Here is a 72,089-nt window from a genome sequence, read left to right as displayed (position 1 = left end):
TGGCCCTCATTAAGGTGCCTACATGATACCTGAACTAGTCTATAAATCTCATTCTGATTCTGAGTGCTGAACATTTGAATGTCTGGCCCTAAGTGACCCACTGGTTTTGTGGTTCTCCTGTATATGCTTTGCTGTGCAACAGCTAATGTACGGAACAATATAACCTAGAAGTCATGTTACAAAACACATCAGGTAAGTTATGGTCTTCTGCTGACATGCATGCAAAATGGCAGTCAATGCATCAATCTCCACTCTTTTTTTTAAAAATCACCTTCTTAAGAGATGTTATATCATCTTTGGCCTATGTATAGTACATACAATTTTTGGTAAACATTGGGAAATTCTCTCAACAATCTTCCAACTCAAAAACTGTCAGATGGCTCTGCCAGTACAATCAGAAATGTGCTTTATATATCAGTCTCATTTAGAATCCTATTTGTATATACATTCAGGTATTGGGGAGCTAACAAACAGAATCTGTGTCTACCAGTCAGAACAAAGCATACTGAAAAATCAAATGTAAATCAAGCTTCAAATATGGATCTGGATGAACACAGACAGACCATGCCCACTGTGTGGAAGGGGCCGCTGATGTTCTGTTCCTAGAACTGAGGGACAGACAAAAAGATATGATCTGAGCTGTGTTGCCTTATGTGTGTATAGAAATCCACATGCAAAGGAATAGCCCTGAAGGAGGGTTGCTCTCAAAAGACACAATCCTCCTCTGTGTTGCCTGGATGCAGGGCAGAGGAAAAAGACAGCCTCTTTCTCCCTGGAAAATCCCTATAGGGCAGGATTCCAGCTAAGTGCTGTCAAGAAGGGATAGGGGTCATTAGTGTTCCACCATCCAATGGGAGGCTTCTTTCACTAGTTTGAGAGCATGTCTACATTTCCTGATCTCCTTTCCCTATGTTGCTATCAACTGCAGGCATGTTTAGCACCTATGTAAATGAGCAGCAAGGTATTTTACACAGTATGCTCCCTTCGATCCCCTAGTGGTCCCTCCATGCACCGGTTGCATGGTTCTTGGTCCTTCCTACACCATAAGCATGGCTCTTCAACAACATTTTATGTCTCAAAAGTTGACAACAAACAGAAAAAAAACACATAAATATTTTTCTAGTCTCTGCTCACAAGCTATGCTTTGTTCTCATGAGATGCCCAGACAAAGTCCCACTTGTAGCTGATTGTGCAGATGTCCAAAATCACATATGGCCTTCTGGACTCCAATGAATCCCTTGGCCTTGGCTGCCTTTCTGTGGGGTTTCAGGCCTGCTCTACTGGGCTCCTCAGGCATGGCTTCCCGACAGACACTCTGCTAGGCTCCTTGGGCTTGCTGCTTTTTGAATAAAGGCAGGAAAAAAAAGGCAATGCTCTCCTAAACCACCAGCTGAAGATACAAAAATGAGACACCTCTCACAGTAGATGCTCCTCCCTCTCCCTTGCTTTGATCAGCTGTGGACTTGTAAACCATGCTGACATTTGTCATATAATCATGGGATGGCTGTGTTAACGCCTTGCTTGGAGGAACAGTGGCAATCTTTCAATCTTTCCCCCTGCTACAGCTTCAGGCTGTCTGTAACTGAGGGCAGACAGCACCACTTTGGTGCACTCAAAAGTTGCTTTTATTTGCAACCATAGGGCCTAGAATCTTGCTTTTGTATTTTACAATTCAAATTAAGATGTTGGAATGCGTGATGATGGCAGCTCATGGGAAGGAGTGATGTGACATAGGACTCCTCAAGAGAGTAAGGGGGCATTTAGCCTCTGAATCTATCTGGGCTGCAAATGCAGAGTAAGTTTCAGTGTGTATAAAAATGTCAAAAGTACTTCTTTGAAACTGAAGATGAGAAATTTAACAAGGCTGGAATAGGCCAAATTAAAGGAAGGTCTAGGGAGCAGAGAGGGCATTTTACTTGGAGGATTTTTTTATTCCAACTCCATGATAAAATCATGTATTACTTATTGTTTGTTTTTCTAAACGGACCAGTGCAGCACCATTTACTGGCTAATCAATAATGCAACAGTATTTTTACAACTTGGAATTTTAGAACAAGAAGATTGTCATTCACATCAATTATGAAATCTACATGGGAAATCACCTGGAAGGTTTGATTTTTGGCAAAAGCAACTGGGGGAGGTTGAAACTCCTGAAACTTTATAAAAATTGCAACATATTCCGTTCAGGACTGGCTAAAGTTTAGTCTCTGTACTTATTACTATTTCCATTAAACTGTGTAAAACTAGATCAGAAAGATTAAATTTAAATGTTTAATTCTCTATTCCCCCAAACTTGTGTTGCTTTTGTCATGGGGAAACTAAAGATTGTTTTATATTCTTTCATTAAAATGACAACCCTCGGAATTAATGAGATGGCTTTTCAACTGAGTTTCATGCAGAGAAATCTGCACAAATCGGTCCTGATCCAACCAGTAAAGGTCACAGCAAATTGTTCTGAATTATTACTGCAATGTTTCAACACAGGGACATGATTCATTCTTGCTAAAAACAGGCAGGAAGAAAAAAACATTGAAAAAAAGCAAACATGAAATTTATTGTTTGCTTTTGTCTCTCAGTGAGAATGACTCCTTCCTGCAAGTCTTCCACCACTAAGGCTATGTCTACACTCGCGGTTTCTTGCGTGAGTAATATGCAAATGAGGCTAAGTGTGGAATATTGGCAAGCCTCATTTGCATACCTAATGAGCCACCATTTTTTTCAGAAGAGGCTCTTGCGCAAGAAGGAGCGTCTACACTGCCCCTTCTTGAGCAAGAAAAACCCTCTTGCACAATGCTGTTCTTCCTCTCAAGTAATAGGTGTAACGGCATTGTGCAAGAGGGTTTTTCTTGCGCAAGAAGGGGCAATGTAGACACTCCTTCTTGCGCAAGAGCCTCTTCTGAAAAAAATGGTGGCTCATTAGGTATGCAAATGAGGCTCGGCGATATTCCACGCTTAGCCTCATTTGCATATTACTCTCGCAAGAAGCCGCGAGGGTAGACATAGCCCAACTGTACACCCCTGTGGCCACAATTCACTTCCTATTCCTTTAAGAGCTAGCTTGGACCTCCAGGCACAATTTGAGAGAAAGGTGGTACATTTGCCACACCACCTGTGGAAACACTGTGCCTCTGGCCATGTGATACTAGAAACATTTGTCAGCATAGTAATATAAATTAGATTCAAGAAGCCCCAAGCCTTAGTGCCCCCTGTAGGGATGGAGCTATGAACATCAGCTCACAGTGCTGTGGGGAAAACAAAGGTTGCCCTGTTCTTTAAATATCCATTTGGCTTTGCACAACTCTCGGAAGCATCCAACATGTTCCTGTGTCCCCTAGGCATGGGGACATTCAGGAAAGCCCTATGTGCTGCTCCCATGCTTAGCACTGGCTCCATGAAGTAAGAACTGAGACCAATGGGAGCTGCGGGAGTTATACCAGTGGAGACATGCACACTGCAAAACTGCCTGGCCATGCCTCCACCTGGGCTGATTTTTTTTCTGTGGGTTTTTGCTCCTGATAGAAAAATAGTTGCCTATCCCTGGATTAAATTTTTTTTTTTTCAAAAGAACATGTCTACACTAGTTTCTGGTTATGTCTCTACTACGTGTTTTGTCAGAAGAGGCAATGCAAATGAAGTGCCGATCAGCATTTTCTCACGCTTCATTTGCATTATCTTTTCTGATCTGGTTTTGGGCAAGAGGTTTTTGTGCAAAAACATGCAGTGTGGACGTGTCCGTTTTGCACAAAAAACCCTTTTTGCACAAGATCCTTATGTCTCTCTGGGATAACTGACATTATTCCAAAATAACATAAAGTGCGTCTATCCAGAAAGCCATTATTTTGAAATAATGGCTTGCTGGAGGGCTTCTTACTCTGACTCCTGTACCCTCATTTGACAAGGGGTGAGGGAAGTTAAAGGAAGAGTGTTTTTCCTTTGGCTTCCTGCTGTGTAGACAGTGCCAAAAGCCGAAATAAGCTATTTAACTTCAACTACACAGTTGACGTAGCTGAAGTTGCATAGCTTAATTCAACTTTAGCCCTGCTGTGTAGACATGCCCTTAGAGTTTAATAGAACCCTTCGGAGGCTGTGCAGGAGGTAGCCAATCAAACAGGGACTGTGAGAAGCAGCCAATCAGGATTGATTGCAGTTTGAGGTGCCAGGAGGACTGGCTGCCTTGTAGGCTAAAGGTAGCCAGCATACCAGGCAGAGCACTGCTGCAGGCAGATACCCAGGGAGCTAAAGCCAGTTCTTGGCAGGCTGCAGTGGTCTGGAGGCTGAGGCTCTGAGCAAGGGCAAAGATGGTGCTGGGGGCCATGGGGAATCGACTGAGAGATAGGTACTGAGAGGTTGGAGGGAGTCCAGCATATGGCTGTCATCCACAGGGTCCCTAGTCCAGGACTTTGAGTAGTGGGTAGACCTAGGTTCTGCCCTTCCCCTGCCTTACCACTGAGGAAATGGCCAGACAATTGGCTACAGAAGCCATTGAGGGAAATGGCTGGCTTATGGGACTGCAGTACTGTCCTCTGGAAGGGGGAAATAAAATGTGGCATAGCTGAAGGGCTGTGTCACAAAGAGGAGAGAGCAGTCCTGGCAGTGATGTGAGTCTGTAGAGCAGAAGTGATGGCAGCAAGAAGAGGGTACCCTGACTAGCAGAGAATTGGTATCTGGGACATCCAGCAGAGGGTGCTGCAGTGGTGAGTTGCACCCCTACATATGCACTATAATCCCTCGTGTATGTGTTGGGATTGGTGTGGAGGTGGCAGGGTGATGTTAGTGGCCTGTGATACATACAAGAAGTCAGACTAAATGATCTGACAGCCCCTTAGGTTGACCTTAAATTCTGTGACTGTATGACAATTGTGTAATTGCAGACATGTTATTTCTTTATGGGGTTCTGACATTTCAATTCCCAAGGGTATGTCTACACTACCCCCCTAGTTCGAACTAGCGGGGGTAATGTAGTCATACGGAGTTGCAAATGAAGCCCAGGATTTGAATTTCCCGGGCTTCCTTTGCATAAAGCCGGCCAGCGCCATTTTTAAATGCCGGCTAGGTGGGACCCTGTGCCGCGCGGCTACACGCGGCACGGACTAGCTAGTTCGGATTAGGTTTCCTAATCCGAACTAGCTGTAGGCCTCGTGTTACTAGCTAGTCCGTGCCGCGTGTAGCCGTGCGGCACGGGGTCCGAACTAGCCGGCATTTAAAAATGGCGCCGGCCGGCTTTATGCAAATGAAGCCCGGGAAATTCAAATCCCGGGCTTCATTTGCAACTCCGTATGACTACATTACCCCCCCTAGTTCGAACTAGGGGGGTAGTGTAGACATACCCCAAGTTCCTAACTGATCTGTGTGCAAATAGACTGAAACTATAAAGCTTCCATTTTTCAACTTCTCCACCTTTGTCCCTGATTCAAGTTTCTTAATGAAGATACAATGAAGGTCTTGAATGTAAGCACAAGAGTAAGATACAAAGAGCTTTCATGGGCCTTTCAGTCCTTGCTTTATATGTCTTCTAAAATAGAAATACATAAACAACAAGAGAGGCATTTGTCATTGACACATAGAAAATAGTTTCCCTGAAGAACAGAGACTCAGAGTTTAATGTTAGTTTAATGTAAGTACTATAATAAAAGCATCTTGGAAGAAATAAATAATAGAAAGGAAAACAATTAGGAGAATGCTTGTAAGGAGGTAAAAAGTATTCTGTAGCTGCAGAACTAACTATAATAACTCAAAAAGTCTCAATTGCATGCTCAGTTCATTAGCTCAGGAACCTCTCATATACACTGTAGCAATGTAAGAAATTGCCAGAGCTTGTTGCATTTCAGCAAGCTACAAACGAACATGACTTCCATCCAGTTTGTGCAATTAATCCAGAACAAAAACATCCAACTAACAAAAAGGATTCATAGAGGTCCAAACAGGGCAATGTTAGAAGAAACAAGATTTCTGCACTTATAAAGTTCAGACTCTATTTATTTATTAATGTTTCAAACTCCCATGAATACCAAAATCTATACTGACATCGTTCTATGACATAGGAATATAAGAATTGCCACACCAGATCAAAGCAGTTTTCCAACAAGTCCATGGTCTTGTTTCTGACAATAGCCAGTGCCAGATGTATTAGAAGAATGTGCAAAAACTCCTGTATTGGACAATTACAGAAAAACCTGTGCAGAGAAACTTTTACCCTAATACTGTGAAGCCCAGTGCTGTGTCTACACTGGCACAATCTTGTGCAAAAGTGGCCACTCTTACGCAAAAACTTGCTGCCTGTTTACACTGGCCGTGTGGTCTTGTGCAAGTAAATTGACGTTCTAATGTATGAAATCAGGGCTTCTTGCACCAGAACTCTGACGCGCCCGCTCAGGAATAAGCCCCTTTGCGCAACTGTTCTTGCACAAGAGGCCAGTGTAGACAGGCAACATGAATTTCTTGCGCAAGAAAGCCCTATGGTTAAAATGGCCATCAGAGCTTTCTTGCACAAGAGAGCATCCACACTGGCATGGATGTTCTTGCGCAAAAGCACATCTCTTGAGCAAAAGCACATGCCAGTGTAGACACTCTCTTCTGGAAGAGTTTTTGCAGAAGAACTCTTCCGCAAAAGAGTTTTTGCGTGAGAATGCGCCAGTGTAGACGTAGCCTAAGAGTTTATTAGCAGACATTTCAAAAGAGCTTGGATCTCAATAGCTGGTCAGAAAGTGGGAGTTTTATTTTATTTTATTTTGCTATAAGTTTTGAAGAAAAGTTATCCCTTTTAGTTGTTTGCAAATTTCAAAAGTTGCAATTTTTAAATGAGCTGTTAAAAAAAAAAGGATAATTTTTAAGTCAAAATTGTGAAACACAAAATATTTCCAACGAGTGTAAGGCATGAGCTAATTTTGTCATATCTATCTTATAGTTTTAATTTTGTTAAATACTGTCAAATATGAGTGTGGAATTTTTCATATATTAGCCTGGTTGTACATGCCTTATCCTTTGGAGAATCTCTTAGCCTGAACAGTAACTTGTGACAAAAAATGCCACAGGTTAATTATGAATGGTGTTAAAAAGTATTTTCTTTTACAATTTCTAAATTAGATGCTTTTCAATGTAATTGAAATTGTTCTTTTATTAGGACATAAGAAATGAAGTGTGCCTGATTAACCTTCCCCATACCATTCAGCATTTTATATGTATCTCTATCATTCCCTTTCCTGTTTATCTTCTCTCCAAACTAGGCAGCACTGACCTATGTCTCTCTCCATAGACATCTAACATGGAAAACTATTAACTAAAAACTGGCTGTTGTGCGGAAGGTAACTTGTGTGAAAGGTAACAGTTGTGTGGAAGGTAACAGTTTAACAGCCTTGATAACAGAAGCACTCTCTTTACCCATGGAATATATATGCCCAATGGAAATTCAGAGTCCTGCCAGTGTATCTACCTGCGACTTATCGAAGCCTCCCCTTAGACATGAGAGGGTAGTTCAGTTTCTATTTTTTTCAGTTACTTAAAAAAAACCTTTCTATTAAAAACAAACAAAAAATGTTTGGATGGACAATTTTCATCAGCTCAAGCTGGGCACCTTATCTAGTAGGAGCTAGTCAGCTGGAAACATGACTGAGACTAGCAAGTTATTTCACAGATGCCACCAGACATCCAACAGAGACCAATTAGTATCTATTGATTTCAGTCAGTAACCTGGCTCAGGTTCATAACAATGACATGGATGGTGAAGACTCACTGATGAATCATCCTATGTGAAGTTATGTGCTGTTTTCTGAAACAGATTTCAAAATGTAAAAAGAAAATGTTATCAATTTTATAAAATCCAACTGTGGCTTTTAACTAAAAGTGTTTTTTGTACATGCACGGCTATTAATTATTATGTGTTAGTGATGTGTTGATAAGTAGCTCAGCACAATACAAAACACAGAACATGATAGTTTTTTAATCAAGAGGCATACGTTTTTAAGACCACATACAATACCTGCACTATTTTTAGCAATGTAACCAGTATGTGCCGTTTCACTGATACTCTTTGCAGCTGTCCATCACTGAAGCTATGTCCACACTACCAGGTTATTTTGCAATAAGTTATTTCAAAATAATAACTCCCGCAATAGCTATTTTGAAATAAGCTGATTCCTCCTTAGAAGCAGGAGTTATTATTTTGAAATAAGAAGCCCCTGATTTCAAAATAACAGGGTTGGTAGTGTGGACGCTTGCCTTGTTATTTTGAAATAAAGGGGGTTATTTCAAAATAAACTCCCCAGTATAGTCAGGCCCTTAGGCTATGTCTAGACTGCAGGCTTCTTTCGAAAGAGGCTCTTTCGAAAGCATCTTTCGAAAGAGCCTCTTTCGAAAGATCGCGTCTAGACTGCAGGCGGATCTTTCGATAGAGGAAATCCGCTTTTTCGAAAGAGAGCACCCAGCGAGTCTGGATGCTCTCTTTCGAAGACGGCCTCTTTACATTGTAGAACACCTTCTTTCGAAAGAGGAACTTTCGAAAGAAGGCGTTCTTCCTCGTGAAATGAGGTTTACCGCCATCGAAAGAAAAGCCGCGTTCTTTCAAAATAATTTCGAAAGAACGCGGCTTGAGTCTGGACGCAGGGGAAGTTTTTTCGGGAAAAGGCTACTTTTCCTGAAAAAACCCCTGAGTCTGGACACGGCCTTAGTGATCTACTGCTCGTCACTTGTATTCTGCACCCAGGGAACTTACTAAGACATAAGAGTGTGTTATGCAATGGACTCAGTGGTGCATGGAATTGGTAATGAGATATGAAGTCTTTCATTTTAGGTCATGGCTTTAAATAAAGCACGAGATGGTAGTGGCTGGAAATTACTACTTTGTTTTGTTGGTCTCAGTCCAAATTTTGGGGCTTGATTATAACAAGTGACAATTATAAGAAACAATTAGCAGTAAAGCTGGCATACTAAGCAGAAAGGTTAGGGACTCAATCATCCTGCAGAATGTTCTGAACTGGTCCCTCCAAATAGGGTTGCAGCAATTTTGCTTGCTCCTCTGAGTTCATAGATTGGTTAACTGCATGCCTGATTACCTGATGAGAATGTGCACATGCCTGTTTGTACATATACAGGTCTGTGCATTAAAATTTTGCAGGGGAAGACTACAAAATGTCTTTGTTCTGAAGATAAACTTAAAAAACAACAAATGGTCTGGTAGCAGTTTATAGACTAACAAAACATGTAGGATATGTCTACAGTTGCAGCCTAATTCGAACTAGGGCTTCAAATGTAGGCACTTGGAATTGCAAATTCCAAATCAAGCCCAGGATTTAAATATCCCACGCTTGATTTGCATGTTCCCAGTCGGGCGCCATTTTTGAAATGTACAAGCCTGGACTAACTGCTCGTGTCTACACGTGGCAGGGAAACGGGCGTTCGAAATAAAGCCCTATTTCAAACTACCTGTTAAACCTCTTTGCAGGAGGAATAACAGGTAGTTCGAAATAGGGCTTTATTTTGAACGCCCGTTTCCCTGCCACGTGTAGACGTGGGCAATTAGTCTGGGCTTGTAAATTTCAAAAATGGCGCCCACCGGGAACATGCAAATCAAGCGCAGGATATTTAAATCCCGGGCTTGATTTGCAATTCTGAATGCCTACATTTGAAGCCCTAGTTCAAATTAGGCTGCAACTGTAGACATATCCATAGATCAGGGGTGTCCAAACTTTTTTCAAAGAGGGCCAGATTTGATGAAGTGAACATGCGTGAGGGCTGACCATTTTGCCTGACATTCTTTGAACCATTAAAATTAAATGCAAATTAACTATTTTATGCAAAGTTTATTGCAAACGGCAAACGACATAACACCAACTATACATGTTGCGTCCAAATATATTTATAACTGATTTAGACCAACTGACATTAACTGAGATTTTACAATGTATTCATCTCAATTGAAAAAAAAACTTGCCTACACTAATGTGAAGGGTGAAACTGAGATCTGGACTGCAGTACATAGGCTAGGTCTGGTTCAAAGGCAGTGGTTTTGATGCACAAAATGTCACGCAGGTGAGAGTCACTTAGTCTTGTCCTCACGCGGTTCTTGTTAAAGTTCATAGCAGAGAATGTCTTCTCACACATATATGTTGAGCCAAACAAGCTCAGCGTTTTCTTAGCCAATGTTCGAATCTCTTGAAACCGGCTCTTATCCAGTTGGCGGTAAAAGTTCACAAGAGAGAGCTGTTGGTGACGACTGCGTAACTCGCTGTCACAATGCAGCTCAATGAGCTCGAGCTGCAGCTGATCTGGAGCATCCTCGGGGTCAACAGAGAATGGAGAGGAGAAAAGGCTGATCTCCTTTTCAATAGCTGCAAAGTCCTGAAAGCGCCGTTTAAACTCCCCAGCCAGAGATGCAATGTCTGCTGCATACCTGCTCGTTTGCGCACTGATATTGTCCTGTGGAAAACTGTTCATTATTTCCTGCAACGCTGAAAAATGTATGGTATTGGGCTGTGTTTGTGACAACTGCCTTATGAAAAGTTGCAGCTTTGTCCCAAAGGCTTTGAGGTGTGAATAAAGCTGGTTCACCGCTGCATCTTTCCCCTGAAGACTCGTGTTCAGTACATTCAGATGCTTTGTTATGTCAACTAGAAACCCCAAATCAGCCAGCCAAATAGGATCAGATAGTTCTCGCATTGGTTGTCCCTTTGTTTCCAAGAATTCTCCGATTTCCTTTCTGAGAGAGTAGAAACGCTGCAGTGCAGACCCCCGACTGAGCCATCTTACATCGTTGTGATATAAAACATCTTCGTATTCAGCCTGGATGTCCAGTAGAAACTGTTTAAACTGGCGGTGGCACAGGGCTTTAGAGCGAATAAAATTAATAGTCTTTAGCACCGGTTTCATAACATGATCATATTTGAGATGTTTAGCACAGAGAACTTGTTGATGAATAATACAATGGAGTTTAATAGCTTTGCCTCCTTCTTCGATCACCTTGTTACAGATTAGGGTTGATAATCCACTTCGTTCACCAACCATGGCAGGTGCCCCATCAGTAATAATCCCAGTAACTTTGTTCCAAGGCAGTTTCATGTCATCTATGGCGGAACTAACAGAAACAAATAAATCTTTTCCTCTTGTTTGGTCCGTAAGGCTCTGGAGGTCAAGTAGCTCTTCAGTCACATTCATTTCATCGTCCACCCCTCTCATAAAAATCATCAACTGAGCTGTGTCAGATAGGTCCGTGCTTTCATCACAGGCTATTGAAAAGAAGTCAAAATCCACTCCTTTGGATGTCAACTGTCTCTTAATAGCTGATGAAATCTCTTCAATTCTCCGTGCTACAGTGTTACGAGCCAGGCAAATGTTGGCAAACTCTTGCTTCTTCTCGGGACAGATATTCTCAACCATTTTCATAACGCATTCTTTGATAAAGTCACCCTCAGCAAAAGATTTGCAATTTTTAGCAATTAACGTTGCCACCTCATAGCTCGCCCTTGTGGCATTTTCATTTGACTCACAGGCTCTTATGAAAAATTTCTGTTGTGACATTAAAACAGCTTCAAGTTGCTTCAACTTTTCACTGCGGTCATGCCCTGTAAGCTTGTCGTATGTGCTATGTCTCGACTGGTAGTGTCTCTTGACATTAAATTCCTTATAAACAGCCACAGTCTCTTGGCATATCAGACAAACACAGTGATTCTCTATTTCAGTGAAGAAATATTCCACTTTCCACCTGTCCTGGAAGCGGCGGCCCTCACTGTCAACTTTCCTTCTCTTATTTACAGTCGCCATTTTTTTAAATTGACCAGAAGGGGAAGGGATCATGTGAGCGCAGTGCCAGAGGTTTAATACACTGCCCAAGTAATACACTGCACTAATACACTGCCCAACAAGAATTCTCTTGCCTTTGTGGCTGTTTGTGGCGAAGTCTCTAATGATGAGCTCCACGTGCCTGAGCCCGTTTGTGGCGAAGTCTCTAATGTTCGCAGCTCCACGTGCCTGAGCCCGCCAGAAAGCTGACAGTGCGCAGGGCCAATCACAGATACTGAGCTTGAACAGCTGCGGAGTCCGTCCCTGATCTCAGCAGCTGCGGAGTCCGTCCCTGCACTCTCAGCCCCAAGGTAGAGGGCTTGCAGGGTCAGAGGCGGGCGGAGAGTGCAGGGCACGCTGGCCTCACGGCGGCCCGGGGGCAGGGCGAACCCGTAGCCAAGCGGGGGAGCGGGGTTGCGGACGTGCCCTACATGGAGGACTTTAGGACCGCAGCGGCCGCCATGGACGGCGGCAGCGCGGCCGGAAGCGGCGCCAGTCAGAGGAGCGCCGGGGAGCCAGGAGAGGGGGAGGAAGCGGGGGCTGTCCCTGCACTCTCAGCCCCAAAGCGGAGTGCAGGGGCAGGGTTTGGGACCGCGGCGGCGGCGGCGGCGGCCCGAAGCAGCGCGCTGAGTGCGCCAGTTAAAAAAAGCACCGGGGAGCCAGGAGAAGCGGGGGGCCGTATTAAATCTGACCGCGGGCCGCATTTGGCCCGCGGGCCGGACTTTGGACATGCCTGCCATAGATGGTATCATGAGCTTTCGTGAGCACAGCCCACTTTTTCAGATGACTGGAGTTTTCATCTGAAGAAGTGGGCTGTGCCCACAAAAGTTCATGATACTGTCTACGTGTTTTGTTAATCTATAAAGTGCCACCAGACCATTCGTTGTTTTTTGAATTTATCATGTGCAGACTAACTCAGCTACTCCCCTGAAGCTGTTGTTCTGAGGGTACATGAATGATGTGGCATTTTTATAATCATTCTACCCCCTCCATTTCCCTACTCCAGTGGACTTTCAGATTGGCATATCTTTAAAAAGGACATGTAGTTCCAAATGGCAAAGATCAAACTAGAGGTGGCATCTGCTGGATATCTGACCAATTGTTAGCTTTCCATGAGTCTATGTTGTGAATGGGATTTATTCTCATTTGCATTTATGCTCCTTTAATTGCTGCAATCATGCAAAGGGGTCTTAACGTGACTTTACAACAGTGTAAAGTGATCTAAGTATAAATGATGGGCACACAAGAGTACCTTTTCACTTCCCAAAAGAGAGAAGATGAGTGTCCTTTTAATATGCTTACTAGGCAGATTAAGGGCCTTATCCAGCCCTTCTTGCTCAGTGTTTGTCTATGGCTTCCTCGTGAAATGAGGAGTAATGGTAGTTCGAACTAGGAAGCCTAGTTCGAACTACCTAGTTCGTGCCCCGTGTAGCCGCGCTGCACGGGGTTCGAACCAGCAGGGTTTTAAAAATGGCGGCTCCCCGCTTATGCAAATGAAGCCCGGGAAATTCAAATCCCGGGCTTCATTTGCAAGTGCGGTATGCCTACATTACCCCGCTAGTTCGAACTAGCGGGGTAGTGTAGACATACCCTTAGAGTTCTTTGAAGGAGGTGGGAGAGGGGAAGAGAGAGGGTGGGAGAGGGGAGGGCAACTAAAATGATCAGAGGTTTGGAACAGGTCCCATATGAAGAGAGGCTAAAGAGACTGGTACTTTTCAGTTTAGAAAAGAGGAGACTGAGGGGGGATATGATAGAGGTCTATAAAATCATGAGTGGTATGGAGAGGGTGAATAAAGAAAAGCTATTTACTTGTTCCCATAATACAAGAACTAAAGGATGTACAATGAAATTAATGGGTAGCAGGTTGAAAATTAATAAAAGAAAGTTCTCTTTCATACAGCGCACAGTCAACCCGTGGAACTTCTTGCCAGAGGAGGCTGTGAAGGCTAGGACTATAGCAGAGTTAAAAAAAGAGCTAGATAAATTCATGGAGGTTAGGTCCATCAAAGGCTATTAGCCAGAGGATAAGGAATGATGCCCCTGGCATCTGTTTGTCAAAGGCTGGAGAAGGATGGCAGGAGACAAATCTCTTGATCATTGTCTTTAGTCCACCCCCTCTGCAGCACCTGGCACTGGCCACTGTTGGCAGACAGGATACTGGGCTAAATGGACCTTTGGTCTGACCCAGTATTGCCGTTCTTATGTTCTTATATTTTTTTTTAGTCTCTAAGATGCCACAGGACTACTCGTTTTTAAAGTTACAGACTAAGACGGCTACCCCTCTGAGACTTGATGATGTTGATAGGGTAAAATGGAATGGAGACAAGAGAAAGGAAGAGTGGATCTAGTAGAAAGATAACAGAGTATACAAACAAAACAGCATGAAGTTGGAGGCCCTAAGTTGCCTTTTTTCACAGGTTTTTTTTTTTTGTATTTCTGAGAGTTGAGAAAGAGAAAAAAGGAAATCCACAAAAGCAGTTGCATGTTTGTTTCCAAAAAGCTGAGAGGAAGAGGAGGAAGCCACAAGACAGTATGGCTACGTCTACATTGGCCCCTTCTCTGGAAGAGTACTTTGAAGAAGTACTTTGAAGTAGGAATAAGAGATCCTCCGGAAAAGGGCTTTATTCCGGAGGATCGCGCCAGTCTAGACGCTTTTTTCCAGCTTTTCCCCAAGCCAGAAAAAAAGTGGCGGCCATGTTTATTTAAATCCCGCGGGGGATATTTAAATCCCCCGCGGATTTCCCTATTCTGACATTGGAAATTAACATGCCTCTTCCGGAGAAGGGGCCAATGTAGACGTAGCCTATCAATCTGGGTGATGTTCCTGGAGCGTTGGTGAGACAGAAAGAAAAATGACGACTGAACCACCAAACAAAAAACCAAACAAAATAAAAGCTTTTTTGGCCAGATTGTGACTGACTTTTTATGGGTGTCCTGGATGGGGTGGTTTCTGGGGAAGAGAAAATAGTGCAATGACCGGCCTGAGGGGAAAAATGCAGGCTATTTGTGCTTTGCATATTGTCCCCAAGACAGCAAAGAGGAGGCAGGCTTTAGCCCTTCCCACTGGTACAGAAAACCAGATGTCCCTGGAGGAGAATGCAGCCTTCACACTCATGTTACACTGGGAACTTGGAGGGATTGTGTTTGCCTCAGGTACAGTTCTCTGTGCACTTCACCTTTGAGCAGTGTAACTCTCCTCTACCTCATAGAGGTGCAATCTAACTCTTTTCTCATATCGAGACTCCTATTGGCAATGAGAGGAGAATAAGGAAATAGCACATACCCTAAACAATGCTGAGGAGGGAGATGGGACATTATCTAAAAAGAAGGAACTGAGAATACAACCATCCTTTGTTTATAATGGACAAGCCCACTTGTAATAGAGACTTGCCCATCCTGCCCTCTCTTCTCATATTACCTCATTATTGCTTCCAGAACCTTGGCATAGCCCATCAGTGATATGTAGCATCAGGTTACTCACTTTATTTTTATGTCTTGCATTTAAAAATACATATGCATGTTGAAATGTTTCTCTTCTATCTTCAAGACTCCTGCCACATGGGTCTGTAACTGATAGATCTAGCTACAAATTACATTTTTAAAAGAGCATTTGGGATTTTAAAGCACAGGACTATAAAGAAATCCAAACAAACAATGTTCAAAGGGATACAAATGTGAATGTCTTTTAAGAATAGAAATAGTATATTTCCATACAAAGTATGGATTGGCATTTTGGTAGCCATTTCCAGAGCACCCTCCTCTGCCTGGGCACAACATTTCATGAGGGGTCCTCATCTTTGGAATCCCCTATTGGGATCTGCCTCAGATCTGTATCCTTTCCCAACTCTCACACATAGTGCTCTGGGCCTTGGCCAAAGTCCACACAAATCTTCAAACTAACAGACCTTTCACCCCTCTCAGGCATCACTGGAGTTCATTTATTGATCCTACTCCAGGCCTTCCCTTCTCCGTTGTTACCTGTGTGGTTTTACCCAGTCACAGGCCTTCTCTCCATCAGAGTGATCAACGTCTTCAGCAGTCCCTCCTCAACTTAGCTCCCTCAGCCTACTTATAAGACATAGTACTGCATCCTCAAGCCAGGAGACAATTAGTTACTCCCTAGTGCAGACTGTGACTAGTTCCAGTTCTTTCTCTTGCCTTCCAGGTGATGGGAATCATCACAGTCTGGAACTGGAGCTCAAGAGATTGGGATTTGATTTCCAACTCCTCCATCATCTGTTTTATCTATTGGGGTTGTAAGTTCTTTGGGGTTAGCTGCTCTTTCTTGCATGGGATCATTTAGGTCCTAATGTAATTAGGACTTAATCTGGGCTGAGGGTGGCAAGCAATATCATAACACACATTATAAATAACGGTGAAATAAGAATATCTAAACACAAAGATTCCCTGGTGATTAATTCTGAGAAGCATGCCTCATCACTGCTTTAGACAACTTACTGCATGCCACAGAGACTCCAGTTATTTTTCTAAACACTGGATTAGCTGAGAGTCAGGACAATGGTAGTATATTTGTGTTTTTCATCATCATCTTTATCATCATCTTCTGTGAAGCACATTTTACTCTTTAAATTGTTTGAGATGAAAACCATAAATCAATCAATCCCTGTCACACATCACGGGTGTTGAACTAGTCATTGGTGAACGGCAAGGGCAAAGCTATATGCAACATGTAAGAGTTACATCATGCCACTTTAATAGCTGAAGGTCCAAATAAGACCTGTCAGTATCCTTAGCATCTAGGTAGGTTTGATAAGGACCTATTTATATTTCAGAAAAGGAGATTAGCACACTCGGGAATCCTGTAGATAGTCAGATGCTTCAAATATGGGCCTCTATTATGCAGGCTGCTTTATAGTAATGGCTGGCTTATTGCTAGCCCTAACTCTATCTCCAAAACCCATGACATTCAACTTTGGGCTTCTCAAAAGTGAAAACATAGTGACAAAGCGGGGAGTTCTGAAAAGAGTAACAACAGCTATTAGGGGCTGGAGTCTTTCATAGAAAAAAAACCAATTATGCATAGTAGGAATTGGAGATATCTATCAAGACTAGGATAATAGTAAAAAAAGTAACAGGTAAAAGTACCAAGCACAGAGACAAATTCTCTTGTAAAACACCCAGTAAGTTAATGGGAGCTGTATGAATGATTCTCAGAATAGAATTTGATTGATAAAGTTGAATTATGTGGACTGAAATAAGGAGCATGAGTAAGAGTAATATAATTAAATTAAAACCAGAATATTTTTGGCTAAATATTGTGTGAAACATCCTGACTGTAAATTTCTTATGAAAGTAGAACCACTCTATTACTTGGAATATTTAAAACTAGACTGGATAAAGCACTAGAAATGTACTATAGGGACTATATTTTTGAAAGACAGAATTAAAGAATGCAACGAAATTTTGCCATTTCTATGTTCTATGATTATGTGTAATCTTAACTTGCACCTTCCAAATCAGTCCACTAGCTCTACTGTACAGTTTAGCAAACTGTTTTAATGGTGATAAGGTTTGATCTTCCCATTGAAGACAATGGCAACATTTTTATTAAATTCATTCAAAAAGGAGCTGGTTTTTATTTACCCTAGTTATTTTTATTGGGGAACTAAAGAATTGGAAGTATAGTGTGAACTGAAACAATGGAAAGTTCCTTTCTAAAGTCAAGTGCATGAAAATAAAAGAGTAAAACCAAAATGTTTGCAGAGACAATTGGAAATAAAGCTACACAGAATACTTGTTTACTGTCAGAGCTTTACTTTCACAGATAAACTTTACTCTGAAAAGACAAAGGTGGCATGATCAAATTTCTTTCAGATACCTAAGAACTTCAAAGTGAATAACGTGTAAGTGTAGATCAATAGAGTAACCACATGACACTTTTCAAGCGTATTTGATGCCTTCACAGGTTCATTTCAAAATGATACCTCATAAATTCTCACTGATGCTCATTGCATTTAATTTTTAAATTTCCGTATCTTGCTGCTTATCTTTCCTATGCTATCTAGCTACTTCCTGCAAAAATATAATGAAAGACGATGGTAATGTTATTTTACAGATGTTTGCTATATATGAAAATCTTCATCCAAGTCAGGGTTATTGAAATGCAGTACTTCCAGTGCATATAATTAAAGTTCGTTCTCTGTGTAGATATTCACAAAGAAAATTCTAATATTCTAAATAGCCTATTAAAGTTGTCCTATTGCAGGAACTTAAGATGTAGAGAGGGCAAGAAATGTGATTATGCTGAAATAGCAACTTCTTATTTAAATAAAAATCTGTTTCTTGTGTGCATTATAAGTCTTATCTGATTGCTTTACTGAAAATGTTACTACTTTTTGTTCCTGTTAGCACAGTAGAGTATTTGTCATGCCCTTGTAAATTAGTTTCCAGTTTGTATTTATCTGAAGAACAATTGTATGCATTTTGTAAACTGCCCTGTGTTATTTTGCTTCGTATAGTGTAATGGAACAGCACTTGTTCATGTAACACTTTGTCACACTTTTAGAATCAAGTCCTGGAAATCTCAATGAAGCAATCTAAAACAAAATCATTACACTTTATGGTTAGCTGTGAGTCAGTATATATAATTATTTCTTGGATTCAGTAGCCCAGGGCTTCTTTGATTCTACATCTATAAGGGTATGTCTATACTACAGATTTTTGTCGGAAAAATGGCTTTTTCTCTGACAAAACTTGAGTTACGTCCACACTGCAATCGCATTTTTTCAAAAGAAAATCGAAAGAACAGAGATGTTTTTCTGATATTGGAAAACCTCCTTCTACGAGGAAGAAGCCTTTTTCCAAAAGAGCTTTTTTGGAAAAAGGCGTGTATGGACAGGGTAGAGGGAGTTCTTTCGAAAGAAAAGGAAAAAGCACAGGTGCCCTGGTGGTCACTCCATCCACAGTGATCACAGCCCTAATGTGAGAGAGCATCCATTCAGTGTGGACGCTATCTTTCAAAAAAGCAGATCACTTTTTTGATGTGCTTTGGTAGTGTGGACGCTCTTTGTCGGAAGAAGTTTTTTGGAAGATCTCTTCCAGAAAAGCGTCTTCCAAAGGAAGCCTGCAGTCAAGCCATCACCTCAATGTATCCCCCTCAAACATGCTTCTGATATGGTCTCCCATGTAAAGCATGATAATACTTGCGCATGAATATTTCATACAATTATTTAAAACAAATCTGTGATGCAATATATATATATCTGAAAACAGTTAATCAAATATACAATATATTGTGATTGTAATAGGGATGTAATAATGTAGTTGATTAATCAATAAGCAAAAGCTTATTGGTTAATGCTATAGACTACACATTTCCTCCACGCTACCAGTAGATTTTTTGCAGGCTGCATAACCGCCTGGGCTCAGACCTGGCTTGTGGTGGGTCTGGGACCTACCTCTGCTGCAACTCTGTGTTTAAAGTGTATTAGGAGTCAGGTGGGTAAGCAGCCTGGCTCAGTTCTGGCTCATGCCAGGTCTGGGAGCTCAGACCCTTCTCAGACAGGAGCTGTTGCCTCCCTGCACTGTTGCCTCTGTATGAGAGGCAACCGTGTAGGGTAACAGGCAGTTGGTCTACAAGGGGAGCTGTTTTTTAAACTGGCTCCCCTCGTGGACCAGCTCCTGCCTGGTACTCCATGCTGCTGCCTCTCCTTGGGAGTGGGTCTGGAGCACACTATCTGCCGGCCCCATCTCCAGGGATTATAGAATAGCCGAATAACCAGGATGAATTCATGAGGATAATCGACTATTCAATTAACTGATATTTAACATCCCTAGATTGGAATACTGCTCTTAAAGGGCATGACCTAGACTCTATGGAATTATGAAATAACTGGTGTCTTCCATGAACTTTGGATCATGCCCAAATTTGTAAACTCTATGCACCATGAAAAGATGGTCACAAAAGTATGGCAATAGTAATGATCCTAATGTAATGGGAGAATCTTAGCTCTTAAAATTCAATAAAACAGAATATTTCTCTTTTAATCAGGGCTCTTAGCAAAACTGATATTGGGTTAAAGAGAGTCTAATGGTGTTTTAAAATAGACTTCTTAAGTGGTTTGTAAAAATACATCTCCCAAAGGATCATTTTACTTATTCAGGCACAACAACCATGAATTAACAATTCATATTTGAAAACCAGTTTTCATTTTTATGTTTTTAATGAAAAAAACTTTGTGTGCTTGATAATTCAGATAAAGTCTTTGTGCTTAGAACAAACAACAGACATATTACACAAAAAAGTTTATTGTAAAAAAGTGGCTAGAAAACAACATAGCAAGATTCACTTCATACTTTCTTCAAGTTACCTATAAGTGCTCTTATAGGCAACACTTCACTTTCATTCACAACACATTCAGTCATATAAAAATAAAAATATTTACAATGTATCCACATACTTTACAAAACCATTAATAGAAAAGGCACTTGGAGGGGTAATGTTGAATATATTGCATTTTCTTTGTGCATTTCAAAAAGTCATTGTCAAACTCCCATGAACCCCCTCTCTTGCACTTATTCCCGTTTTTTAAAAAAGATTAAAAGTTTAGAAGAACTATTCCATATTAAAAGATGGGTCAAGCATGCACCAGGAATGTTTGAAGCTACAGTCTTTTTTAAAGGCACATACTTTAAAAACATGGCAGATCATTTTTCATACATTCTTACGTGTTTTTATTCCTCTTCTTTGCGCTATTTAGCGTTAAAACATTTCAGATCATCAATAGAGGCCTTTGGTTTTAATTAAAAAACCCTAGTACTACTAGACATTTACTAAAGTAAACTTGAAATACCTTATAAGGCACCTGAGATAAATGTTGTCTGGCAAATTCTCTTGGAGTAAGATTTTTATTATTTCCTTTTTAAATACTCTTTCTTTGGTTGAAATGATTTGGCAGGAATGTACTGTTAATTCTATGCAACTTTTCTTAGTAAGAAAAGTCTATGCATATTTGGCTTCATCACTGAAGAAGGCTGATCATGCTTTTTCCTTATGATCTATTTGAAATGTCATGCATGGTTCTTCCCCCCTCTCATTTCAGAATTCACACTTAAGTTATTTAGCAGAAATGCTTAAGTTATTTTTTACTGATATTATACGTTCTTCCACTTTGGGGGATGGAGTGAGGTGAGGGAAGGAGGTTGGGAAGAAGAGAAAATGCCTTTTGGTTTCCACTTATCATTTGGAACAGGAGTGGAGAAATGCATTGGATCCAGGTAAACACTGACTGCATGACTCAGTGCGCTATGCAGCAGCCAGATTCCTCGTGTTTGTGCAGGAGAGACATTCTGGAGAAAGTTTTGGAGCAATTTTTGCACTGGTATTTCTTCACATCTGAATGGGTCTGCAGATGGGCCCTCAGGTTCGATCTGTCTGCAAAAGCTCTGTTGCAATGAGGGCACGAAAAAGGCTTCTCTCCTAAAAAAAATGTTTAAAGAAAAAGTTAAGCATTGAAAGCAATAAGTATCTCTGGGAATAGGTATTGCCCTATTTTCCCATAGGAAACAAAAATGACTTGTTTTAATAATTGAAGTCTGCACTACAGAGGTGAGTAGGCTGCAGATATTACAGTTAATGCTCACAGCACTGCTGATTGTACTGGGATACTTGGGACTTGTCAGGGACTACTGCTTGGTGTAGTCTTGAAAGACAAGCTGCTGACAAGCTTTCAGCCTCAACAGGTGCAGCTAGTGCCTGCAGGTTGGGCTCCTCCCAAAGTTTCCAAATGTTCCTTCTATTCATTTTGGTTAGCCTGTGTTATACCTAGAACGGCATAAATTACTTAGGGTTGAAATGCAGCAAACAGCTGTTCCGACAGAACACATTGTGCCCAGTGCTACACCAGAATCATTGTCTTAGGAAACAAACTCAGGTAAGGATTTGTTTCTGTTAGCAACATTTGTTTCACAGAGCAGATACTTGTATATCTTTTAGCGTTTGGGATTTTCTAATTGGTCCTCGAGCCAAACCGAGCCTTCTCTATATACACAAAACCTCTCAGAGAATCTAAGTGTGAGCCTCAAGTCACACCAGCCAAATCGTTAGCTGTTGGAAATTGGTATAAAATGTCATTGACTTCAGTGGAGCAATGCTGATTTACACCAGCAGAGGACCTGGTCCATGAATGTGAGAAATTGTTCCAACAAAGAGTGAATTTTGTATTATAATGATGCTTTAAAAATAGCAAGGAAATAACTGTCCATGTAAATATCAATAACATGCTAAGGACACTAGTAGTTACTTAGGACAAACCATAAAAGTTAATAATCAGCTGCATTCTGATGGGATAAAATTCACGCATTGCATTTCTAATGGATTTTCTTACCAGTGTGAGTTCTGATGTGCCCTTGAAGTAACCAGGGTCTAGAGAAAGCCTTGCCACAGATCTTGCAGACACAAGGTAGTGTGTGGGTCCTGATGTGCATCTTAAGGGCTCCCAGGCTTACGTACTCCTTGTCACAGTACTTGCAGCTGAACGATTTCCTAGACTGGGCATCACAGTGCAGTTGCTTATGTTTGGCCAGCCCAGAGAAAGTTGAATAGGTCTTGTTGCATAAACTGCACTGAAACTTTTCAGCTTCAATTGCATGGGGATCTGAAAGCTTTGATTGGATTCTCTCTTCTTCATCGCTAATGGGACTTTCTGAGCCACTGTGATCCTTGGATGAGGTGTCAGAGGGTGGAGGTGGACTGACTCTTCCCAAGGATGAGGGATATCCAGAAAGAGGAGAGAGGTCATTGGGTAGCGGGGAGGGCAGCAGCCCTGTTGTAGTCCACACAGTAATGGGATTGTAAGCTACTGAGCTCAGGATCTCTGGCTGTGGGATAATAGGCATTGGATAGCTCTCATAAAGGTATGGGGAAATGATCACTGGGGAAAAAGAAAAAAGAAAGTATTAGGAAAAGTGGAAAATTGCTTTAAAGGCAATAAAATAAATTGCTTATATGGTTAAAAATGCAGAAATGAAACACCACAAACATGATCCAAATACATGTAACAAGGATTAAATGAGTAAAAGTTCTATACATATATACAGATGCATTCATACATACATACGTACAGTGTACTTAAACAAGCACAGTATGGTTTGGAGGTCTATTCAAAGAAACATGCTGTTTCTAAATTCATGCAATCAAATACATTCAGCAGCCAAACTTTCAAACTGGATACAAGTTAGAAATTCCATTCACAACAACCACAGAACAGGAAATAAACGTAACTCCTCAAAAAATAATGGGGTTCAATTTGATGAGTTGGCAGTGTTTCATTCTGGCTGGCACTTCCACGTTTCTCAAAAAGCAATCATTTTAAGCAAACAGAAGATGCTAGGAATAAACCAAATCTTGTCTTGAAGCAGGAAAACTAAAAGGTAAACCTACTTCATTGCCAAGGAATAAATACAACTGCAGTTTTCATTCACTATAGCATATGTTTAAATCTTATTACCTGTATGAGTGTCCAGTTTACTGTAATTTGGCTTCTTAGATGAATTGAAATGTTTCTTGACCAGGAAAGATCGTGGCATTTTGAATGCAGAATTTCTTTCTTCCAGAATCTCCTTTCAGCTTAGAATAACGGTCCCAGATCGTGTGCAGCACACAGAATCACAGCTAGCACATTGGTCCCTATAGTATTGTCTACTCAGCTCAATCCATGCAGTAAAAATGTGTTAGTGGCAGTGCAGAGAGGCTCCTTGAAAAGTGCTGTAAATATCCACTAGTCAGGTGCAGGAGGGAAGGGCCAAGGTTTTCTTTTCATCCAATCACTTCTGAATTTGCTAGAGCACTTTTACAAACGCAGCCTGTTTTGCTGGGAGGGTTTTCTTTCTCTTTGCATGAAGGATCCAATCCCTGCTACAAGTTAAGGATTTGTTTCAGATTTCAGCTCCTCCCACTGGGACAGCTGTGAACAGAGGAAGAATCTGTTGTCAGAGTGAATTATTCTGGTGCAAAGTGGGTGCATGTTGTTCTTTAGAATTTCTGCCTACAAAAATGTGTTAAGTTAGAGTACTTTACACAGGGGGTAATTTCACTGATTTAGCCGCATTCTTCTTCTTTTCTTTTTTCTCTAACAGGGAATTGGATAAGTCATATGAACTAAAACATCTCTTTAAAACAAGTCTGGCTTCCAGATGTTTGATAAAAGAAATACAATGGAACAAACTGTTCATTAAGGGCAAAAAAGAAAAAAAAAGGGGGGGGGGAAGGGCACATTACAAGATAACAACTCAGCCTACATTGCTGATGAGAGACTGTGGTTAGGAGGTGCTGGTTGTGTTTGGAAACTGCACTTTGAAAAGTTTTAGTTGGGAGTTTTTGTAGATTAATAAATACTCGATCCCCACCTTTTGAGAAATAGCAGATAGCAAGGTACATTCCATGAGACAAAAGTAGCAGCAGTAGCAACAAATGGAAAGGAGTATTTCACAGCAGGATTCGGGCTTTGTTAAACTCATGGACTGTTTCAGATTCTAAATACTAGGAATGTACATATTTTTAGTTACAAACATCTCCAAAATGCAAGGACCTTTCATTTCCTTCCTTGTGGCAACTGAGCAATTGTGTCACTCCATTAATCGCCCTAGCACAGAATTAAATATTTTCCCCCAGTGAAGTACTCCTGATTATCTAAGGACATTGAAAGATATATAGATACTAAGCAAAAAGCAAAACAGCTGAATAATCAGGATAATCTGAAACCCCATTAGACATACTTCCTTATGGGATTTTTAGAGAAAACACAAGGAATCTGCAGGCTTTTATATAAAAACATAACCTTGTTGTGTATTTCATTCATAAAATATTGCAAGTTTTCTAAACATATCTTACTTTTTGTCAATTACCTGGATTTCTTTAGAAAAGCCACTCAGTGATAAGTATGTTTAAAATTTAAAATGCATGCACACAAAAACCTGAAAAAAGCCTACAACTTCTAGACCTTACTTAATACAAATCTTACTATTACAAACAGTGTTTTGGGGGCTGTTGTGATTCATTTACAAATTATACCACAGTATGTACAGAGAAATATGTATTAGCAGGAGGAGGGGCAGAACAAAGTTATATTGAGACCACCTCAGCCTTTTTGCAACAGGTGTTGGAATGGAGACGTGGGGTGGGGGGAATCCCTGTGGTTCTGTTAAGACTTGTAGGAATAAAGTGCTTTGTCAAGCTGCATGACTTCTTAATCTCGGAGATGCCGAAACAAGTGCAGAGAAAAAAAATACTGTTTTCAAGGAGTGATTTAAAAGATTCAGCTGTTAATAGTATCTAATGCCAGTGTATATCAGGTAGAGCCATCACATGAAGATTCAAACTGTAGGAAACACCTAAGCTAAAGAAGGAGGAAGGGTAGTAATAAAAGACAATGACAAATGTTCAGGTTTCTCTAATATCTGCAAATGTGTTTGCCTAAGTACAGTTCAGAGCAGGATTTTGTAGCTGGTTCATAGCTGGAGGGCAGGTGTAGACTGGAATCCTGGTTTTAGAGGGAATGCAATAAGAGCGATGACAAACATACACATTTTTTCCTTGATTCTACAGAAAATATGAAATTTCCAAGTAATTTTTAGCCACCATCCACAGCTCTAGGAAAATCCTTTCAGCTCCGGTGCATTTAAGACATTTACATGAACATTGAACCCTGTATTTAGAGAGGATCTGGCATAGCTGCTGTAAAATACTGTTTTATAGATAACTGACCCTTTGTAGAATCTATGATCTGGCTCCTCAGCTAGTATAAATTGGTGTCATTCCATTGAAGTGAATGGAGCATGCTGATTTATACAGCTGACAGTTTGACATTTTACATTTTTAAAAAGCGAGGTTTACCACTGAATGATTCCACTTTTCATTGGAGTTGCACCTTCATAACAATGGGGTAAAGCAGAACAAATGTATTACTTTTATATACATTACAAAATCTTGACGTGTTATCCCAGTGACTGGACTGCTTGAATGACATCGGGAATTGAGTGTAAGGCATGTTATTACATGGTTCAGAAAGGAAATTAACATCATGTAATACTTGCTTGAGGTCTGCTGTCAAAAATTGGGAGAGTCTTCATGAGGACTGGGTGAATCAGAATAAGCAGGTGTTCTGTATGTTCATAGGTAACATGGATGATATATAGAATGCTCGCAGACATCCAGCACCAATGTGCTAGAAAAGAAGAACTAAGCTAAAGGAAATACAAAGTGTGAGTACAAGTACCAACTAAGACAGAAAATTTCCAACTAAGACAGAAGCTGGTGGTTCCAGTGTTCTGGGGCGAGATAAGTGTTTCCTGGCTCCTGTTCCAATTGGGAGGCAAAACACTGTGTTCATTTCTATAACTACTTTTTAATATATCACTTTTAATTCCTTTGCTGCATAAAGTTATGTGATTAATATGTTGTTACTGCTTGGCTGCATCTAGACTGGCATGATTTTGCGGAAATACTTTTAACAGAAAAGTTTTTCCGTTAAAAGTATTTCCGCAAAAGAGCATCTAGATTGGCACGGATGCTTTTGCGCAAAAAGTGTTTTTGCACAAAAGCATCTATGCCCAGTATAGACGTGCTTTTGCGCGAGAAAGCTCCAATGGCCATTTTAGCCATCGGGCTTTCTTGCGCAAAAAATTAAGGTGCCCTGTCTACACTGGCCCTCTTGTGCAAGAGGGCTTATCCCTGAGTGGGAGAGTCAAAGTATTTGCACAAGAAGCACTGAATTCTTACTTTAGAATGTCAGTGCTCTTGCGCAAATTCAAGCGGCCAGTGTAGACAGGTGGCAAGTTTTTGCATCTTGCCAGTCTAGTCGCACTCCTTCTGTATAAAACAGTTATATGAAAAGCCATCTTAGCATTCCATGCCTGAAAACATATATAAATAAGATGTTTAGTTCAAAATTTAAAAAAAAATTAACCTAAAGATATTTTTTGCATCTATATTTAGGCACCTGTGTCAGGCTATTTATTATGTGTCCTAATAAAGACTTAGGAGCTTATATTTACACTTATGTTTTTGGAAATCATGGCTTAAGTCCTTTCCTCAAATCTGGACAAATGAAGCAGATACACAGAGAATTTTCACTCTTCAAACATGGTAGAAATATCCTGAATCATTCAGTGATTTACACAGAAGTGTGAATTTTCATGAATTGGAAACTAATAATAAACTGCATGAAATATAACATCAGAAGTAAATGTAATCAGTTTAAACCTTCTTCAAAAAAGTCCCTGTATTTTGCTTTAGCACCTGTATAGTGAAGAATTTTCCCCTGATACTGGATCCACATCTGCACGGTGCTCAGCACCTCCCAGATAGAGGTTAGCATCTTCAAATTCCACTGACGTCAATATTGTAAGATACTACACCTAGATAGCTCAGAGGCATTCTGAAGTTCATAGAATTGGGCCTGACGGTGTGTACTAAATGTACTACTTTAGATTTAATCATGCAGGTGCTCACTTCATCCCAGAGGGGGATAAAAGCAAAAGTATCTGGTAAATGACTGTTTTGGCTGCAATGTAGGTCTTCTATTTCATATGTCTTTCCTCACTTTTAGGGACATTCAGCAGCTTTAATATGAAATATGTATGCATTGTATAGTTAATGAGTCCCCTGTTACCTGAAAATATGATCAGTTTTCAAAAGCCAGTTGAACAGTAGAACAGATCCATCAAACATTGTACTCAATCTGTGTTTTCATATTTCTCCAATAGCACCAGCATTTATGTCTGTGAAAGAAGAAAAGTGATGTAGGCTTTGAAAACAATAAAAATTTGGTAGCGCTTAAATGTGAGAAATGCTCCCAATGTTATGTGTGAGTGTAAGAGAAATAAATGTAGGGAGGAGGGAATCAGATAGGGGAAAATATAAACCTCTCACTACTCAAGCCATTATTAGAAATATACTTTTTTTTCATTTGTATGCAACTATATACAATTGGGTAAATTGTTATCTGGACTCTAGGCAGAAGGGTCATCAATCTTACAAACCCTTAATTAGAATTATGTCAAAGTCAGTTTTGTATGTTCAGAGCTTTCAATCTGGGGTACTGGGTCAAGCCCATCTCTAGTATTCAGAGCTATAAATAGTAATCTCTTAGAAGAGACTTGCCTTTGTTAATAAGATGCAATATTTGCTAGCCATTCCATTAATCGATTTGTAGCAGCTACTTTAAATAAGGGTAACTACTGCACTCATGCATTTATATCTGTGCAACCTTGCTATAGTTCAGTTTTCCTACAGAACTGTTTCTGCATAAGGAAATTTTAACATTGGACTAAACTTTGCTCTCATTTCCATCTGTGTACATCGGTTTAATTCCATTGGTTACTGCTGAGGTACTTCAGATTTACACATGCATAATTGAAAATTGATTTTAGCCCAATGTATTCTAAATCTGTGTATATCTGTAGTACTTCTATGACAAGTTTAATTAAACATAAGTGTTCTGTGTCAGATTAAAATTATTTAGTATGAAAAGTAATGCTTTCTGAATCATATTGACTTTTACTAATCATCTAGTATGCAATTGGCAATAGTTTCATAAGAAGCACAAAGGGCTTAAAAATGCTGACCCTTTAAAATCCTTTATAGACGAAACAGTTAAATAAATATTACATGGTGGGAAAGAGACATCTGCTGGACATAGCCACAACACTCAACTTCTCTGCCTCTGAGGGAACATCTGTGCCAGTCATACCACCCAGTGGTCAATGAATGAACTGCGTAATCCTCAAAGTATAGTCAGATCCATTATAAATTGGAACCTGAATCTCCAGAGAGCAGAACTTGTGTTGCCATATTTCACATCTATTCACAAATCCTTAATTTAAAAAGTGGAGCATGACTTAAAATACTTGAGAATGCATTAGCAGAATGTTTTTGAATGTTTGACCTTGGTATAGTTTGTGTTCTGAACTACTGCATGTTATTTTTGTTGTTGTCTGGTATTTCTAGGAGAAAGGCAAGAGCTGCATTCTGACATCTGTGGCCCACAATCTGCTCTCAGATATACAAACATAAAACTGCAACAATTTAAGTCAGTTTAATTCTGAAACCCAGTATGGGATTTCATGAGAAATCACTGTCCTCAATTAGTGACAAGGAGTCCTGTGGCACCATATACACTAAGGGTACGTCTACACCAGCCCCCTAGTTCGAACTAGGGAGGCTAATGAGGGTGACAGAAATTGCAAAGGAAGCGCGGGATTTAAATATCCCATGCTTCATTTGCAAGTTCCCGGGTGGTCGCCATTTTGGAAACTGACTAGCCCGGAATAACTGTCTACGTCTACACGCGGCAGTGAAATGGGAGTTCGAAGTAAACCCCTAACTCGAATTAGCTGTTACTCCTCGTGGAATGAGGTTCGAACTAGGGGGCTAGTGTAGACATACCCGCACAGATGTATTGGAGCATAAGCTTTCGTGGGCAAAGACCAACTTCGTCACATTCATCTGATGAAGTGGGTCTTTGCCCACGAAAGCTTATGCTCCAATACATCTATTAGCCTATAAGGTGCCACGGGACTCCTTGTCGCTTTTGCAGATCCAGACTAATTTGGCTACTCCTTTGATACTTGTCCTCCATTAGGCACTCAAAATCACCACCTTTCCAGTCACACTCTGAATTTCATACATATTTATTCTATTGAAGAGAAAGACTTTGAATATAGAAAAATTGTACTGTTGGCAAAAATCGTGAACTGACTAGATGATCTAAAATTATCATATGTGACCTCTATAAATTTTTGGAATTATTATTGTTATTATTTATATTACAGTTGTTACAGCATCTACAGGCCCCATTGCTCAGGTCCCATTGTGCTAGGCACTATATAATGATAGACCATCCCTACCTCAAAGGGCGCAGTGTCCAAAAAGACAAGACAGATTATGGGTTGGGGGAAAGGAAATATTATTATCCCCATTTTTCAAATTAGGAACTGATGCAAAGAGAAATTAACAGCAAAACTTTCAAAAGTGCCTATGAGGCTTAGGAGCCTAAATCCCATTTTCAAAAGTTCCACGTGGTACAATTTTCAAAAAATTGCCCACTGACTTTTCCAAGTTCAGACAGGGACTGTGGCAGTGCTGGGAAATTAATTCATTTTGCTGCCTTAACTGTCTTTTCTCTGGCAATTAAACCCCTTGCTCCATGTTTATACATTTATGTATTTCAAAGTAGTCTCAATACATACATCTCTACAGTAATTGTTTTAATCACTTTTAAGATAATTAGAATTGCAGTATCACAAACAAGTTAGCATATATATAGAAATATAACATATCCTGTTTAGCCAAAAAAAAACAACCCCACATTACTCTGTAATAAATAATAAATCAGATAAAATCCCTTAATCCTGCTGCAAACCCTTCTCCCTGAAATGTTTCTATTTTTTTTTGGTATTAATTGAGCTAAAATGTTAAGCCCAGGACTATTGATGACTGTGTCATATACTAAAAATACATGCCAGGCAGTACAAACAAAAATAAATGCGGTGACTTCCTCAAAAGGGGAAAAATTAACTACCGCCGCAGATTTCAGCCCTTGGCACAGAAATCTTCTCATTCCTCCCTAAGACCTGAAAAATGAGATGGGCTTAGGAGCGTGTCTTGAAAATCAGCAGATTTGGACAATAAGCGAGCCCTAGATGTTAAAGTCCCTCATGAAGAGAGACATGCCAATGGCTGCCTTCCTTTAAAACTAAAAGGAGAACCAGCTCAAGTACCTTTACAGACCAGTAGGGCTTCCTAGGTTAAAACCAAAACCTGGGGCTGTACCATGACTTAGAAAGGTTGTCTTTGAGAGAACAGGGTCCCAGAATATTGAAAGGGGACCTTTTGAGGTCCCTTCCAGTTCTAGTATTCTATTATAAGGTTTATAGATTGCCTTGCCTTGAATTCACATATAAAGAAGTAGGCAGGGCAGATAACTGAGCACAGATGTTATGTGCTCATAGCAGCTCATTGTGCTCAAGAGCTGAATTTTTACATTATTATCTTCCTGATGGCTGAAGTTCTTCCCAACAGTAGCGAGAAGCAGAGTTTGTTGTGGTCCTCATTAGGTAAAGACTTTTATAACTTTCAGGCCAATCTTAAATGGACAAAGTAATGAATGCTGTAACTGCCAGCTACAGGACCAGGATGGGCAATCGAGCTCAGGTTATGTCTAGACTGCAGGCTTCTTTCAGAAGAAGCTTTTTCAGAAGAGATCTTCTGAAAAAATTTCTTCAGAAAGAGTACATCTACACAGCAAAAGCTCGTCAAAAAAGCGATCTGCTTTTTCGAAAGATAGCATCCACACTGAATGGACACTATCTCACATTTAAACTGTGATTACTATGGACGGAGTGGCCACCAGGGCACCTGTACATTTTCCTCTTTCCTCTTCTTTTGAAAGGACTCCCTCTTTCCCATCCATATGATCTTTTTGGAAAAAGGCTTCTTCCTCATAGAAAGAGGTTTACTAACGTTGGAAAAATCCCTCTGTTCTTTCGATTTTTTTCTCCGAAAGAACGCTGTTGCAGTGTGGACATAAGTGAAGTTTTTTTTAAAAAATGCCCGTTTTGCTGAAAAAACTTTGCGGTGTAGACATACCCTTAGAGACTTGATGATACTGGCAATAACTTGTTGAAAAAAAAGGCATGAATTTACTGAATTCACCACCTGAAATTTCAGAATTCATACCCCCAATGAAATTTCAAAATTCAAACAATTTTGATAACCTCTGATGTTACTCTCTCAATAAAAGGTGCACTCACAACATCCATCCATCCAAATATATTGAGTATAGTATCATTTTTGTCTTACCTGAGTTGAGTTTATGCCAGTCTGCCTTATCAGTATTCCCACCTCCGTCAGCCGGGGGGGGGGGGGGGGGGGGGGGGGGAATAGTAAACAGATTTTTTAAAAGCTGAGATTTAGATTCAAGTGTTATTCCCCATATGGATGCACATGGAAGCCCAACACTTCCCTGTCTCTCTTGGTGGCTGCGTAGGCATGTAGAATAGACAGGATGAAAAGATGACACTGTGCAGAACCCCACATGACAAGCCTTTGCAGGGAAGTAAGCAAGCAAGAACCCACTGTGACCTCAGGGGCCTCTGGAGCAGGAATTAACCAAAAGACTGCAGGAACCTCAACAAAACTTCACACTTGGTAGGCTGCTGGTTGAACTAACAAAACCAGCAGCCTGTGGTTGATGATTTACTTCTGTAAGATATGATATGTTCCCATTGCTAGAGGTAAATTAACAGTCACATACTAGACTACTGCTGCATTCTGTACCCTGTACTGCACCACTGGGAGTTCTTCAGTGATAGTTGTCAGTAAGGTAGGTTGAAGACGACAAGGGATGAGTTTGATTCCCATCCCCAATTTCCACAGGTTATCTAAACCCCTTTGCTCTTAAAGGAGGCCAGGGTCAGGATTTACAGAGACAAGATGCACAAGTGATTGGGGCAACTAGCCTATGATTTGGGAGACCTGAATTCAAATTTCTGCTCTGTCACAGACTTCCTGTGTGACTTTGGGCTTAGTTACTCTCTGTGTCATTTCCCCATTGTACAATGGGAATAAAGCACTTCCCTGCCTCACAGGAGAGCTGAGAGAATAGATCAATTAAAGATTGGTTGAGATTATAATGGGGGCCATATAAACATCTTGGATTAACTAGATTTACAAAGTATTGAAGCAAAAAGCAAAGCAAACATGCGATTGGGTAACTGAGGCAGATAGAGTGGGAAGACAGAGTCACAGCAAAGGTTCTAGAATTTTCCTGCCACTACCTGGTTCTCCAGTTTCTGAAGGAAAAGTGAGGCAGCGCCCTGCAGGCCCTTATTCTCTGTCATCCCACCACTTGCCCGTGCACTTCTTAGTCTGCTGCCAGGAGATGTCAGCATGTCTGTGGGGAGTAGTGATGGCAGTGGGTCGTGGATGTTGAAACTTGGCCTTTGGTCATCCGCCTCACTGCAAAGCTGAGAGAGAGCCCCTTATCGTGCCATCCTTATCACGAACATATTACGTAACTTCATGTGTTGAAACAAAACCAGCATTTTGTTGCAACCACAAAGGTCAACAGAAGAAATGTGCCTGTTAGGATTTATTTTAAAGCTATTACAAGAAAGGATGATACGGAAGAGAGGCAAACAACTCTTTAAGAAATCTAATTCTAAATTATTTTTCGCGTTTATTGCCTTTTCATTTTCCTCATTTATAACGTTTTAATTAGCGAGTAAATATTTGTGCGGGTGATGTCAAGCACTGACTGTGCTCGGTGCCTGAATCTGTCTATTTATTCTCAGTTTATTTATCTTTGTGCAGGGTTTACTGCTTTGATGTGAGGTGCAGCCACATTGGTCTGCCAGTGACATCAGTGGGCTGGAGAAAATGTTCTCTAGGGAGGTGAAAGGTAATTCAGGCTTAAGTTTAACTTGGTCCTGATTCTCTGTCAGCAGTGACTGCCAGACTACACACCATCTGGGCGGTGATTTTTATTACTTGACCACTTATCCCTTAAGAAGTTATCTGAGAAGCCCAAACATAACTGTGTGGCTCAGGACAGTGTCAATAACTACAGAATAAACATAAAAATGCATTTAGAACACACTGAAAAATCAGAGTGAGTGGCACTGTGTGAAAGTAAACCCTTCTATAAAACTCCTATAAATCATGTGGGTCTGATATACAATCCAGAAATGTATTTAGTGTTTCTATTTGTGGATTGCTTAGTTGGGAACGAGGCCAGACAACTCAGCAGCTTTTATGTTAAGGACACTATACAAACATTTAATGTGAGTGAGACTTCCTAAAGAGGAGGCAGGAAAAGGCTATATGAGGACAGCATATATGTGAGCAGGAAGGAGAAGCAAACTGAGTGCAGGGGACACAGGTAAGAACAAAGTCTATAAAAAATAATAGGGGCTCTTTTCTGAGGCAGTTTCCACATCAATCAATCCAGTGTCTTCTGTTTAGCCGTTATTCTGAGAAGACTTAGCATTCCCTTATTTTGAGAATGCAAGTTAACTCTGCAGAGTTATATATTCTGTATATTAATATTCTGCAAAGTTAACTTGCATTCTCAACACCGAACTTACTCCTCAGATGTTAGCTTTGCTTGAGTGAGAGCAAAATTCCACTCAAGCCGCACAGTAGGGCTGTGTTAGCCAATGACGAGTTGTGCTAATGTAAGCTGTAGCCTAGATCCCCCAATAGGCCAGCCAACCTGAGTGAAAAGCACCATATGATCAAATTAAAAGATTTTTCATGTGGATGGGACTTGAATTAGTGGCAACATTTGAATTGTAACTGCAGTGAAGACCAGCTCTTCATCACATGATTAATTTTAAACATGAGTAGTGAAGTCAATGGGATTACACAATGCTTAAATCATTGCAGGATTGGTACCTCACTTCCTTCAAATCCTTCCTGAAACCTGCTGTTTCAAGGACTACTTCCTTCACATGCCACTTCATCAACAAACTCTACATTCCCTCTTTTCCTAAATTTTCATTGATTTGTCTCGTCCTTAATATTTTTAGTTTTAACTGCACACTAGCAGATGCATTTTGCACAAATTAGATCAGGGAATCACATTAGTAATTTATTACTGCTACATGGGACACCAATCAAAGTCATACATAAATCTGGTTAAAACTTAGAGAAGCAATCTGCTTTCAGGATATGAGTAACATCTGAGGAGACATAATAGTGCTAAAGATCAAGGAAGTCTGCTGTTAAACACTGTCAGCAATGTTAACAAAATTACCAGTGAAGAAGAAGAAATGAATCCACGATGAATAATAATGCACTATATCAGGTAAGTCAGAGCCATTGTCTCTGCAGTAATTAACTGCTCAGATGATATGTTCTGGTTACATTACCAGAACATAGCTATGAACATGTACTGATTACACTTGCTTTCAGATAGAACAGAAATTGAACTGCTGTTTGGTGCCATAGGTAAATTAAATGTACTAGTCAGTCAGTTGTAAAAATCCAATTTTAAAGTGAATCCATAGTGTCACTATAATATTAGTGTGTTGACAGTGTTTCAGGAGCTAATTTTGCAAAAAAGTTATTGCCACTTAGTGCCCACTCACCCCTTCTTTGGGAAACCCATGGGAAGGGGGCTTGTAGAGAGGAGGCTTTCCTCAGGGTGTTTTCTCCCCAGTTGTTCTGTTCAAGAGAGCTGTGAACTAGGATTTGTTTCTCCTCAATATGGAAAAAGTTGTTATATTGGCCTCCGAATATGTATCCCTGCTCTGCAAGGATCCCAGGGAATCAGTCATAAACCAGGCCATCTGTTCAGAGGAAAGGGAGAAGCCCTGAAGAAATACCTTTAAAGGAAATCAAGGAAGAAGGGCAAAATTAATACAGCTTGGCTACGTCTAGACTGGCATGATTTTCCGCAAATGCTTTTAACGGAAAAGTTTTTCCGTTAAAAGCATTTGCAGAAAAGAGTGTCTAGATTGGCACAGACGCTTTTCCACAAAAGCACTTTTTGCGGAAAAGCGTCCGTGCCAATCTAGACGCGGTTTTGCGCAGGAAAGCCCCGATCGCCATTTTCGCGATCGGGGCTTTTTTGCGCAAAACAATACCGCGTTGTCTACACTGGCCCTCTTGCGCAAAAGCATTTGTGCAAGAGGGCTTTTGCCCGAACGGGATTAGCATAGTATTTCCGCAAGAACACTGACAATCTTACATGAGATCGTCAGTGTTCTTGCGGAAATTCAAGCAGCCAGTGTAGACAGCTGGCAAGTTTTTCTGCAAAAGCAGCTGCTTTTGCAGAAAAACTTGCCAGTCTAGATGCAGCCCTTGGGTCTATATTATCATGCCAAAATGAACTCCGTAGAGGAGGATACTGCAGGGGTCACTCCAAGACAGCCGTCAGTGCAGGGACTGCAAAGACTCCACCAAGAGAAAGAAGCTTGGACTCAACTGGGGCTAATTCTCCTATCGGGGGAAATAAGCAGCAAGTATAAAAAGGAAGAGCAGGAGCCATTTACTTTCCACAGGGGTAGGCCTAGTTGTGAACCTAAGCCCCTGAGATGATAGGCAGCTGTAGCATCCCTGTCTATCACAGTCCTTTTTTTGCTGTTATAGCAGGAGGGACAGTTGCTTTTCCTGCTTATGGGCCTGCCCTGGGCTCCTACACATTCATACATTCAAGCCTTTTAATTTCCATTTTTTAACGATTAAAGGTCTAGAAAACTTGACCAATGATGGAAGACTAAAGAAATGGACTTGTTTAGTTTAGAAAAGAGAAGACTGAGAGGGGATATGATAGCAATTTTCAAGTATCTAAAAGGGTGTTACAAGGAGGAGGGAGAAAAATTTTTCTCCTTGACCTCTGATGATAGGATAAGAAGCAATGGTATTAAACTACAGCAAGGGAGGCATAGGTTGGACATTAGAAAAAAAGTCCTGTCTCGGTGGTTAAACACTGGAATAAATTGCCTAGGGAGGTTGTCACTGGAGATATTTAAGGACAGATTGAATAAACATCCCTCAGGGATAATCTAGAATCAGTGGTTCCCAAACTTTTTGGCATCATGCCCCCTTTTTGATTTTTGAGAAACCCTCATGCTCCCCCCCCCCCCCCAAAATAGCAGCAAAACTTGAGCAAAAAAAACCAGAACAGAAACTGACCAGGGCCGAAAAACAAAAATAGCAGCAAATCTTGGGGAGGAGGATTGATGGGGGGGCTGGGTCACTTCATGCCCCCCCTGGAATTTCTTCATGACCCCCCAGGGGAGCACGTCCCCCAGTTTGGGAACCCATGATCTAGATGATGCTTGGTGCTGCCATGGGGGCTGATGACTGGACTTGATGGGCTCTCGAGGTTCCTTCCAATCCTAATATTCTATTATTATTATTCCATTTTAAGGACAGATGACTGGTCCCTGCTCTGATGGGTTAATAATTTCAGTTCTGGGTGAAATCTTAGCTAATCTCTAGTAGTAAGTGTATTTGCTCCATCAGTTTACTCCTACTAATACAATGGGTCTCCTTGACAGTAAAGACCCTTTGATCACTCTGAAGATTAATCTTACCATGAAAGGGTACTGTAGCTATGCAGTCTGAGCTGCCCTTTGAAAATGAATGTTGTCATGCTGATAAGTTAATGCACACCGAAATCATGAATCTGCTGTATGCTATGAAGGGCCCTAGGACCAAGGAAGAGGGATAGCTCAGTGCTTGAGTATTAGCCTGCTAAACTCAGTGTTGTGAGCTCAATCCTTGAGGGGGGCCATTTAGGAATTTGGGGCAAATCTGTCAGGGATGGTACTTGGGAGGGCAGGGGACTGGACTTAATGAACCTCTCAAGGTCTCTTTTAGCTTCATGAGATAGGTATAGCTCCATATAAAAATAACATTCCAACGTGAGTGTTTGTTCAGAACTTGGGTTTAGTTTGTAGCTTTATATGTAAAGAATTACATTATAGGGGCATTAGTGTGAAAGCACTGTTGTCTCATATGTAAAATAAAAAGGTAGTGTAGAAATTAAAGATGAAAAAGGCCATTCATTTTCTTCTCAATGTAGGATTGTGTCCTTTGTTGGTTTTGGAAGTGGGGTAAATTGGATGCATCAAATACAGGCAGCTCTCATAGCATCAGATGGCAAAAGGTTGGTCCATATCGCCTCTGAAGCAAGAGACCCATGATGGATTCAGTCTCTTGCTAGGCAATCAGCTATTGTACTACTCATGTGAGACTGAAAGAGGAGTCATTTTACAATCTCAGGGCACTTGGAATGATGATGATTTTAGTCCTTTCAAACTTATCTTGTCATAGCACAATAGCCTCTGTACAGGCTGACATTTCCATGAAAGCAAGTAGGAAATGGCACAAGTAATTTAGAGAATCCACTACACTCAAATCCCCCAAACCTCCTTTTGCTGGTATAAAACTTAAAGCATGCAAGAACAGAAGTAAAAATGAAAGACTCATTGAATAAGCTTCTTTTTTTCAGACCATAGAAGTATGGGGACATGTGGTCTACTAAGAAATATTGGGCTAAATTGTGCTTTGTGTGAAACAGACATTCATTGGGATCAGTAAATTGTAGAGTTCTCTTTGCACTGTTTCTTGAGAATTAATCGATGCAGCCTTAAAAGTGATTGTTAAGCACATTTTCACTGTTTGGTTCCCTACAGGCTGCAAAGACAGTTAGGTGAAACTATGCTAACACAAATGGGTTGCAGGGAAAGGACACAAATTAAGAAAGAAGAGAGAGATCTTTGATTATGAACCACATCTAGAGAGACGACTAGAAAGAAGGAGTGAAGGTCTGGAGTTTCCGAATTTTGATCATATGGACAAAATGTCTCTTCACCAAGGCAGTCCATTTTTAGGCTGGAACAGAAGTGAGTACCTCTCCCCTCACCTCAACATTCTTGGTCCTTTCAGCAGAGCCTGGATCTATCTCCTGTACAGAACCCGCTACCTAGCTACATTAGGCACAACTGTGTAAAAACGTCAGTAGAGACCACGGTTCAATGCCAGGCCAGTGTAGAGAAAGAGACAGAAGCACCTTTTCTGTTCTTTTGCAAAACCTTCCAACAATCTTTCCCTGAGATTTACTAAGATTATGCTGCATGTGTCAGAGCAGTGTTCTCAGTGTCTGTATTAAGATTGAAAGCCTCCAAGTAAGCACTGTGTCTCATTTGATTGTATAGCATTACATATACTGTCACTCCATTACAAAAACGATGGGCCTGTTATATATTTTTAAGTGGGTCAATTTTTAATCCTAGAAACCTTTCAGTTACCTTGTATATTCACCAGAGGGTTGAAATTTAAATAAGTGTCTTGACATTTTCTTTACAAATCTAATATTAGGCTAAGATTGCTAAAATGTCAAGAAAAGGGTTTAAGATACTTAGGTTGAAATGGTTAAAATATCTTCACGTTTGAGCAGAGAAAAAGAAAGGGTGTGAAAACAAAGTTGAAAGGAGAGAACCTGAAAAGGAAAAAGAATGAAGAAAATAATTTTAAAAATGAGTGAAACAGCAATGTCAGTGAGAATGAATGAAGTGTGCATAAGCAGTTTAGAGAATGTAAATTAAAGTAAGGGAAAATAGAATTCAGAGAAATGGGGAACACAAAGTAAAATGATATAAAATAAAAACAATATTCCAGGATGCCAAGTGGTGGCGGAAGGAAACAATGTGAAGTTGGATGAAAATGAAACAGCGTAGAAGAAAATGAAAAGAAATAGTACCAAAGAAAGTTACGATGAAATGAGGAAGATTTAGAATGGAAGAATGCCAGGGACACAAAATGCAAGTGATGGGGAAGAAAACGTAAGGAGACTGAGATCTCATTGAACTGAAATATAATGAGACACTAAAGCAAAAAATAAATACACAGACTGATGTGCAATAAATACACGGACTAGTTAGAATGTGGGAAAGGAATAACATTTTAATATAGTAAATAATTTTAACTTCAATAGAAAGTGGATATTTTATACTCCCTTTTACAGAAAGAGACGAGAAGAGAAACAGAAAGAAACTGGAGAAGAAATAAAGGCTCTAAATTTCACTTTTCCTAGTAATCTATTTGTGATTGGCTTATATTTTTTACTGACAGAATAATATACATCTCTTTATTAACAATTACTCAAGGTGTAAAAAGCAGAAAAGAAATAGAGTATATGGTATTGTCAGTCATTTGACTCATGAAACTACTCTTAGTCCGTGAACAATGGGTTATATGGGAAAGGAGTTCTATAGTCCCAAGCAGTCAATTATGGATGTATCTATACACCACATAGCCTTTCCACAATGGAAACCACTTATCACAGTTGGCAGATCCTGCTTTTAAGAGGTCTAAGGTTGTCATAAAAGAAATGCAGGAAATCAAGACAGAGGGACTCCGGCAGAGAGATGTTATGGGTGGTTCTCATAAGATATGGCCACACTACATTTGACACTATTCACACTACATCTAATGTAGTTCCCCTTTGACTTCTTTTCACTAAGCACTCAAAGTCATCAAAATTCAATACTATAAAATAACATGAAAGCACCAATCACAGTTCTGTTGTACGAGGTAACAATATTACCCTTCAATGATAAAGAGGTCCTGTAGAAAATTGTGCATTTTGGTCACTTAACAAAATGACTAGGAAACAAAGTTTGTATTATTATATACAGCTACATTTTTCCCTTAAAATGAAAAGTTGGGCTCCTGTATTCTGAATTCTGTAACTGAGTCTTGCTGACTAGTCTTGCTAGCATATGACAGTCTTATGACTCTTATCACATGATGTCTGTCTAAATCGAATAGAACAACTTAATTTCTTTGATGATTTTATGGTGGTGAAAAGCCTTATGACTCATAAAATAAATAAACACATTACCATAAATAGACACGAGTGATGCACTTGTATTTACACTAGGCACTATTATGTTGTTCAAACAAAAAATAGTTACATGAACTTTACATCTGGGTGGCTTCTATTTTGTATTAGTGGACAATAAAAACAGAATGTACATAAAGTTTCTTTGTGAGATTGCAGGGTTTATGTTTCAGTCGTAGCAGCAGCTATCTTGAATTGCCTCATAGACCTTGCTTTTCAGGATACAGTCAGAGTCAAAGGGTACGTCTAGACTACACAATTATGGATGTATCTATACACCACATAGCCTTTCCACAATGGAAACCACTTATCACAGTTGGCAGATCCTGCTTTTAAGAGGTCTAAGGTTTTAAGAGGTCTACACGTTTCTTTCAAAAGAAGCTTTTTCAAAAGAATCTTTAGAAAGAGATCATCAAGACAGCTACAACTTTTCGGAAAAAGCAATCCACTTTTTCGAAAGAGAGCACCCAGGCAATCTGGATGCTCTCTTTCGAAAAAGCCCTGTTTGCGGTCAAAAATGCCGTTTTTCAAAAGAGCTCTTTCAAAAAAAGGTGTTCTTCCTCGTAAAATGAGGTTTATGGCTGTTGAAAAAACTGGTGCATTCTTTCAATTTAATTTCGAAAGAATGTGGCGGCAGGCTAGACACAGGTGAAGTTTTTTTTCGAAAAAAGGCTACTTTTTTCGAAAAACCCTGTTGTCTAGACATAGCCATACTTTATATTTCATGGTACACAGGAAATAGAAACATAGCATATATATAGCTTCACGTAGCACAAATACATGAAAAGGAATTAAGGGAAATATAATTGTGGGTTCCTCTGAAGCCATAAAATTTTGCATGTTTAAAACAACCACCTCATCATCACGTTCACCCACAAATGACAGATAACTCATAAAGGCAGGAATGGTAAGGGCTGATGTTTTACTTAGTATCTTGAACTTGGTTGATAAAAGTTTTTTTTATAGACTGTTATTTTTCTAGTCAATGTAAACTCCCCGCCCCCAAAACTCATAGAAAGCATAAAAATGTAGGGATGGAAGGGATGTTGAAAGATTATTAAGTCCACCCCCTGTACTGAGGCAGGACCAAGTACACCTGGACTGTCCCTAACAGATGTTTGTGTAAGCCATTCTTTAAAACCTTCAATGGTGGGGATTCCACAACCTCCCTTGACAGCCAATTCCAGAACATAACTATCCCCACAGTTAGAAGTTTTTCCTAACCTAAATCTCCCATGCTGCAGTTTAAGCCCATTAGTTCTTCTCGTATCTCCAGCAAACATTGAGAACAATTGACCACTGTCCTCTTTATAACAGACCTTGACATATTTGAAAATGCTATCACCTTCCCTCTCCCTCAGTCTTTTTTTTAAACATAGTCATGTTTTTGTGTCCTTCAATTTGTCCACATCATTCTTAAAGCATGATGCCCAAAACTGGGCAGAGTACTCCATCTGAAGCCCCATGTGATGGGGCTGGCCTGCCCTGCACTGAATAGGGGGGAGGAAAGCCTGTCTATTAGGTAGAATATACCCCTCCCCCACAGCCCTGCCAGTCATGCTTGCAGTGCTGCCTCAGTATAAAAGGCTGCCGGCTGCTCAGTTGGGGCTGACCTCTGGGGAGGAAGGAGCTCCGGCCCAAACCCCCAAGCCACAGCTGGACCTGCTGCTGGAACCCGAGCCGTTGGGACCACTGCCGTTGCTGCTACCGTCCCCAGGTTGAGCACGCCCACAACGTCGACTCCAGGGGGCCGCCCGCCCTGCCACAGTGGACAACCCCTTCGCCGCTGTCCCAGAAATGGGGCCTGCCGACATTGCCGCCGCTGCCGCCGGCCCAGCTTCACCAGGTGGGGTCTCCGTCAGCCACAGGGCAGGGGTAGGAAGCAACCCAGGGCAAGGGGCAGGGAACCCCTCAGTGGGCTCGGCGTGTTTCAGGGAGAACTCCCTGCCGAGCCGGTGGTGGGAACCACCCACCACTATTAAGGCCTTGGGTTGGGGTTCGGTGGAGAGGGAGGGCCCGGACTCTCCTACTCCATCCCCTCAGGGCGTGGACTAGGCCTCAGGGCCTGCTTTGACAGCAGACCAGGCCTCAGGGCCTGCAAATTGTGCTGAACTTGGCCTCAGGGCCTGTTTTAACCTTGTGGAGAAAAGGGCGGGGCTGGGGACCCCGCCACACTCCACCACAACTGAGTGCAGTAAAACGATTACCTCCAATGTTTTACATGCTATACTCCTGTTAATACAGCTGAAAATATTTGCTCTTAGCAGTCATCACATTGTGACTTATATTCAATTTGCGATGCAAACAGCCACAGCCTTTTTTATGCAATATTTATTACCCTCTATCTGGTTCCCATGTTGTATTTGATTTTCTTTCCTAAGTGGAGTCCATTAATCTTGTCTTTACTGAATTACATTTTGTTAATTTCAGACTAATTGTACAATCCCCTTTTAGTCACCCACAGTGCTTCCAGTGCTGCCAGTGCAACTGGAGAACACTTAGGAGAGTGAGAAGTTTAAGTCCTGTACCCTAGCTTCTCCATCTGTTTTGTACAAGATTGGATATAGAGCCACAGACAACAAATACATTCTGATGAGCTCTCATGTGCCCCTCCATGTCTCCATTACATTTGTGTCCCTGGAAACCAATTCTTCTCAAGCTTCAACCTTCTTTGGTGGTTTTCTTCCCAACTCATGGCTTCTACAGTAGCTTTCCTGCAGCTTACAATATTTACTATAACCCCTCATGATCTATCATCAGTATGTGTAATGTACAAAGGTGCAGCAAACAGAAAAACACTCTGGGAAACTGAAGAGAGCTGCAACAGAATTTTATGGATGACTCCAAAGATTGCAGGTGCCTGTATCACCCATTTCTCTTTTTTAAGTTGCCACAATTAGTTGCTTTAAGTTGTTAAATAACATTATTAAATGAGCTCTTTCTTGTATCCTTCCTTTCTCATATCCTTCACTCTGTTTTTCTGCAAATATCTCTGCAATCTTTTTCCATGTTAGATCCTCCGCAGTATGTCTTGACTCCACATCTGTCCTTATTCGCCTTCCCAAATTGATTCCTTATGTTGTACCCTTCCTCTTTACTGCGTATGCTTCCATTCTCTCCTTCCTTTGCCCTTTATCCTCACGCTCCCCCCCACCCTCTCCCAGCCAAAATATCTTTTATATACATAGTGATAGAAATATAGCCGTGTTAGTCTGGTGTAGCTGAAACAAAATACAGGACTGTGTAGCACTTTAAAGACTAACAAGATGGTTTATTAGATGATGAGCTTTCGTGGGCCAGACCCACTTCCTCAGATCAAATAGTGGAAGAAAATAGTCACAACTATATATACCAAAGGATACAATTAAAAAAAATGAACACATATGAAAAGGACAAATCACATTTCAGAACAGAGGGGGGATGCGGGGGGGGGGGGGGGGAGGAAGGTAAATGCCTGTGAGTTAATGATATTAGAGGTGGGGAAGGGGAGATGTCTGTGAGTTAATGGTATTAGAGGTGATAATTGGGGAAGCTAATACCATTAACTCACAGACATCTCCCCTTCCCCACCTCTAATATCATTAACTCACAGGCATTTACCTTCCTTCTCCCCCCCCCCCGCATCTCCCCTCTGTTCTGAAATGTGATTTGTCCTTTTCATATGTGTTCATTTTTTTTTAATTGTATCCTTTGGTATATATGGTTGTGACTATTTTCTTCCACTATTTGATCTGAGGAAGTAGGTCTGGCCCACGAAAGCTCATCATCTAATAAACCATCTTGTTAGTTTTTAAAGTGCTACATAGTCCTGTATTTTGTTTTATATAAATCTCTTTCAAACTGTTCTCAAAGGAATCTCTGTGACTGAACCCATCACACTGGGTATAGGGCACAGCAGACCAAGTATGTCTGAGATAGCAGAAAGCAGTATTTTAAAAGATAGTGCATCCATCCTTTGTAATGTATGCACAAAGTATGTGTAATGTACTCAAGGAAGCATTGTGCTATCTGAAGTTTCTCCCAAGGCAGAGTAGATCTGCAGTAATCCTATACAAGCTACTGCATAATTTTGGTCCCCTATCTTAAGGCAACTGACACCAAAAATGAGAATTCCATAAATATTAGGAAATGCTGCATGTTTGTTTTTCAGTGGAGAGTTAAAGCCCAGCCCCAAAGCAACTAACTTTGATTTAAAGTTTTCCCTTAAGTTATATCTTTGCAGTCTGAATATTTTTACTCAGTAAACCGTAACTTGGAAATCAATGTACAGTAAGTTTTCTTGTTCTGAATTTCTTCTTGAAAGTAAATCTGATGGTTCAGGATCATTCAGCTGTAACCTTATGTATTTCTCTCATGCATTAACATACTAGAAATTTGTGCAGAATAACCACTAAATGAGGGTAGGCATTCCCTGTTGCGCAAACAGGGCTCATTTAATCTGAGCAGATGCAATTCATATACCGTACTGACCTTTTATCTCTGTTAGATGATTAGAGCCAAATTCTGGGGCATTTTCATAGTAATTCTACTGACACCATTTGAGTCACTCTGGATCTATATTCATATGTGTTCATTTTTTTTTAATTGTATCCTTTGGTATATATGGTTGTGACTATTTTCTTCCACTATTTGATCTGAGGAAGTGGGTCTGGCCCACGAATCATCTAATAAACCATTCTGTTAGTCTTTAAAGTGCTACATAGTCCTGTATTTTGTTTCAGCTACACCAGACTAACACGGCCTACATTTCTATCACTGGATCTATATTGTAATGACAGACTAGAATCTGGCTCCAGGAGAACAATGTGTTCATTAATATATGCTGATGAGCATACATATGTATTATGCTGATAATATTACAGCAATATGTATTTCAGCAAGGTAAGTATACATATGAAGCACTGGTATAGCTCATTGGTCTTTATCTTCATTATTCTTCAACGAATGTATGGCATTATGGGATACTAAGTACAAATGTTGTGCTAAGTACTCCATAATGTCATGCAATAGCTGAAATAAGTTTTCCTATCTACTCAAGCCAATGCTATCAGTATTAGGATATATGATTATTTATTCATGACATCAGGAAACAATTAACCACACATTGGGTAAGCACCTGTCTCTTAGTACCTAGAATGCATGTACTCAGATCAAAAGATAAAGAGGTACACCCTGGTACCAGAAACAAACAAGTTAAAAGATGACTAATTGATCAGTTTCCGGTGATGTGTGTATAGTTCCTTTTACTGGTGAATAAATAGAGAATAGAAATGACGATAGATATGTAACTTTGGGGAGTACACATTCTGCATAAGATGAATGTAATATTGCTGTGTGGGAGTGGTATCATATAGAACTGTTTTCTGGTACTAGCATTGGTTATTTGGTCTATTGAGTTGAGTATATTTCATACCAAAATAAGGAACCAATGTGTGGCCAAGCAATTAACTATAAAATTTATCAGCAAATGAAACTGTACAATCTGAATTTGATTACACATCATTTTAAAGCTGTTTATAAAAAATCTTGAACTGGGTGAATAGTTCTTATAACTTACTAGAAGTTTTACCTGGTGTTGCTCGGGTCCTTAATGAAATACATTTTCATTTTATTTACCAAACAACAAAAAGTAATGTGCTTTGTTTAAATCATTGTTGCGGGGTGGGATGAAAGGCTGGTGGCTGTATGGAGGATGCCCTGGGTAGAGAGGACTTCCCCCAGTAGTTTGGGGCCAGGTAAATGCAATGAACTGCACTTTCCCTTTGTTCCCTGATGAAGGGGAACAGCCAGCAATGTCCCCATACAAATTGGCTCAGGCAGTCCTGGATGCGGTAGCGGGGTACCCCAAGCCAGCTTCTTTCACCTGCCTAGTGATTCTGTCTCTTTTCTGTCTGGTTTTATGAGAAGCAATCCCATTTCAGGCACATCCCATTTTCCTGGCGCAACCAAACCCTGATCTTGCTTTAAGTTATGATAAGAGGAAGCTGTACACTGAATATGGTGGTCTTGGCTCCGGCTCTTACTGTTTAGGAGGAATTCTTGAATAGACATAAAGCCTCTCTGAACCTCCCTAAACTGGTACTCTCTAGTCCGGCAACATCTGTAGTCTGGCAGGACCATGGATGTTCCTGGCCCAGAGAGCCCAGGGGCAGGAAAGCCAGTGGTGTGCAGGGGGCTCAGGCAACATGGGATGCACAGCACAGAAGGCACAGGTGGCATGGGGAATCCTGGGATGCGGTCATGAGCCCTGTGGCAGGGGGCTCAGGCGATGCGGGGAGTCCTGCGGTGCACAGAGGCGAGCCCAGTGGCAGGAGTCTTGGCCAGCATAGGAAGCTCTGGTGGTATAGCCAGGAATCATAAGAACATAAGAATGGTCATACTGGGTCAGACCAAAGGTCCATCTAGACCTGAATCCTGTCTGCCAACAGTGGCCAATGCCAGGTGCCCCAGAGACAGTGAATTGAACAGGTAATGATCAAGCAATCTCTCTCTGCCATCCATCTCCACCCTCTGACACACAGAGGCTAGTGACACCATTCCTTACCCATCCTGGCTAATAGCCATTTATGGACTTAACCTCCATGAATTTATCTAGTTCTCTTTTAAATGCTGTTATAGCCCTCACCTTTACAACCACATCAGGGGCTCAGGCAGTGCAGAGAGCCCCATGGCACAGCTAGGAGTCCTGTAGCAGGGGCTCCATCAATGCAGCCAGAAGCACGGCAGGAGGGTCAGGAGGTGCAGCTGGGAGTCCCACGACTGAGGGGCCAAGCCAGGGCTGGCAGCACAGCTGGCTAAAGGCAGTGGGGGTCGGCTGGGGACAGAAGCAGTGTCACGAGTGCCCAAGAGGCTGGTGGTGACAGGGGTCCTCTCCTGGTCTGGCAAATTCCCTTGTTCAGACTGGCCAGGTCCCAAGAGTGCAACCTGTAGTAGATTTATATTACAATAGTGCCCATCCAACAGAGACATTGTGTTATGGGATGCACAAACACATATTAAGATCAAGGTTCCCTCTAAGCTATGTGGCAGCACATCCTGCAGGCCAGGGGCTCACGGTTCTGTGCATGGAGCTGCCTTAATGGGCATGGCTAATTAAGCAGCTGTGGGGCTGCTGTGCAGCTTAGAGGGAGCCTTGGTTGAGAGACCAGGTGGGTCTCAAAGAATATGTCTAGACTGCATCCCTCTGTCAGAAGAGGGATGCAGATTAGGCAGGTCGACATTGCAATAAGGCAAAGATTTAAATATCTCGTACCTAATTTCATAAAAATGGCCACCACGTTTTGCCGACTCAGCACTTTGTTGGCAAAAAGCAGCAGTCTCCTGTAAACCTCCTTGTAGAAGGTATAAGGGATCTGTTGAAAGGCTTTCTTTCTTGACAGATCCACTCTAGCCTGCCACTTTTTGCTGACAAAGTGTACGTCGGCAAAACGCGGCCACCATTTTTATGCAAATTAGGTGCAGGATATTTAAATCCCTGATTCATTTGCAATGTCGACCTGCCTAATCTGCAGCCCTCTGCTGAGAGAGGGATGTATTCTAGACATACCCAAAGATCTTAGGTTCGGTTCTAGGACCGGTTTTGTTCAATGACCTGGATGAGGGGATGGATTGCACCCTCAGCAAGTTTCTGGATGACACTAAGCTAGGGGGAGAGGTAGATATGCTTGAGGGCAGAGATAGGGTTCAGAGTGACTTAGACAAATTGGAGGATTGGGCCACAAGAAATCTGAGGAGGTTCAACAAGGACAAGTGCAGATTCCTGCACTTGGGACGGAAGAATCCCAAGCATTGTTTACAGGCTGGGGACCAACCAGATAAGTACAGGCAGTCCCCGACTTACGCGGATCCGACTTACGTCGGATCCGCACTTACGAACGGAGCTTTCTCGCCCCGGAAGTCGGGGCGAGAAAGCCCCGTTCGTAAGCTGCTCCGGTGCCCCTGGTCTGCTGGAGACCGTCTCCAGCAGACCAGGGGCACCGGGCGGGTTCCCGCGCTTCTGAGGCTTTGCCAGAGCAAAGCCTCAGAAGCGCGGGAACCGCTGCTGCTGCCCCTTGAGACCCGGTGCCTGTGGTCTGCTGGGGACGGTCCCCAGCAGACCACAGGCACCCGGACAGAAGCCGCAGCCGCGGGGGGTCCCGCGCCTCTGAGGCTTTGCCAGAGCAAAGCCTCAGAGGCGCGGGGAACCGCCGCTGCTGCCGCTCCAGTCTGGGTGCCTGTGGTCTGCTGGGGACGGCCCCCAGCAGACCACAGGCACCCTGACTGAAGCCGCAGCCGCGGGGGGGTCCCGCGCCTCTGAGGCTTTGCCAGAGCAAAGCCTCAGAGGCGCGGGACCCCCCCGCGGCTGCGGCTTCAGTCAGGGTGCCTGTGGTCTGCTGGGGGCCGTCCCCAGCAGACCACAGGCACCCAGACTGAAGCCGCAGCCGTGGCGGGGTCCCTCGCCTCTGAGGCTTTGCCAGAGCAAAGCCTCAGAGGCGTGGCACCCCGCTGCCGCTGCGGCTCTGCTCCCCATGTCCCTGGTCTGCTGGGGGGGGGGGGCAGCTAGTGTGCTCCCCCCCCCCAGCAGACCAGGCTTTTGTTTTGGACTCTGGGGCAGAGCAGCTGGGGCGCTGCCGATTGGTCCTGCAGCGCCCGTGGGCACTACTGGACCAACCCGGCAGCACCCCAGCTGCTCTGCCCCAGGTCCTGATTCAGCCGCTGCTGGTCAGTTTCAGCAGCGGCTGAATCAGGACGTCTGGGGCAGAGCAGATGGGGTGCTGCTGGGTTGGTCCAGTAGCACCCCAGCTGCTCTGCCCCAGGCGTCCCCAAGTCAGCTTCTGCTGAAACTGACCAGCGCTGACTACAGGAAGCCCGAGGCAGAGTTGCTCTGCCCCGGGCTTCCTGGAATCAGCTGCTGATCAGTTTCAGCAGCAGCTGACTTGGGGACGCCTGGGGTTCTTAAGTTGATTCTGTATGTAAGTCAGAACTGGCGGTCAGTTTCAGCAGTGTCTGAATCTGGACGCCAGTTCCGACTTACATACAGATTCAACTTAAGAACAAACCTACAGTCCCTATCTTGTACGTAACCCGGGGACTGCCTGTAGTAGTTCTGCAGAAAAGGCCCTGGGGGTTGCAGTGGATGAGAAGCTGGATATGAGTCAACAGTGTGCCCTTGTACCCAAGAAGGTTAATGGCATATTAGGTTGCATTAAGAGGAGCATTGCCAGCAGATCCAGAGATGTCATTATTCCCCTTTATTCGGCTCTGGTGAGGCCACATCTGGAGTATTGTGTCCAGTTCTGGGCCCCCCACTACAAAAATGATGTGGACGCATTGGAGAGGGTCCAGCAGAGCGCAACCAAAATGATTAGGGGGCTGAAGCATATGATCTATGAGGAGAAGCTGAGGGCGTTGGGTCTGTTTAGTCTGCAGAAGCAAAGAGTGAGGGGGGATTTGATAGCAGCCTTCAGCTTCCTGAAGGGAGGTCCCAAAGAGGATGGAGAGAGGCTGTTCTCAGTAGTGACAGATAGCAGAACAAGGAGCAATGGTCTCAAGTTGTGGTGGGAGAGGTCCAGGTTGGATATTAGGAAAAACTATTTCACTAGGAGGGTAGTGAAGCACTGGAATGGGTTACCTAGGGAACTAGTGAAAGCGGCGAGGAGTCCTGTGGCACCTTATAGACTAACTGAAGTGTAGGAGCATAAGCCGCTTTTTCAGATTCAGACTAACACGGCTACACCTCTGATACTAGGGAACTAGTGGAGTCTCCATCCCTAGAGGTATTTAAGTCTCAGCTTGACAAAGCCCAAGCCGGGTTGATTTAGTTGGGATTGGCCCTGCCTAGAGCAGGGGGCTGGACTTGATGACCTTCTGAGGTCTCTTCCAACTCTGTGGTTCTATGATTCTATCGTTCTATGAAATCGACAACGGGTGGGAGAAAGGAACCTTTATTAATCCCATTTCACAGATAGGAAACTGAGGTGTACAGAGAAGATGGCTTACTCAAGGTTACACAGGAACTCTGTAGCAGAGCAAGAAATGGAATCCTGATATCCTGAGTCTTAAACACAGGGCCAGCCTTTCTAATAGTGGGAAAAGGAATTCCATAAACATTCAGTCAAATATTAAATCAAGTGTGATTCTAAATCAAGAGCTGGGTTTATATTTGCTCTCCATAAATGCTAGCGTGAATGAGATTTTGTTTCATCAGTATTCAGGAGATGGTTTGGAGTGGCATGAATATGCTTTTTTACCATGAATATGTATAAACAAGTGTCACAGTGTATGCACACCCCATCATGAGAGAGGAGATACAGTGGTGTGTGTAGACACTGTTTGAACTGCCGCTGGTCTGTCGGTGACCTGAGTCAATCTGTCACCCCCAAGACAGCATGGCCTATCAGCCAGAGTTGCTGAAGCAGCCCTCTCTGACAGGGCAGCACGGTCTAGTGGCCAGAATCTTTGAAGCGGCCCTCCCTGATAGGGCAGAGCTGTCTAGAGGCCAGAGTCTGTGAAGTAGCCTTTCCTGGCAGGGCAGTGCAGCCTAGCAACCAGAATCTATGTGAAAGCTCCTCAGTCACAGGGCAGTGTGGCCCGACTAGAGTGTCTGAGCCCCTTGGTTGCAAGGCAGCATGACCTAATGTCCAGAGTCTGCATAATAACCCATAAATTGCAGGGCAGCATGACCTAATGGCCAGAGTCTATATATTAGCCCTTGAGTTGCAGGTCAGCATGGCCAGAATCTATGGGGTTAGGGCAGCCCATCCTACTCCAATGGGTCCTGAAACAGGCCCCTGCCAGTGGAGGATCCCACTGCAACACACCAAGCTCACTCGTGGGGATTAGTCTGTACCAGGAAAAACTTAAAAAACAACATCTATGTGTTGTTTTTTTAAGTTAATCCTTTAGGGTATGTCTACACTAGCTCGTTAGTTCGAGCTAGGTAAGCAAATGAGGGCAACCGGAGTTGCAAATGAAGCCTGGGATTTAAATATCCCGGGCTTCATTTGCATGTGTTCGGACACCGCCATTTTTAAATCCCCCTTAGTCCGAACTAACTGCCCGTGGCTAGACCCGGCAGTTAAACATTAATTCGAACTAACATCCTTGTGGAATGAGGAGTAACAGTTAATTCGAACTAAAGAGTTAGTTCGAATTAACGTTTAACTGACGCGTCTAGCCGTGGGCAGTTAGTTCGGACTAAGGGGGATTTAAAAATGGCGGCGCCCAGGAACATGCAAATGAAGCCCGGGATACTTAAATCCCAGGCTTCATTTGCAACTCCAGTTGCCCTCGTTTGCCTACCTAGCTCGAACTAACAATCTAATGTAGACATACCCTTAGGGTGGTACAAGGTGGTATAACTAGAAATAATGGTGTGAAAATAAAAAATAAAATCTATGAGGTTAACTAGATCAATTTTAGGCTGTATAGAAAGGACTCTGTAGCCCCTGATTTTGTAGCTGAATTTGCCATAGACCCCACCACTGACATTTAATATTGCAAAGAGAAGCTTCCTAACCATGAGGGCAGGGGGCTGGACTTGATGACCTCTCGAGGTTCCTTCCAGTCCTAGTATTCTATGATTCTATCACTTGGCCCTATCTTAGTCAAACAAATAGGCAGACCCATCCAGGCTATTCAGTGTCTTCACAGTAAGACCGTTATTTCGGGCTCACTATTCTGACATCCCTATCAACCTCATTCTTCGAGAAGTAAGGGACATTTTGGAATAGCACTTTATTTCAAAATTTGATGCTGTGTAGACAACACCAAATGACAAAATTAGCTATTTTGAAATAGCATTGAAATAAGATACGCAATTTGTGTAGCTCAAATTGCAGATCTTATTTCAAATTACGGTGCAGGATAGATGCACCCTCAATGATCTGAGTCCAAATTTTTAGTCTCTAAGAAGCAACAGATTGTTTCTGCAGATCCAGACTAAAGGGGCTATCCCTCTGAGACATGATTAAATAGGTGATTTATCTAGTCACAAAACATAAGATTAATCTAAAACGACTTAACTTTCATGGATCCTTTTTCTCTGACATTTTGAAAATGATGATTGTAATTATGTCAAAGGAAACTGATGATAGTTTCTTTGGAAAATGAGAAATTGTATTTAGGTTTTTATAACCATCGTGTTCAGGCCACAAGAGGGCACTGGAAATCCAAAGAAGGTTGATTTTCAAGCAATTGAAGTCCACAAGGCCCTATCATAGTTCATACTGCTTCAAGCCTGACACAGTTCATACTGCAAGCAGTTCAAGCTTAAGAGAGGACTGTTGTTGTTTATTACTATTATACTTAATTGTAGCTAGTAATTAATCGTTTAACTTTCCTCAAAAGCAGAAGAGTCACCTTTGAAACAAACACAGAGATTTGAAAAATATTGTAAATCATTCTGTAAGCTGGAAACTCTGAAAAAGCAAGTAGTGGCTGCAATTCGATAGCCAGCATATTTATTTGATCTGTCTTGCAACTATTGCATTTATGCACTTCTGAATAGCACATGTTCAGAAAATTAAATAACTAATAGAGGCAATCCAAATAACCAAAGTATGATTGTTGTCTGTTGCAATCGTATGGAAGAAAGGTAGGTGGAAAAGTGTTGGAGGGGAAGTCTCTGGAACTGTGTAGCAGACACATTTTTCTTAGACATCTAAAGTCATTCAGAAAAGAAAACAGTCCACAGTTAGAGTAAGGGAAAAAACAGAGAGCAAGAATCTGCCAATTTTTCATGTCTACCAATCACACTCTGCTGTAAAATAGCATGTGTTGTGTTCAGCTCTGAAAAAAAATCCCCCACTGTTTTGAATTCACTGCAGAAGCAGCATGACAAGGTTGCTGCGTGGTTTGTTTTATTGCCATCTCACTTTCCCTTCGCTTTGCCACATGTGTTCATAGGGGTCAGTACAGGACATGGAGCTGGTTCCTCTGTGCCATGATAACAAATGTCATGAATTGTGATCCATCTTATTTATGAAGGCATGAAAAATGCACTGGCCATTTACTGGCAAAGGTAGTGACCCCTGCAATCATTCTCCTAGTGTTACCACCCCATGAAAAAACACATCACTATCTGACTGAATCATTCCTTGAAAAATTCAAAGCTACATATGAGTTGGTAGCTTTGTCAATGAGGTGATGGAGGGGAGAAAAGGCATCCATCTGTCAAATACAAATAGTGGCATGTTTTAGACAGGAAGGAGAGTTACTAATCCTTTAGGTTCAGAGGGGTAGCCAAAACAAAAAACAGGACTATGTAGCACTTTAAAGACTAACAAGATGGTTTATTAGCTTTCGTGGGCCAGACCCACTTCATCAGATGAAATAGTGGAAGAAAATTGGCACAACCATATATACCAAAGGATACAATAAAAAAAAAGAACACATATGAAAAGGACAAATCAAATTTCAGAACAGAACGGGGATGGGGAGAGGTAAATGTCTGTGAGCTAATGATATTAGAGGTGATAATTGGGTAAGCTATCTTTGTAATGGGTAAAATAATTAATGTCTTTGTTTAGACCAAGGTGTAAAGTGTCGAATTTAAGCATGAATGACAGTTCAGAGGATTCTCTTTCAAGTCTGGTGTGAAAAGATCTTTGAAGCAGGGTAGCCAAGTTAGTCTGTACCAGGAAAAATTTAAAAAACAACATGTAGATGTTGTTTTTTAAGTTAATGCTTTAGGGTGGTACAAGGTAGTATAACTAGAAATAATGGGGTGACAATAAAAAATAAAATCTATGAGGTTAACTAGATCAATTTTAGGCTGTATAGAGAGGACTATATAGCCCCTGATTTTGTCGTTGAATTTGCCATAGACCCCACCACTGACATTTAATGTTGCAAAGAGAAGCTTCCTAATCTATAGTGTTATGTCTACTTGATTCTACAGGCTGCTTGAAACCTTTGTTCTGTTACTCCAGTCACCTGAAAAGCCCCAACTGCCCACAACCCAGCCCAAACCTTCAGCTTCCTCACTGACTTCTTTCATGACAGTATTTTCAAGTACAAACTTCTGGAAACTGCTGAAAATTAAACATGTAGAGGCCATGTAGAATAAACTGAAGTTTAGGTATTAACAGTGATTCTATAAGGAATGTCTTATTTTCACATTTATCTTAAAAATCCCTTAATTCTTTATTTTATCAGAAGTTAAAACATCCCTTGCACTGCAGTGCTGCAGAATACAAGAGTTGTATAAGTTTATGAGGAGTTTTAATGCAAGATATATTTAATAGGACATCAATCACCATTCGGTTGTCAACTCTGCTGGACCAGACAACCATTGCAGGAAACGGCATCTGGTTTGTCTGGCTGAGAGAGTTGACAGCCCTAAATCTTGGTAACGGAATATATAAATGAATGCTACTATAAAGTTAAGTCCCTCATGGAACCTTGCCTTTCTCTCTGTGGTTTTAGTCCCTTGGATGTGGAATTGTTCTTTGGCCTCATGGGTCACAAGTGGAGAGGCAGTCTCTGAAATAGATCTCAGAGGGGTAGCTGTGTTAGTCTGTATCTTAAAAAAAAAACAACTAGTGGTCCTGAAACACCTTAGAGACTAACCAAAAAAAGTTATATAGTATCATGAGCTTTCATGGGCACAACCCACTTTTCAGATGAGTGGGTTGTGCCCATGAAAGCTTATGATACTATATAAAACTTTTTGTTAGTCTTTATGGCATGGTCTACACCAGGGGATAAATTCAAATTAAGATATGGAACTTCAGCTACGTTACTTCGACTCAAGCTATGCAATTATCTTAACTCAAATTTTAGCGCCATCATTGCTGCGGGAAATTGAAGGGAGCACACTTTCCTATCGTCTTCCCTTACTCCTTGTAGAAGTAGGACTACCGGCATCGACGGGAGCACTCTCTCAGTTCGAATTAGCATGTCTTCACTCGACCATCTAAGTTGAACCCTGGAAGATCGACTGTGGCTACTTCAACCTTATCTGTAGTGTAGACATGGCCTAATGTGCTATAGGACCACTCATTGTTTTTCAGTTTTTCTGAAATAGATAACTTCCAAGCAATCAATGGCTCTAAAGTCCAGGAATTAAAGCTTTGAATTGAACCCTGAAGTGAATAAGAAGCCAGGGAACAGCAAAGAGCACATCTGTAATGACAGGTTTTAGAGAGGTTGCTGTGTTAGTCTATTTCAGCAAAAGCAACAAGGAGTCCGCTGACACTTTAAAACCAAACAAATGTACTAGGGATTAGCTCATAAACTTTCATGAGGTACAACTCACTTCCTCAGATGCTGAAAAGAAAAGGAAGGAATACAGAGATGAGTGTGACATCAGTGCTAATTAAATCCAAGTAGATGTGGCTCACCTCCAACAGTGATGGGGAGTGAGAGTAACTGAAGAGGAAATTACCTATTGTAATGTGAGAGACACTCCATGTCTCTATTTAAATCTTTTTTTCCAGGTGTCAGATTTGCATATGAATTCCAGCTCAGCAGTTTCTTGTTGCAGTCTGTTTTTGAAGGTTTTTTGCTTGAGAATCTCACAAGTCAGAAACTGTATTCCCCAGGAGACTAAAGTGCTCCCCCTCTGGCTTTTGGATGAGGCCATTCTTAATGTCTGATTTGTGTCCATTTATTCTTTTGTGTAGAAATAGTCCACTCTGTCTGATGTGCTTGGCATAGGGGCATTGATGGCACATGGTGGCATATATTACATAAAGAGATGTGCACGTTTGAGAGGGAGGTCTCACCTCCACATTACACATATGTGACCATTCTGCATCCTCACTTCGTCTTCAGTGTGATGTTGTCTCAATGGATAGTGACCCTCTACACTAATATGGTCATGACCATTACAGAATGTTGATAAACCTTGTACAGAGTTCAGTTCAGAGGCTTGCAGTTGTTTGCTCTCTGAGCCAGGAGGCCAGGCGAAAGGCAGCTTGTGGCCAGAGGCCAGAGCCCCTTTAGATTGCTTGCAGTTTTTGGTCTGAGACTGTGAATCCTCCCCAGTGAGCCTTATATCCATAGGTGCACTTAGGCTTGCTGATGGGAGGGGGGGGGGGGGGCAAAGGGAATAACTGCCCTGGGGTCCAGCAATTCAAAGAGCCCCGGGGGTCCAGATACCACTGCTGCCACAGTAGCAGTGGCTGGAGGTGTGGGCCCTTTACATTTCTACCATGTGGTGCACTGCTGGGCCTGGAAAGCATGTTCAAGACATGCTGAGAGGGGTGTGTGGCCATCTGCTCAGGCCCTGCCCCTTCCAGGAGCACTGAGACAGCCTCCCCAACCGTTCTCAGGGGTCTGATGAGTCTGTCGGCTCACCTGGGTGCACCATAGTGAAAGAGAATGATCTCCCTTCAAGACTGACAAAAAGTGGCAGCCACAGACCTCAAAAATATGATCTTGGCTTGTGCTGTATAGAACAGCTGGCAGGGTCTAGCTCTGCCAATACTTTGTTGGCAGACTTTGTTTTGTTTTTTGTTTTGTTTTTACTTAGATCTTAGTGATGCAAAACAGGTTGACTGACGTGTCAGAATCAGATCATAAATATTTCTAGTTTTAAAAACCAATCTTGTATTCATCAGCAAGATATTAATATCCTCACTGGGGACCTGAGCTGTTCTAAACCCTGGTAATTTAGGCACAACTTTGATCTGTGGAACTGGCCAACCAGGCCTAGCTACAGGATATTTCCTGGATGAGTATCCTTCTAGGGTAGTGTCTTGGGATTCTTGCAATTATTTCAGGTTTGGGAGGTCAGGGTCATTTGGCTTCCTTTGCTTTTTTTATCTGCTATACTTCTTTAGTGTGGAAAGTACAGTGGCAAAATAGTCTACAAAAGGGCGTAACTGGTGTAGGAAAGTCTGAATAGTAGAATGGTGGGTCTTCAGTGGGCGGTATTTTGTGTGCATTTGTTGTGCTAATATATTGTACTGCCATAGATCCTTTCTGTGGTGGACCTTTGAAAGTTTATATTTCTGTCCTTAATTTCTAGTAGTATACTCCAGGGGTGTGTCTAGACTACAATGGCTCCGTCAACGGGCAGGCAGGACAACAAAGGGAAATGAAGCGGCAATTTAAATAATTGCCACTTCATTTAAATCAAAATGGCCGCCACGCTGTGCCAATCAGCTGTTTGTCGGCACAACGTGGCAGTCTAGATGGGGATCTGCTGACCCCAGAACTCTTCGTCGGCAGATCCTGTAAGCCTCTTTTCACGAGACATAAAGGCAGATTCCCGTCTAGACTGTCGCGCTGTTCTGACAAACAGCTGATCGGCACAGCGCAGTGGCCATTTTGATTTAAATGAAGTGGCAATTATTTAAAAATCACCGCTTTATTTCCCTTTGTCAAATAAATTAATCTACATGGCTCCGTTGACGGAGCCATGTAGTTTAGACGTACCCCAGATGAGTGAAGTCTTATCAGAAGCCAGTACAATCCTGAAACATGTAGAGGAGATCAGATAGGGTGTGTGCATCTACACTGCAGCCGAGGCTCAAAATAAGCTACGCAATTTGAACTACACAAATTGTGTAGCTTATTTTGAGTCAATTTGGTGCTGCCTACACAGCACTTATTTTGAAATAAATCACTATTGTGAAACATATAGAATAGCAAGCCTGTTATATTTTGAAATAATGGACGTGCTCAAAGGATACGGAATAGTGATTTCGGGGATACCAGAGTTATTCCAAAATAGCTCTGCAGTGTAGATGTAGCCATAGTGTGAGCTTAGGGCTAATGGAGTGTAGAGAGTAATGCTGGTCTAAATTTGGTCATCTCCATTATGTTTTCTTTATGTAGGTAAAACACTATGTAAATGTGAAATATGACCATTTATTTGTCAGCTGGGGGTGGGGTGGGGAAGTGATCCTTGAATGAACCCTTTGATGTGACGAATAATTATATTGCATTTTTATGCTTTTTGTTGGAGATATAATGCATTAATCAAGACAGAACTGGTCTCTGGGTAAAACAATATCTTTAGATCCCACACTGAAAGATAGGATATCTGTTGTGCTTCTCACTGGCTGAGTCCAATGCAGAATATTAGACACTAAAGACAGATCATGACATTAATTGCCTGTCAAAGAGAATAAAGTACAGTGAAGAGAACTTCCTCCATTAATATTAAAGAAAGGTGTCACACAGCTCAGGTGAAGATCCCGTCCAGGGTGGGGTGAGGGTACCTGCCTCATGCCTGTAACACTTGTATTTATCCCTTTTCTCCCCAGCCGGTGTCTCTAATCTCACACACCCAAAGTCTGTCTCCTCCTTCCCTGTAGTCCCTTGGTCAGAATCTATATCTAGCCCCTACTGGCAGGGCAGTACCATTTAATAGTCCCAATCCGACCCAATGGTCGAAGTCTATAACTTGCCTCTTTTGGCAGGGTAGCACAGTTCAGTAGTCCCAATACAACCCAAGGGACAGAGCCTATTTAAGGGGCAGTAGATAGGGGAAAGTTTTACATTCCCCGGCAGGGAGAGGTTCTGGCCCTCCCCCTCCATTGGACCCCAGTCCTAAGCCCTGTTAGTGCCTTGCTCTAGCCACTGAGTCAGTGGGGAAATCCCGGCCACAACACACTGACTTTCCAGTGGTGGCTCTCCAACTTAGCAGAGCTGCTCTCTTTTATAAGGGTATGTCTAGACTACATGGCTCTGTCGACAGAACCATGTAAACTAGTTTACAAGGCATAGGCAAAGATGCGGGGATTTAAATAATCCCCGCTTCATTAAAATAAACATGGTCGCCGCGCTGTGCAAATGATCAGCTGATCCAAGGCATAAGGGATCAGTCAGCAAAGGCTTTCATGAGGCATAAAGGATCGGTCAGCAAAGGCTTCCCCAGCCGACAGATCCGCATCTAGACTGCCGCGCTGTGCCCGATCAGCTTATTGTCGGCACAGCACGGCGGCCATGTTTATTTTAATGAAGCGGGGATTATTTAAATCCCCGCTTCTTTGCCTATGCTGGGTACACTAGTTTACATGGCTCCGTTGATGGAGCCATGTAGTCTAGACATACCCTAACAGCGCAGTCCAAGCATGCACAGTAAGGTAGAGGGGATATGGCCTTCTTTGCTCTCAGGGCTGAATTAATTCCTTCCCGTTCAGTCTAGGGAGCGCATGCCCCATCAAAGAAGGGATAACCAAATTTGACAAAATATCAATATTAAACTAATGAAAAGCTGATTTATTTTAAGCAGTGCCACTACTGCCAGCTCTTGTTTTCCACTGATTTCTTCACCTGAAATTGCTTCTTCTGTTCTCTTAGCAAAGGCAGAGTGGGTCCAGCTACAGAACACAATGCCACGAGAAGTTGGCACCTCTGAATTGGCACCTCTTTCATTGGATAACAGTGGAGACATTATTGCAAATTTTATTAACAGGACTATATAATAGCATAGCTTGGAACTGCAGGGGACTGGACACAATAATCCAAGAGGTCTCTCCCCAGGTCCAAGGTTCCTAAACTGGGAATGCTTTACACAAATTCTCTTTCATCATGCTGGGGCCATTAATACTGAAAAGAGCATGTCTGTTCCATTCATATTAAAAGAATGATATTCATTAAAATGAACAAATGTCTGTGACTTGTAAGTATGCCCTGAAGCAGGCCTCTGATCCAAGGATTCAAGTCAAAGAAGGGATGAGAAGGGGAATAATAATGAGAAAGTGGGAGCAAGTTAAAAAGCTGTTGCCCTTGGCAAGTTTTTATTTAGAAGTAAAAGGGTGGTGTGAATATACTTTCGGTGCTGCACTAGGATGAAAGTATAAGTTATGGTAAAAAAGGGTAGGAGAAGAATTACATAGGCAATCATTCAAGCTGATTATACACAATGTTTATTTAAGAAGTAAAAATCAACCATTTTCTAATGTCGCTGCTTTTTTGTTGGTATTCAATTAATACTACTACTACTAATTAATAAATACTTATCTCTCCTAGTAGAACTTCCCATTGCAGAATATGCCAGCTGTCACCTATTGCTCTTTAATATAGCTATGCTGGTGTAACCCTTCTACTATGTGGAGCCAGCAGCAGCCAGGGTCATGTTCAATATCTAAGGGTTCCTTTTAATTGATCCAACACAGAACTGGCTTGAGTTCTTAAGTCCAGCAACCTAATATTCCCTTTTACATGCCCCGCTGTGAGAGGGATGCAGAGAAGGGTTGGGTATGTGAAGGGGACTGTTAGATTGCTGGACTTAAGAACCTGAGGAGGAAAGGACATTTCCCAACCTTCATAGGGTGGGACTGTTACTCATGATTTGTGTTTAGGAATCCTATTTGTGGTGTTTCTCAAGTTACTTCCCTCCTTTTATTAAAAGTTTCTTTTCTACCCTCAGACTCTGTGCTCGTGAGTGAGAAAGTCCTAGAATACTCAAGAAGCTGATAGAGGAGGTATCTGAGCCTTTAGCTATCTTCTTTTAAAAGTCATGGAAGTCAGGAGAGATTCCAGAAGACTGAAAAAAGGGCAAATATAGTGCCCATCTATAAAAAAGGGAAATAAGAACAACCTATGAAACTACAGACCAGTCAGATTAACTTCTGTGCCAGGGAAGATAACGGAGTGAGTATTTAAGGAATCCACCTGCAAACATCTGGAAGATAATAAGGTGATAGGTAAAAGCCAGTATGAATTTGTAAAGAACAAATCATGTTAAACCAATCTTATAGCTTTCTTTGATAGGATACTAAGCCTTGTGGATAAGGGAGAAGTGGTGGAAGTAGTATACCTAGATTTTAGTAAGGCATCTGACACGGTCTCGCATGACCTTCTTATCAATAAACTAGGGAAATACAACCTAGATGGGGCTACTATAAGGTGGGTGCGTACCTGGCTGGATAACCATTCTCCGGGTATGTCTACACTACCACCCTAGTTCGAACTAGGGTGGTAATATAGGCAACCGGAGTTGAAAATGAAGCCTGGGATTTGAATTTCCCGGGCTTCATTTGCATCTCGCTGGGCGCCGCCATTTTTAAATGTCCACTAGCGCGGACTCCGTGCTGCACGGCTGCACGTGGCATGGACGAGGAGTAACGGTAGTTCGGACTAGGAAGCCTAGTCCGAACTACCTAGTCCATGCCGCGTGCAGCCTCGCGGCACGGAGTCCACGCTAGCGAACATTTAAAAATGGCGGCGCCCAGCGAGATGCAAATGCAGCCTGGGAAATTCAAATCCAGGCTTCATTTGCAACTCCGGTTACCTAGTTTGAACTAGGGTGGTAGTGTAGACATACCCGGAGAATGGTTATAAACAGTTCACAATCATGCTGGAAGGGCATAGTGGAAGTGAAGTTCTACTGGGGGTCTGTTTGGGTACCAGTTCTGCTCAATATTTTCATCAATGATTTACATGGCTGCATAGGGAGTACAATTATTAAGTTTGCAGATGATACCAAGCTGGGAGGGGTTGCAAGTACTTTGGAGAATAGGGTCAAAATTCAAAATGATCTGGACAAACTAGAGAAACGGTCTGAGGTAAATAGGATGAAGTTTAATAATGACAAATGCAAAGTACTCCACTTAGGGAGTAATAATGAGTTTCACACATACAGAATGGGAAGTTACAGGCAGTCCCCGACTTATGCGGATCCGACTTATGTCGCATCCGCAGTTACGAATGGGGCTGCCCCAGAGTACATGGACTGCGGGACCTCGCGGTCCTGCCGCCCGTGTACTCTGGGGCTTTGCTCTCCGTCTCCCTGGTCTGCAGACCAGGAAGACGCAGAGCAAAGCCGCGGGGGGGCTCGGGCAGCGAGGCACCCCAGGCGCGCCTGGGCTGCCCCGCCGCCGGCTTCCCTGCGGCTTTGCAAAGCTGCGGGGGGCGGGGGGGGCTCAGGCAGCGAGGCAGCCCAGCTGCCTGGACTGCTCTGCTGCCGGTTTCCCCGCGGCTTTGCAAAGCTGCGGGGGGCGGGGGAGGCTCGGGCAGCGAGGCAGCCCAGGCCGCCTGGACTGCTCTGCTGCCGGCTTCCCCGCGGCTTTGCAAAGCGGCGAGCGGGCTCGGGCAGCGGGGCACCCCAGGCGCGCCTGGGCTGCTCCGCTGCCGGCTTCCCCGAGGCTTTGCAAAGCCGCGGGGGAAGCCAGCAGCGGGACAGCCCAGACGCCCCGCAGCTGTCCCGCTGCCGGCGTCCTCAGAGGCTTTGCTCCCCGTCTCCCTGGTCTGCTGGTCTCCAGCAGACCAGGGAGACGGGGAGCAAAGCCGCGGAGGACCCAGGCGGCGGGACCGCGGTGCGTCTTGGTCCGCCGCCCGTGTCTTCCTGGTCTGCTGGGGTGGGGGGGGACGCAGCTAGTGTGCCCCCCCCAGCAGACCAGGCTTTTGTTGTGGACCCTGGGGCAGAGCAGCTGGGGTGCTGCCGATTGGTCCTGCAGCGCCGCTCTGGGCACTACTGGACCAACCCGGCAGCACCCCAGCTGCTCTGCCCCAGGTCCTGATTCAGCCGCTGCTGGTCAATTTCAGCAGCGGCTGAATCAGGACGCCTGGGGCAGAGCAGATGGGGTGCTGCTGGGTTGGTCCAGTAGTGCCGAGGAGCGGCGCTACTGGAGCAACCCAGCAGCATCCCAGCTGCTCTGCCCCAGGCATCCTGATTTAGCCGCTGCTGAAACTGACCAGCGCTGACTACAGGAAGCCCGAGGCAGAGTTGCTCTGCCCTGGGCTTCCTGGAATCAGCTGCTGATCAGTTTCAGCAGCAGCTGACTTGGGGACACTTGGGGTTCTTAAGTTGATTCTGTATGTAAGTCAGAACTGGCGGTTAGTTTCAGCAGCGGCTGAATCTGGACGCCAGTTCCGACTTACTGGGGGTATGTCTACACTACCCCGCTAGTTCGAACTAGCGGGGTAATGTATGCATACCGCACTTGCTAATGAAGCCCGGGATTTGAATTTCCCGGGCTTCATTAGCATAAGCGGGGAGCCGCCATTTTTAAATCCCCGCTGCTTCGAACCCCGTGTAGCGCGGCTACACGGGGCTCGAACTAGGTAGTTCGGACTAGGGTCCTATTCCGAACTACCGTTACTCCTCGTGAAACGAGGTGTACCGGTAGTTCGGAATAGGCACCCTAGTCCGAACTACCTAGTTCGAGCCCCGTGTAGCCGCGCTACACGGGGTTCGAAGCAGCGGGGATTTAAAAATGGCGGCTCCCCGCTTATGCTAATGAAGCCCGGGAAATTCAAATCCCGGGCTTCATTAGCAAGTGCGGTATGCATACATTACCCTCCTAGTTCGAACTAGGAGGGTAGTGTAGACATACCCATACAGATTCAACTTAAGAACAAACCTACAGTCCCTATCTTGTACGTAACCCGGGGACTGCCTGTATTGTCTAGGAAGGAGTACAACAGAAAGGGATTTAGGGTTCATAGTGACCACAAGTTAAACATGAATCAACAGTGTGACAATGTTGCAAAAAAACCAAGCATGATTCTGAGATGCATGAACAGGATTGGTGTGAGCAAGACATGAGAAGTCATTCTTCTGCTCTACTCTGCACTGATTAGACTTCAATTGGAGTACTGTGTCCAATTCTGGGCACCACATTTTAAGAAAGATGTGGAGAAATTGAAGGTCCAGAAAAGAGCAACAAAAATTATTAAAGGTCTAGAAAACATGAGCTTTGAGGGAAGACTGAAAGAATTGGGCTTGTTTAGTTTAGAAAAGAGAAGATTGAGAGGGAACATAATAGCAGTTTTCAAGTACCTAAAAGAGTGTTAGAAGGAGGAGGGAGAAAAATTGTTCTTCTTGGCCTCTGATGAAAGGATAAGAAGCAATGGGCTTAAATTGCAGAAAGGGAGGTTTAGAATGGACATTAGGAAAAACTTCCTAAATGTCAGAGTGGTTAAACTGTGGAATAAATTGCCTAGGGAGATTGTCACTGGAGATATTTAAGAGCAGGTTGAACAGACATCTATCAGGCCGATCTAGACAGTTCTTGGTCCTGCTGTGAGGGTAGGGGGCTGGACTCAATGATCTCTTATGGTCCTTTCCTGTTCTAGGATACGATGATTCTGTGAAAGTATTGCCTCTCAGATGTGTCTAGGGGTAGTGTATGAATTTCTCAGGATACTAGGTGGGGACGGGAGCCAATTTTATATTGGATCAATGGAAAGGAATGCCAAGGAAGTATTCATTCAGATCCTGCTTACACAGGCATGGAAAAAGCCAATCACTTTGTCACCAGTTACGTTCTAATTTATCTTTTGTCTCATTAGAAAATAAAAGCGTAAAGTTGTTCTTGTCCCAGGGTGATAATTACATGTTATACTGTCTTCAAATACATAATAAATTAAATGTCATTATTTTGCTCACAATATTTTACATGCAATGGTTTATTGTTTGTTGAATAATTTTTACTTACACAACTCTTATTTTCATGTTGCTTCAAAATAATTTGTTAGGACTAATTCTCAAGGATGTAAATCAGATGTAAATCTGTTGCAATAAACAGAGATTATACCAGTGTAAATGATTGTAGATGACAGAATCTGGTCTGATGACGTCACTGGAGCTATTCCTAGGCTACTTTCCTATAGGAAAGAGCAGAAACAGGCCCATTATTTTTATGCAGATATATACTAACAGGGTCTTGTATGTATGTATTTGTGGGGAAGGCGATGCAAAAGCAAACAGTAGACAATTGTGGATTTTTAGTAAGACTCAAATTGCTTTCCGTCTGTAAGGAAGCTTTGCTGAGTTAGGTTCTGGCAAGGTGTCTTTTTGTCATCTAATTGCCACAGTAGAGGGCAAGCTTCTCAAGTAGAGTGAATCCAGAAATAGAATTAGGATTAACAATTTTCTTGAAGGATTGTTTCAGTTTGGCTCTCTTTGGCCAAATTCATGGTGTAATTCCATGGTGTAATTCCAGTAATTCAATGTAACTTCATTGAGGTTACATCAATGATGCATTAGGGTGTTTGGTATTGTTAGATGTAAATGAGCTCTTGCACTTACTTACCCATCTCACTATATTCGTTAAAGTACTGAAGATCAATAGGTCTAAGCCAATAAATGTGACATCATGTTTTTACCAGGGTTAGCTCTTCTATCTAGCAGCTTCACTCTTCACTCTATCTAACTAGGACTAGATGGAAATTACCATTTCTATTAGCGCTACAATTTGTATAGTATTTTTCAAGTCCTCATTGGATTTCATGATACCCCCCAGAAATTCTTCCAGACTAAAGTGACTTTACATATTAATATCCCCACCTAGCAATAAGGGTATGTCTAAACGACATGGCTCCGTCGACGGAGCCATGTAGATTTGTTGTTTTGGCAAAAGTAAATGAAGCCGCGATTTAAATGATCGCGGCTTCATTTACATTTACATGGCTGCCGCGCTGAGCCGACAAACAGCTGATCAGCTGTTTGTCCGCTCAGCGCGCTAGTCTGGACGCTCCCCTGCCAACATCAAAGCCCTTTGTCGGCAGCCCCGGTAAACCTCATCCCACGAGGAATAATGGGGCTGCCGACAAAGGGCTTTGATGTCGGCAGGGGAGCGTCCAGACTAGTGCGATGAGTGGACAAACAGCTGATCAGCTCTTTGTCGGCTCAGCGTGGCAGCCATGTAAATGTAAATGAAGCCGCGATCATTTAAATCGCGGCTTCATTTACCTTTGCCTATGTGTCTAATCTACATGCCTCTGACGACAGAGACTCCAGTGACTTAAGGTAACAATGGATCAGAACCAAAACCAAAGTGCTAATGTGAATTCGAGCTGAATTTAAACCCTCCAGAACTCAGTGGGGGAAACTCATATGTTGTCACTATTGCTGCAAAGGCCGTGCCCTCAATGTTTTTCTAAATAAGACAGAATTTGTGGATCATGCATTGTACAGACAATATAATATGTAGACAGTGACCAGAGATCACAAGCAAATGCCAGGAAGACTGATTATGTGCTGGGCCAATCCAATGACAATGACAGTTTGTCCAGTTGCTTGCATCCTACTTTAAATGATACCAGTAAACATGTGTTTGTGTTTGAGCTTTTCATTGAAACCTTGCATGACACTTATGAGATGCATTTCATGACATTAAAGAATTGGGGCACACTTCAGCTGTTTAAGCTGCCTGAAATTTATTTCCAGATATCAAGGTGCCCCTTACCCTCTACCCTTGGGCTATCCTTATGCCATAATGTCTTATTCTCTTTGTGTACTATATCGGCAGATCACAGCATACTTTGACAGTTTAACTAAGAGGGATATGTTTAGAGTGTTGGATATTTTGTTTGTTCGTGGATTTGGGATCTGTCTTATGACTTATCACTATTTTTTATTTAAAAGAAAGATTAATCTTATTGAGGTGAAAGGAGAAAAGGAAATGATACACTGCTCATCCAAAAGATAAGAGACCAGCTTGATAGAGAAAGCAGAGAAAATTTCACTTACAGATCAAATTTTTTTTCTATCAAGGCTAAAATAGCTTATGTACTTTCTTCTGTGTGCTTGCCAGTTTAACTTGCACTGAATACATACAAAATATATTACTACTTAGCACTTTGGGACAGAATTCGATCTCATGCCAGTTTAACGCTGATACAATTCCACTGGCAATAGTAGAATCACTCCTGATTTTACACTTTGACAGTATTGATCTCTTCCTTAAATTATGATGGTTTATCTATTTATGAGAAAATTGATTGTTTACTCCTTGAAATGCTCGGGCCAGATTTTGGGCCAATGAGGTTCAAGGAGTTAAACAAAGGATTAATTTTACCATTATATATTTTCTAAGATGTCTTTGTATTTTTTTTTAAAAATAGCAAAGCCCATAACATTATACTTAATATTGTCAAATATTCCCATTATTAGTAAATATTATCTCTTTTGGTTCTTATTGTATATTAAATCAGTTACACTCTTTACTAATATCATATTTTTGTGAGATATTAATTAATATGTATCTGAATTCTAAGGACTTCAGCATTGGTTCTTAATCACAATGGCTATGTCTAGACTGCAAGCCTCTTTCGAAAGAGAGCGTCTAGACTGCACGTTGAACTTTCGAAAAAGCGGCTTGCTTTTTCGAAAGAAAGCATCCAGTGAGTCTGGATGCTCTCTTTCGAAGAAGCCCTATTTACATTGAAGAACGCCTTCTTTCGAAAGAGGAACTTTCGAAAGAAGGCGTTCTTCCTCGTGAAATGAGGTTTACCGCCATCGAAAGAAAAGCCGCGTTCTTTCGATTTAATTTCGAAAGAACGCAGCTTGAGTCTGGACGCAGGGGAAGTTTTTTCGGAAAAAGGCTACTTTTCCCGAAAAAACCCCTGAGTCTGGACACAGCCAATCAGTATTCAAGAATTTTGTGTGCTTGAGTGTTGGTCTATATTTAATTTTCCTTAGCATCTTTAGGTCTGTGGGAATCCAGATTTTCAGGGAAAAGTCCCCATCAAACTTTTAAAAAGTGTCTACAGAAGTATGTTATAACAAAGCTGGGTGATCAAGAAGTTTATTACAGATGGGTCATGTACTGGATGAAATAATGACCCATTGAAAAATGCCTTTAACTCAATAAGAATTGTTTTCACAATAGTTATTAATCACTGGATTTGTGATTACTTTTTACTCAATCAGATACACTGAGGTCCATAAAAGAAATTCCGTCAACAGTTTAAAAAAAATCAGAACCTATTGTAAATTTATGCACAAAGAAGCACTTTTCTCTTCAAAAGAATGGGTTGTCTTATACCCTCTGAAGACAAAAGGTTTTGGAAGTTATGTTGGAGATTACACGCTCCCAGCATCACACCAGTTACAGAGGAGAAACACACAGATGCAAACTTAACATACACCAAGAGATGTAATATCTGTTCTTTCCAGGTAATGCTGTACTAGTCTGATAAATTTTGATTAAATAATTTGACAGTATCAAGTTCTTATTAAATTTAAGCACAGAACGCTATTGTGTTGCTCAAAAAAGTGATACCATTGTTATATTTTATAGTTATTATAAAAACATGAACACCAAAATTGCAAATGTACATCTGCACATACAATTGTGTATTTACCTCCCTTTCCCTACTGCTTGTCTTCTTAAGTTCTTTGGGTCAGACACTATCTTTCATGTTTGTACAGCACCAGACACAATGAAACCCTAATTGAAGCAGATGTGTACTATCTTAGTGTAAAAATAATATGGCACTAATTGCAACAGGGAACAATGGGCCGCTGATAGTAGCTGAACAGCATGGAAAAACTCTGTTCAAGCTTCCGCACACACATCTCTGTCAGTGTGCATCATTCCTGATATGCACAGCCTCTGTTTATCCCAACTCTGGCACCTCTCCTGAGAACACTTTCAGTAATGCACCCATGGGAACTAGGATGAAGCCACTGGAATAATTTCCCTTGTCACCTAAATAGAATGAGCACAGATCTTCAAATAAGAAACACTAGTAAAACTAACCCATGTTGCCTCCTCTCACCCCAACCTCCAGGGAGCTTTAGATTCTTGTATGGATATGCAATTCCTTGGGGTCAACAGACCTAGACAGAGACACACCTGGAAAAAGACATCTTTTAAAGTTTCTGGATTATTTACTAAATAGTCTAGTTTCAAATAACAGTAAGGGTGTGTCTAGACTACATGGCTCTGTCGACGAAGCCATGTAGATGAGTTTACTAGACACAGCAAAATGAAGCAGCAATTTAAATAATTGCCACTTCATTTACATCAAAATAGCCGCCGCGCTGTGCCGATCAGCTGATTGTCGGCACAGCGCGGTAGTCTAGACGGGGATCAGCCGACCCCAGAACACTTTGTTGTCAGATCCTTTATGCCTCATGAAACGAGGATGGAGCCATGTAGTCTAGACACACCCTAAGAGCCTGGAGCCACTGGACATGACTCTCTTCTGCCTTATATCTGGAAAGTCATTTGCATTTTTGAAAAGTGAGTAAAGAATGAGTATAAAAATGCAACCATGCTAGAGTGCATGTTTTACCCACATGAAAAAGATTGTATGCAGTGTTATTGTAGTTGTGTTGGTCTCAAATTGTTAGAGACAGAAGGTGAGGCAGAATCTTTTAGTAGACCAACTTCCGTTGGTGTAAAGCTAGAGAAACAAGCTTTCAAACTTACATTAAGCTCTTCTTTAGAGTAGGGAAATGTACTCAGAGCATCCTGACTTAATAAATACAAGACAGAACAGATTGTTTAGCATAAGTAATTAAATATTTCAAGGGACCATTCAAGGTGAAGTGGCTCATTTTAAAAAGTTTAAAAAGTTATGGTGAAACGGGCCTATTGGGTCTAAATTACAGCAGTGGAACATGCAATGTTTGAAGCTATGTAATTGCTATGATTGCTGGAAATTTGAAGAAAAACAACAGAAACAGTCTGTGTCTGCTATTCAGAATTTTACATGTTTCAGAGAGCACATCCTGTATTGTCTCATGGAGACTTTATGTTTGTACCTTAATTTGTTGTTTTCTTTCTTCTAAAGAAAGTTTTGCAGAGTGAAAATGTGTAGTTTGTATGTGGAAAACATAACACTCCCCTCTTGACTTAATTGGGGTTGTCCTAGTTTAAGTGTAGAATCTGGCTCATTGGCAGTATTTTCAACCTTTTTGGTTAACATTTACAGTAAAAATCAAAACATTAAACACTGGCCTGTTTTCCAGAGTCCTCCATCCAGCATGGTTTTACTCAAGGAAGATCCTATCTCCCTCTCTCTGACTCTTCTGAGAGGAGACCCAATAAGATCTCTATGATTTTCATTAAATGATTCTTTCATGCAGATCTATTCAGAGCAAGTGTTAAGTCATCACATAAGTTCTATTCAGCTTTTCCTCAGCTAAGATAAAATGAGAAGGAGAAATGTGTGTTCCCATCTACACTTAGGGCTCGTCTACACTGGCCCCTTTTCCGGAAGGGGCATGTTAATTTCACCTATCGTAGTAGGGAAATCCGCGGGGGATTTAAATATCCCCCGCGGCATTTAAATAAAAATGTCCGCCGCTTTTTTCCGGCTTTTAAAAAAGCCGGAAAAGAGCATCTACACTGGCCCCGATCCTCCGGAAAAAGCGCCCTTTTCTGGAGGCTCTTATTCCTTCCTTTGAAGTAGGAATAAGAGCCTCCGGAAAAGGGCGCTTTTTCCGGAGGATCGGGGCCAGTGTAGACGCTCTTTTCCGGCTTTTTTAAAAGCCGGAAAAAAGCGGCGGACATTTTTATTTAAATGCCGCGGGGGATATTTAAATCCCCCGCGGATTTCCCTACTACGATAGGTGAAATTAACATGCCCCTTCCGGAAAAGGGGCCAGTGTAGACGTAGCCTTAGAGTTCTGCTCCTAGGGATTCACATGACACGGACAGGATCAATACAAGTCAATTTTTAGCAGAATTCATTTTCCTGAGGATTTTACAAAGGCCTGCTTCATTTAAAAACTCATAAGCTGGTCAATAGAATCATAGCAAAATTCATGTAGCAGCATTATATTTGACATTATTAACATAATTTGAGATCATGTCTAAAAGTACATTTTCCAAATACATCTGGGGAGTGGCTAAACCAGTTTCTCAGAGACAAGGAATAAGCTGATGCCTCAGCTGGGTATAAACAAGGCTGAGGTGCCATGATCTGCTAAGTAGCCATTCTCAGGCAGGGACAAAAAATTTACATTTTAGCAAAGAAATAGCTCTCCTTGCCCATTGTGTTCACTGCATCTGAGGAGAAATTAGCTGTTGGTCTCTGGGGGTGGTGTCCTGACCTAAAGAGTTTGGTCAGTGAGGCTATGTCAACACAGCAGTGTTATTTCCAAATAACAAAGAACATGTTTACATTAAAAGCCTTTATTTAGAAATAATGTCCAGCTGGAAGACTACTTACTCCAAGTCATGGTAACGCTCATTTCACGAGGAGTAAGAAGTCGAAGGAAAAGTGTTCTTCCTTCGACTTCCTGCTGTGTAGACAGCGCCAAAAACTGTAGCTATTTCAACTTCAGCTACATAATTGACGTAGCTGAAGTTGCGTAACTTAATTAGACTTTTGCCCTGCTGTGTAGATGTACACTAAGATTGCTGAAACATGTGGCGAGAAAACTTTACTTTGAATCTAATAGAATTAAGTAGGCACCAGAAAGGTTTTTATCTTGTTACCATTTCTGGCTTTTATGCATCATTACCTGTACTCACATAAAATCTTACTATTGTTTCTAATCCAGTGTATTTAGGTGTCTGGGTAACTCCATTTGGGATAACAAGTGTCTGGGTAACTCCATTTGGGATAACAAGCTGTGTGCACATTATTCCCTTAAAGCAGTGGTCTCCAGCCTTTTTACACCCAAGATCACTTTTTAAGTCTCAGAACAGGCGAAGATCTACCGCCACACCCCTTCCTTGAAGCCCCGCCCTCTCTATTCTCCTATCCATCACTTGCTATCCCCAGCCCTTATACACTCTGTTAAACAGTTTATTTCTAAATTATGCAATATATAAAATTAAAATCATGTTTATAGTTATTAAATAAATGGTCTGTTTTTAATTCATGCTATTTAAATGTCAAATGAAGCATTTACAATTATATATTTTGTTCTCTGCTATTTTGTAAATCTAAAATCAAGTATTGATAATTATATATTTTTTCTTCCAATAACAAAGTCTCAGTGTGACACCTGTGACTGAACAGTATCTGCCAGTGTCTTGAAGACTGGGTTGTAGTCTGAGATTGCTAGTCGTATACAGTCCATCAGATGGGAATCTGTGATCCTGCGCTTAGCCTGGGAAGCTTGCTCCAGCACAGCTGGAGCTAGACGCAGCCTCCCTGGGCTGAGCACAAGGCAGCCAGGCTGGAAGGAAGAGAAGTGGCTGCCCGGCCAGCTGGCCACGGCGCTCAGCAAGGGTGCACCAAGCTCCACGTGGGCAGGCGCAGAGGAGAAGCCGCCGATCAGCTGGAGCGCAGGGCAGCCTCTTTCAGCTGAAAGCCACAGTCAGCTGGCTGGGGTGTTTCAGCCCTCCCAGCTCCCACCATTCCTCACAGCTG

At 42.0% G+C, this 72,089-nt stretch overlaps 1 protein-coding gene and 1 long non-coding RNA gene across 2 annotated transcripts; one reads left to right on the top strand and one right to left on the bottom strand.

The window, feature by feature from the left end:
* Positions 1-20,021: 20,021 nt before the first annotated feature.
* SNAI2 (snail family transcriptional repressor 2) lies at positions 20,022-27,507 on the bottom strand. The gene is made up of 4 exons (XM_006112169.5): positions 27,399-27,507; positions 23,238-23,693; positions 22,116-22,661; positions 20,022-21,208 (listed from the first exon to the last, which is right to left on the bottom strand). The coding sequence occupies exons 2-4, from the start codon at positions 23,314-23,316 to the stop codon at positions 21,027-21,029; spliced, it is 807 nt and encodes a 268-aa protein (XP_006112231.1). The 5' UTR covers positions 23,317-23,693; positions 27,399-27,507; the 3' UTR covers positions 20,022-21,026.
* A 9-nt stretch (positions 27,508-27,516) lies between these two features.
* Positions 27,517-40,359, top strand: LOC112547087 (uncharacterized). The gene is made up of 4 exons (XR_012901463.2): positions 27,517-32,111; positions 34,457-34,595; positions 37,936-38,145; positions 38,921-40,359. It is a non-coding gene; the product is annotated as an uncharacterized LOC112547087 (long non-coding RNA).
* The last annotated feature ends 31,730 nt before the right edge of the window (positions 40,360-72,089 follow it).

The sequence above is a fragment of the Pelodiscus sinensis genome, chromosome 2, assembly GCF_052426305.1.
Source record: "Pelodiscus sinensis isolate ZL-2025 chromosome 2, ASM5242630v1, whole genome shotgun sequence".
Taxonomy (NCBI): Eukaryota; Metazoa; Chordata; order Testudines; family Trionychidae; genus Pelodiscus; species Pelodiscus sinensis.
This window is presented reverse-complemented; position numbering and strand designations above follow the sequence as displayed.

Excerpts from the sequence above, each read along its gene's own strand:
- SNAI2 (XM_006112169.5), bottom strand. The coding sequence starts at position 23,316 with ATGCCACGATCTTTCCTGGTCAAGAAACATTTCAATTCATCTAAGAAG. Across the intron at positions 22,662-23,237 it reads TAAACTGGACACTCATACAG|TGATCATTTCCCCATACCTT; the intron begins GTAATAAGATTT and ends CTTTTTCCCCAG. Across the intron at positions 21,209-22,115 it reads GCACATCAGAACTCACACTG|GAGAGAAGCCTTTTTCGTGC; the intron begins GTAAGAAAATCC and ends CATTTTTTTTAG.